The sequence below is a fragment of the Schistocerca americana genome, chromosome 1 (assembly GCF_021461395.2).
Source record: "Schistocerca americana isolate TAMUIC-IGC-003095 chromosome 1, iqSchAmer2.1, whole genome shotgun sequence".
Classification (NCBI taxonomy): domain Eukaryota; kingdom Metazoa; phylum Arthropoda; class Insecta; order Orthoptera; family Acrididae; genus Schistocerca; species Schistocerca americana.
Window position 1 is genome coordinate 250,888,287 of NC_060119.1, and position 72,089 is coordinate 250,960,375.

Below are 72,089 nucleotides of genomic sequence, written 5' to 3' on the forward strand. Positions count from 1 at the left end.
GGCTGGGCCCTCTGGTCCGTGGTGGGGATCTAAATAGTGGTGGACGAGAGGGCGTTGCGGCGTGTTTCTTGCTAGTTTGTCTTTGGTCTCTCTCCTGATATGCTCGCTTGCTCCGATGCCTACGATCGATCTTCTCGCAACCTCTTTGCCGACCAGAGCGCTGGCGACAGTTTATGCCAGGGCATATCTGACATGAAATCCTTATCTTCTTTCCATTTCAGCTGACGGACCTCCACTGTGTCTTGATTGGGCATTCTAATTTCGCTTTTCAGATTTTCTACCTTCCCTACTTCCATATATATATACACTCCTGGAAATTGAAATAAGAACACCGTGAATTCATTGTCCCAGGAAGGGGAAACTTTATTGACACATTCCTGGGGTCAGATACATCACATGATCACACTGACAGAACCACAGGCACATAGACACAGGCAACAGAGCATGCACAATGTCGGCACTAGTACAGTGTATATCCACCTTTCGCAGCAATGCAGGCTGCTATTCTCCCATGGAGACGATCGTAGAGATGCTGGATGTAGTCCTGTGGAACGGCTTGCCATGCCATTTCCACCTGGCGCCTCAGCTGGACCAGCGTTCGTGCTGGACGTGCAGACCGCGTGAGACGACGCTTCATCCAGTCCCAAACATGCTCAATGGGGGACAGATCCGGAGATCTTGCTGGTCAGGGTAGTTGACTTACACCTTCTAGAGCACGTTGGGTGGCACGGGATACATGCGGACGTGCATTGTCCTGTTGGAACAGCAAGTTCCCTTGCCGGTCTAGGAATGGTAGAACGATGGGTTCGATGACGGTTTGGATGTACGGTGCACTATTCAGTGTCCCCTCGACGATCACCAGTGGTGTACGGCCAGTGTAGGAGATCGCTCCCCACACCATGATGCCGGGTGTTGGCCCTGTGTGCCTCGGTCGTATGCAGTCTGATTGTGGCGCTCACCTGCATGGCGCCAAACACGCATACGACCATCATTGGCACCAAGGCAGAAGCGACTCTCATCGCTGAAGACGACACGTCTCCATTCGTCCCTCCATTCACGCCTGTCGCGACACCACTGGAGGCGGGCTGCACGATGTTGGGGCGTGAGCGGAAGACGGCCTAACGGTGTGCGGGACCGTAGCCCAGCTTCATGGGGACGGTTGCGAATGGTCCTCGCCGATACCCCAGGAGCAACAGTGTCCCTAATTTGCTGGGAAGTGGCGGTGCGGTCCCCTACGGCACTGCGTAGGATCCTACGGTCTTGGCGTGCATCCGTGCGTCGCTGCGGTCCGGTCCCAGGTCGACGGGCACGTGCACCTTCCGCCGACCGCTGGCGACAACATCGATGTACTGTGGAGACCTCACGCCCCACGTGTTGAGCAATTCGGCGGTACGTCCACCCGGCCTCCCGCATGCCCACTATACGCCCTCGATCAAAGTCCGTCAACTGCACATACGGTTCACGTCCACGCTGTCGCGGCTGCTACCAGTGTTAAAGACTGCGATGGAGCTCCATATGCCACGGCAAACTGGCTGACACTGACGGCGGCGGTGCACAAATGCTGCGCAGCTAGCGCCATTCGACGGCCAACACCGCGGTTCCTGGTGTGTCCGCTGTGCCGTGCGTGTGATCATTGCTTGTACAGCCCTTTCGCAGTGTCCGGAGCAAGTATGGTGGGTCTGACACACCGGTGTCAATGTGTTCTTTTTCCATTTCCAGGAGTATATATATATATATATATATATATATATATATATATATATATATATATAAATTTGAAACTGAAATCTTAACAAGATTTTGCGAGAAACCTCGCAGGTTATTGTTGAAGTAAAACTAGTTAATAACGTGAACGAATAAATATTTTTTTATTCCTATTACTAGGTATATATATATATATATAATGTTAAACAATGGCATTTCCTAATATAATAGTACAGACTGCGGAACAGTGGACATAAGAAGAAAGGATTTTGTTGTTTAGTGAGATTAATAAAATTGTGTACGGTATATGACTGCATTGTCAATATGCTGATGCGACGGCCTAGCGCCGAGCCAAGCGGGTTGCGTAACAGGCTGGCTAGGCGCCCAGCGGGCAGTGCGGCACTATGCTTTGTTAATGTTTTCAAATTGTTGCATCCTTGAGCCCCCGTTCACCAGATGTAGGTCTAGCGGTTCTCGGCTAACGCCCCCGGTTACAGGAGTCAAGGAACAGACTTTATTAATAATTATGATATAAAGTTATATCACCAGTTACAGTTACATTCTCAGCAAGTACACCAAGTCCTTTAATCCATACATGTATTTTCTCATCATTAGAAACTTTCCTACAAGAACGGGTATACAAAGTAAAAGGCATATTACTATACACAAAACTAGGTTTGCGTCTTCGGGTCGATTCCACAGTGCCAAGTCCTGTAGGCGATGACATCTCGGTCGGCAAAAGATTCTAGTCCAGGTAGCGATGCGTTCTCACAGCGGACAATAGCGAGTGTAAACCACCCACTGCCAGCAGCTCCAGTTGCGACATCGAGTGAAAAATTAACTCGACACCCACGAAAGAAAATAGGTCCATTAAGAATTACGGATTGTGCAGTGCCATTTGCTCCAAGTTTGTTTTCAAGACTAATTATATGTTTATAAACTGGCATGCGGTGGCGACGATGACATTTCTACAGTGTTTTGGCCACTGTTGCAAATGGTCTTCTACATAGTGTTGTGCTGCATTGTGAGTCAGCTCTACAACCTCAGAGAGGCTACTTGGAATAGTGGTCAAAATGTTCTAGAATTTTACGAATTGACAAAGCAGTCACATACTCTGAAGTATTTTAATGACTGTTATAGCAGCTGTTGCATCCTACAATTACATAGAACAACAGTTCTGGCAAGATATGTTTTCATTACTAAAATGTTACAAAACTGTAGATACAAGAAAAAGGAAACAATTAATTAATTTTCTTATATTGATAAAAAGATAATAAATGTTATGTTGTTGCGTTTATAAGGCATACTAATATTAAGTACCTGTTGTTACAAACAGAACTGCTAAAGATCCAAAGATATATAGCATGATCCCCTGTCTCTCCCAGGATTTTTACCTATTATTTATCGCTAGCAATGACTATAAATGTGTAAATGAGGAGTTTCATCAGGGATGGAAGTCTGCAAAAACCTGTAAGCCGCTAGGAGAGTCAGTTCAAGGAATTCAAGTCAGTTGAAAGGAGGTAATGCCATACTATCTCGAATAGGGCCATATCTACTAAAGCACTGTGTTCACATGTACTTCCATGTTAATGACAACTTTGGTTTAAAATCCTTTACTGTAAAACAATCAATATTAGCGATCCACCACACTTTCCAATGGGTAGCATAACATGTTTTAAAGAGTAATTTGGGATACTGCTAAATTTGTCAGTATGGATGCAGAAGAGTCTCTGGTCTCTGGTAGTGTAGTGCAGCAAGCTATTACGGATGTCCTGCACCAAGGGCAGAACCATTGACCCATGTGTTTACCTTCTGACAGCAATAGGCTAGGATCATCAATTCTTATGCTGCTTTCAACTGCTTCGGATCTGGCCTTCAGCTCATGCCAGCGTTCATGCTCTCTTCTCTTCTCCCCTGTAGATAGATCTGCACAACAAGTTCCGTTCCTTCTTGCAGGGATCAGTTCCCTCTCTATTTACATCATATATTTCTGGTATAATCACATTTGTGCTGGTAGTGATGGTCCGCTGCATTCTCATACTATGTACGTATGTCCAAAAGAACAGACACCACGCATTCATAGAACTGATTTGCCTCCATAGACAGTGGATCCACCACATTCAGTGCTGATAGACAATTACTTCTGATATCCTGCAGGAATCTCTAAGTAGCAAGCGTGGAGGACATAGACAAGGGCTGCAGATAGGTGGTGCAAGGTGGGAATGGATCGGCCTAGAGGCGTGCCAAGATAGTCCTAGCAGTTGCAATAAACCCTTTGTCTGAGTGGTGCAGTGGTTAATGCAACTGCCTAATAAGCAGGAGATCCTGAGGTCGATTCTGGGTCCAGCACACATTTTCAGTCGTCTCCCCAGATACCACACACAGTCTTGATGCGGCTGATATCATAAGTCCCTTCCCCTTTCTTTCCTTTCTCCCCCCTTCCCCACCGTCGCGCGCGTGTTCGAGGAACGGGGCGTCGACGTGCAGATAGCATCAGTCGTAGCTAGCCACCAGCACGGTTGAACCACCTGAAGGGCCGGCCGTTGTGACCGAGCGGTTCTAGACGCTTCAGACCGGAACCACGCGGCTGCTGCGGTCGCAGGTTCGAATACTGCCTCTGGCATGGATGTGTGTGATGTCGTTAGGTTAGTTAGGTTTAAGTAGTTCTATGTCTAGGGGACTGGTGACCTCAGATGTTAAGTCCCATAGTGCTTAGAGCTATTTGAACCACCTGAAAATGTCGGACAGTTGCTCCGTGGAAATATTGTGGAATTTGCACAACGTGATCCGGCGGAAAACACGTGAAGACTATTTACAGTAATAGCAATTTTCATTAAAGGCTTGTGGTTGACGCATAATAACTGTCTTTAATCTCAGCTACGTTTTCACAGAAATTAACTTACTCTGACATGCACCAAATAATAATATTTCTCCACGCGAACCAATGGTATTAAAGCAATATTAATTTCAATTAAACTGCAACGCAAGACGAACCTGAGATGCTTTCTTAAGGACGAGCTAGCACGATGCTTCACACTGCTCTTTAAGCGTTTTATATTGCCCGCATCAAACCTTCAATTTAATATTTCCATAAAAAAGACTGTGCAAGCTGTTTTGTCACTCTATTGTATGTTGCGTCATTTGATGTGTAACTACATGTATATTGTTGTTGTTGTGGTCTTTAGTCCAGAGACTGGTTTGATGCAGCTCTCCATGCTACTCTATTCTGTGCAAGCTTCTTCATCTCCAAGTACCTACTGCAACCTACATCCTTTTGAATCTGCTTAGTGTATTTATCTCTTGGTCTCCCTCCACGCTGCCCTCCAATACTAAATTGATGATCCCTTGATGCCTCAGAACATGTCCTACTAACCGATCCCTTCTTCTGGTCAAGTTATGCCACAAACTTCTCTTCTCCCCAATCCTATTCAACACTTCCTCATTATGTGATCTACCCATCTAATCTTCAGAATTCTTCTGTAGCATCACATTTCGAAAGCTTCTATTCTCTTCTTGTCCAAACTATTTATCGTCCATGTTTCACTTCCATACATGGCTACACTCCATACAAATACTTTCAGAAATGACTTCCTGACGCTTAAATCTATACTCGATGTTACCAAATTTCTTTTCTTCAGAAACGCTTTCCTTGCCATTGCCAGTCTACATTTTATATCCTCTCTACTTCGACCGTCATCAGTTATTTTGCTCCCCAAATAGCAAAACTCCTTTACCACTTTAAGTGTCTCATTTCCTAATCTAAGTCCCTCAGCATCACCTGACTTATTTCAGCTACATTCCATCATCCTCGTTTTGCTTTTGTTGGTGTTCGTCTTATATCCTCCTTTCAAGTCACTATCCATTCCGTTCAACTGCTCTTCCAAGTCCTTTGCTGTCTCTAACAGAATTACGATGTCATCGGCGAACCTGAAAGTTTTTATTTCTTCTCCATGGATTTTAATACCTGCTCCGAATTTTTCTTTGTTTCCTTCACTGCTTGCTCAATATACAGATTGAATAACATCGGGGAGAGACTACAACCCTGTCTCACTCCATTCCCAATCACTTCTTCAGTTTCATGTCCCTGGACTCTTATAACTGACATCTGGTTTCTGTACAAATTGTAAATAGCCTTTCGCTCCCTGTATTTTACCCCTGCCACCTTCAGAATTTGAAAGAGAGTTTTCCAGTCAACATTGTCAAAAGCTTTCTCTAAGTCTACAAATGCTAGAAACGTAGGTTTGCCCTTCCTTAATCTAGCTTCTAAGATAAGTCGTAGGCTCAGTATTGCCTCACGTGTTCCAACATTTCTACTAGTTTTTCCATTCGTCTGAAAAGAATTCGCGTTAGTATTTTGCAGCGGTGACTTATTAAACTGATAGTTCGGTAATTTTCACATTTGTCAACACCTGCTTTCTTTGGGAATGTAATTATTATATTCTTCTTGAAGTCTGAAGGTATTTCGCCTGTTTCATACATCTTGCTCACCAGATGGTAGAGTTTTGTCAGGACTGGCTCTCCCAAGGCCGTCAGTAGTTCCAATGGAATGTTGTCTACTCCGGGGGCCTTGATTCGACTCAGGTCTTTCAGTGCTCTGTCAAACTCTTCACACAGTATCGTATCTCCCATTTCATCTTCATCTACATCCTCTTCCATTTTCATAATATTGTGCTCAAGTACATCGCCCTTGTATAGACCCTCTATATACTCCTTCCAACTTTCCGCTTTCACTTCTTTGCTTAGAACTGGGTTTCCATCTGAGCTCTTGATATTCATACAAGTGGTTCTCTTATCTCCAAAGGTCTCTTTAATTTTCCTGTAGGCAGCATCTATCTTACCCCTAGTGAGGTAAGCCTCTACATTCTTACATTTGTCCTCTAGCCATCCCTGCTTAGCCATTTTGCACTTCCTGTCGATCTCATTTTTAGACGGTTATATTCCTTTTTGCCTGCTTCATTTACTGCATTTTTATATTTTCTCCTTTCATCAATTAAATTCAATATTTCTTCTGTTACCAAAGAATTACTACTAGCCCTCGTCTTTTTACCTACTTGATCCTCTGCTGCCTTCACTACTTCGTCCCTCAAAGCTACCCATTCTTCTTCTACCGTATTTCTTTCCCCCATTCCTGTCAGTTGTTCCCTTATGCTCTCCCTGAAACTCTGTACAACCTCTGGTTCTTTCAGTTTATCCAGGTCCCACCTCCTTAAATTCCCACCTTTTTCCAGTTTCTTCAGTTTTAATCTATAGTTCATAACCAATAGATTGTGGTCAGAGGCCACATCTGCCCCTGGAAATGTCTTACAATTTAAAACCTGGTTCCTAAATCTCTGTCTTACCATTATATTATCAGTCTGAAACCTGTCAGTATCTCCAGGCTTCTTCCATGTATACAGGCTTCTTTTATGATTCTTGAACCAAGTGTTAGCTATGATTAAGTTATGCTCTGTGCAAAATTCTACCAGGCGGCTTTCTCTTTCATTCCTCTCCCCCAATCCATATTCACCTATTACGTTTCTTTCTCTCCCTTTTCCTACTACCGAATTCCAGTCACCCATGACTATTAAATTTTCGTGACATTTCACTATCTGAATAATTTCTTTTATTTCATCATACATTACTTCAATTTCTTCGTCATCTGCAGAGCTAGTTGGCATATAAACTTGTACTACTGTAGTAGGTGTGGGCTTCGTATCTATCTTGGCCACAATAATGCGTTCACTATGCTGTTTGTAGTAGCTTACCCGCATTCCTATTTTCCTATTCATTATTAAACCTACTCCTGCATTACCCCTATTTGATTTTGTGTTTATAACCCTGTAATCACCTGGCCAGAAGTCTTGTTCCTCCTGCCACCGAACTTCACTAATTCCTACTATATATAACTTTAACCTATCCATTTCCCTTTTTGAATTTTCTAACCTACCTGCCCGATTAAGTGATCTGGCATTCCACGCTCCGCTCCGTAGAACGCCAGTTTTCATTCTCCTGATAACGACATCCGCTTGAGTAGTCCCCGCCGGAGATCCGAATAGGGGACTATTTTACCTCCGGAATATTTTACCCAAGAGGACGCCATCATCATTTAATCATACAGTAAAGCTGCATGCCCTCGGGAAAAATTACGGCCGTAGTTTCCCCTTGCTTTCAGCCGTTCGCAGTACCAGCACAGCAAGGCCGTTTTGGTTATTGTTACAAGGCCAGATCAGTCAATCATCCAGACTGTTGCCCTTGCAACTACTGAAAAGGCTGCTGCCCCTCTCCAGGAACAACACGTTTGTCTGGCCTCTCAACAGATACCCCTCCGTTGTGGTTGCACCTACGGTACGGCCATCTGTTTCGCTGAGGCAGGCAAGCCTCCCCACCAACGGCAAGGTCCATGGTTCATGGGGGGAGGAACTATATGTATATGTGCCTACAAATCATTCAGTTCAATGAACTGTACATGTACACACAATTAAAGCACACCGCCGGCCGGAGTGACCGAGCGGTTCTAGGCGCTACAGTCTGGAACCGCGCGATCGCTTTGGTTGCATGTTCGAATCCTGCCTCGGGCACGGATGTATGTGATGTCCTTAGGTTAGTTAGGTTTAAGTGGTTTCTAAGTGTAGGGAACTGTTGACCTCAGATAAGTCCCATAGTGCTCAGAGCCATTTGAACCAGTAAAGCACACTGCTTGACGAGCAGAACGGAACACAACACATATACTGAAAAAAATATAAACTGATGGCACATGATATGTAATTTGACATTCTACAAAATTTAAGTCTGATGAGCTTGTCACTATAGAGGATTCTGTGGAAGAGTCACTTGGCCTAATGGTCAAGTGTACGGATGAAGAGGGATTTATGTCGAAACAGTGATATACGAATTTTGTGGTAGGATCTTATAGGACCAAACTGCTGAGGTCATCGGTCCCTAAGCTTACACACTACTTAATCTAACTTAAACTAACTTAAACTAAGGACAACACACATACACCTATGCCCGAGGGAGGACTCGGACCTCCGACGAGGCGGAGCCGTATAGTGATATGGTCACATCAAGCTTGTGCCGGGGATGACAAACGAATGACCTGAAAGAGCCCCAAACAAGAAGAATTAGATACTATATTAATGTAAAATATAGCCCTGTTTCTCAGATGACCAGGGACGACTAAAAATGTTGTGTAACTGCGCACCGAAGTGCTTATGGAGTATAGGACATCTCCACGCACAAAGACTTTGTGGAATAATTGACATAAGTGTGATTGGTTCTTGACGTTCTCTCTTCATCAGCCAAAGTTGTATTTAGTGCTTCCTTTTCTTTTACACGCTGTTTATCTGCTAATCTAGTTTCTCATTATATACGTGTTGATTTGATTCGTCATAGTTGGCAGGTCTGTAGTTCCATTTATGTGGTAATTACACAGAATTGGTTATTGCATAGTCACTATGCTGAGAATTTTCACTTCGAAGGATGTGAGGACCATTAGATTATTAATAAGGTCTAGAGGAATGTCTATATTTGGCGGATACAGTTAAGGCATGTAGTACCATAGGAAGCATGTAAGATTTTATCGGTAGTATAGGAACTGGTGTTATACTCTACGTATTTTTTTATATGCCCATGTCAAGGAACTACTGAGGTTCTGCAAGTAGCAGGAAGTGTGGAGATGATCCATCGTACAGCGAGTTTTTTTTTTTTTTCTTTCTTGATGACTGCAATACGACCAGTATGCAAGGTACCCATTTTAGAAGAATTAACACGCAGAGGACATAATCTGTCCGAGTAAGCTATGTAAACTGAATACGGCATCGAAGGGAAAGATCTTTACAGTCTGGCTTTTCAGGAAGAGCGGCACACATTGCTACCCTTACCAGAGCCGTTTCTAAATAAGCTGACAATGCAGAGAGCGAGAGAGAGAGAGGGAGAGAGAGAGAGAGAGAGAGAGAGAGAGAGCAAAGTTCAGAGATCACAAAACCAAGACCGGTCACTGAGAGGAGGAAGGAGTGAAGAAATTGAACAGTGACAGGATAACCAGGAGAATCAACTGTTATTATACAGAAAGTAGAAAAGTCAAGTAATGTTTTCACAGAAATATAAAGTATACCAACTTGTACTATGCAATCCATTATCTTTACAGCTAGAGATTGAGATGACCAAGAAGCTCAAAAAAGTCGATAGACTAGGACCACCAAGACTGTTTAACATCAATGTTTTAATCCAAGAAATGCGCGTTTCTCAGCAGATTTGAGATTCTGGCAGACCAGGAACCTATGACATGTGACTTAGAAGAGGCTGCCTATTTACAGTTTGTGACAGTGTTGCCTGACTGGTGGGCAAAGACGTCAGAAAGGAGATGAGATTGTGAACAATCTTTCACATTGCTTATTATTTGTTTTCCATGAGGAAATACCAATGATGAGTTAGATGAGACCAGCATGTTCCTGAATTTCTGTATGTGCTGATGTATATGAATATAATATGCATTATTCTACTGGATATAATATAAAAAAATCAATTTTTGCAAGATGTGTTCATTTGTCGACGAAGTAATTTGTAATAGTATGTATTATAGTTTGTAGCTTTTATTGTGTTAATATAGTGTTTGACAGAGGTTGATATCAATATGGGTAATTAGAGTAAAACAGAGCAACCAGTTGTAGATGGGAAAAAGTACAATAGTAAAGTAGTAAACATAGGAATAGGCTAGGACCTAATTCAACTGCTGCCGAAATCACTATCCGTTCCCAATATCAAAGAAGAATTTTGTAGTTGAAAAACTAATATTTTTGTTAGAACCTAAGATAATCAACATTTAATCATTTATAATTCAACAACGACTCTCGCTGCTACATAGTCGAGGGGGAGTTACGACCGTGGTGATGGACAGGTATTGCTGCATCTCCCTGTAGATGGCAGAGGCAGTACCAACGAGGGTTGTCAAGGAATGCAGTCTTACAGCAATATAAGTCTTGGCTGAAGACACATGTTGCCGGGACAGCCTCACTACCCGAGGTGTTGTCACTGGGGGCTGCTACGTCGTTCCACTCTCTGCTGTTAGCCAGCTAATGACTGCTCGACCAGAAACCTGATGTGGCGACTAACAAAGGCAAGTCCGGCATGCCACACCACTGACATAGGCTTATGACGTGGAGAGTCTCCTCACTAGCATCACGAGGAACTACCCACTGCCAACAGCTGACTAATGGGCTGATGAGGAACCGCTCAGCTGACAAAACTATCTCCACTATCCCATGCCCAGCCGATGCATGGGCACGCGCACGCAGAAGCACTCGAAGAGTCTCTGCATGAATCATACCATGAAGATACGGTAACTGTCGCACTGAATAACGACGTGGTGAAACCTGTACTAGGTGTTTTGTTCACTGTCATCCAGAAGATGGTCGAAGATGGTCGATAATTATAGCAGAAAGTCATCTCCAGACGAAAGAAGAGGCACAAAAACAATATGGTGCAATGCACTATGATGTAGTATGATACTGCACGCGAACAGATCATGAGTTCATACAAACAAGCATGACTCATGAGACTGTTCATGCTACTTCTAGAGAAGAAGGTACGCATCTAGGCACAACCTCTAGTGGACATAAATCACGATGAAGAGTCACCACTTTATTTCTCATGGGTTTCATGAAGAGGTTGCACAAGATCGCCAACATATGTCGATATCACGTCTCATTACAATCAATCACTGAGGAATTTATGGATACACTCCAAGGAGTCTACAAACCATAGTCCGATTAAAATTGATTATTAGCTGACACTTTACACGTTGGAGCTGGTTTCCTCCAATTAGAGCGCTAAACGTCACCCCTGATCCGTTAATCTTTGCCAAACTGCAACAATAATGGGTCCGCCGACTTCGAATTCCATGTCCAGCAATCTTTCCTCTTGTGCTCGGATCCTGATTCAAGGGTGTGGTACTTTTACTGCGTATTTCATCACTCATGATAACCACAAGGGAAAAAAAACACACACACACTTACAATGCTAATGAAATTTACATGTTTGTTACACAATACAAACGAAACACTACTGGTTACTCACCCACAAGACGCGATTCAGCGTCACCTATACAGTTATCACAATCACAGGAATCGGTTACATTAGATAAGCTTTGCACGACATTGCACAAAGCCGAGTTTTTAGAGGCTGCAATTTCAACATTGCACCACAGTCATAAATATAACTTTTTGTGCTAGTGTTGAGGCATAGACCTCACATGTTAAAGTTCATATTCCAATCTGGCCAAAGGTAGCGAACTTTTGATATCCTAAATCTAATAAAAAAGTATGATTATTATTTTTATTCAATTAATTGGTTTAAATGTTTTATGTTTTATTTTTATTATTCTTTGCTGCGTCATTTTCATCATCGCACTGACTTCATTTGTTCTTATTTTCCTTCCTATCACTCTTTTTTTGTTTCGAACCTGCCTGCATCGCCTGTAGTCTGCAAGCAAGAGCCAGTAAGGGTACTCATCGGTTGTTAGCATGGCACCTCATGTAGCCAATGTAAGGGTGGTTTCAGGAAATTGCAGTTTTCTTTTTGCACTAAAACTGAATTTATTCTGTTTTAAATTTGCTCGTAGAGGTTAGTTTTAATCGCTGTGGACAAAGCTATTGTGATTTTAATTCTGTCGTACACTTATCATCGTTGTCGTCGCTTGGGGCATGAATTTAAATTCAAGGCTGCAAAACGCGTCGTCCTCCGCACTTCAGTAATTGGTCACTTAAAATCTGCTGTCGACGGAGCATATTGCATTTCTGACATGCCTCACGGCAGCCACTTCAACACTGCTCCGTGTTATAAAATAATTGTAGCTGTAAATTGACCCGCCGTATGTGTGTGTCACCTATAATCGGACTATACATATTCGGGCCCCCCAACCAAATACGGCTACAGATAAAGAGAGTTGAACGAAGATGAAATGAAATGGCATCATCGGAATACACGGGATGGTGAATTGAGAGGGGCGCAGCTGATGAAGAATACCGTTGTGAAGTGAAAAGACGCTCTCATTATGATATCCACACTATACTTGTTCTCCCAGTATCTCTAAGAACGTTGTGCTTTCCCACAATGGCCTAGGAACGCTCCTCTGCCACATTACTTGCCTGTTTAAAGTTCTCAGAATGAGCATATAATTAACCAAAGTGACTGTGATACAATGTGTTTCTTTTAGTGTTGAACTTTTAAAACCAATTATGTTGTGTTATACTCACTACATATATCAAAAGGTGTATTTTATTTATGGACTATGTAAACAAGTTTAATATGGGTCTGTTTTGTGTATTGTCCAAATACACGCTATTTTTACATTTCGTAACATTTAGGAAAAATAACATCCTATTCATTAAATTACCGTTTTTCCTCTTGCATTTATAGTTCAGGATGTACCTTTTCTTTAAATGACCAGATCGATATATATATATATATATATATATATATATATATATATATATATATAATCCGATTACAGTTATATGCACACGAAGAACAGTCGTTTTTGTGTTTCTATTCTACATTCGGTAAAAACGAAACCCTTATAGCAGCACTTTGCTGTCTGTCCGATTGTTAGGATTCCTTTTCCTCAGGAATTGGTAGTATTATCAACTTGAAACTTATGTCGCATAGTAAAATCAACGGTCCCTTGGTCCTGCGAAAAATTTAGGCAAGCCAGTCAATGGAATCAAAATATGACCATTCATGTCACATGTTTTTATATTCGCAAACTCACACATCGGAACTCATAGGGCACTTCTTGTTCAGCTAAAATCATGAACTTTGACAAAAAGATGGGTTCACAGTATAAGTAAATGGGAAAACCTGAAAACTGTCAATTGGTGATTATATAACATAAAAAGTAAGTTTTTGCCCATTGTAGCCCATCTGCCTCTCTAACCGCTAAGACCGCTTTCCTGAGAAAAGGGTATTGATATGAAGATGCAATTTCGGGCTGGTACTAAGGTTTATGGTTCCTCGGCGCTGCAAAAATAAAATAATAAATAAAATAAATTTCTGAGTCAACGCAGTCATCACATACGGTCATTTACATCAACTACTAGCTGAGTACCTGGCATTGCCAGAGTTTGCGTTTATTCAATTAGCCCATCTCCTCTCTTCCCCCCTCTTTGTTCACGTCTTCCACCCTCCTCTACCCTCTCTATCTGTCCGCCTCCTCCTGTCCGTCTACTGAACCTCCCTCTCTGCCAATCTGCTCCTCCCGACTCCCTTTGTCCCTCTGCTCCTTCTCCCTCAATCTATATGGTTCTCCCCCCCCCCCCCCCCAATGATTCCATCTCCTCCTACTTCTCTTTGTTCTCCTCACTCCGTTTATCCCCTCTTCTCTCTCTTTCTGCCCATACCTCATCCCCTCTGTCCACATCCTCCTCCTCCTCTCTCTGTGCGTCTCCTTTTCCCTTTCTTTATTTATTTCCTCCTTCTACGGCAAGTTGAAAAGGGGGGGGGGGGGGGGGAATACACGTGGACATGATTAAACCCTTACTTCAAAAATATTCCTCTCCTTCATACCTCCTCTATGTTACCACAAATGACGTGTCAGTGATCTCATTTGCACTAACAATAAGTAGCAGTACTCATGAGGTGCCTATGTGCTTCCACCGCCCTGCATGCTTAAGTTCTAACAAATGTTCTCGAACCTGCCGTCTTTTATAGTTGTTGTCCCCTTCGCAGAAAACAGCACATAGGTCGTGAGTCCGTTATCTTCCGATTGTAAGAAGCTCTTAGCGAAGAACCGTTATCTTAGAAATAATTAACTTTCCAATCAGTTTGATTAAACGGGATGCCACTCGATTTTTATTAGGAGAAAACTAGAAACTGCACAATTACATTCCACCTTACTGCATATTTCTGTAATTAGCATGTCAACTATATGTTCAAATAACCATACATTGCTAATAAAGTCTTAACTAACACTGACCGTGACAGACAACAAGTCTGTCTTCCGACGCTGCCGATCGAGTTCTGATTTATACATTAAACATTGCTAACTAAGTCATAACTAATACCGTGGCAGACAACATGTCATCCTCCGACACTGCCAAACTAGCTCAGATCTTACAGCCGAACCACTTCCACCGCAATCCAGGTTAGACGCGATCCGAAGATCACAAAAGGGCTTCGTCTGCCTTTTCGTTCCCCACTTGCTTATTATTGTGCTTGTTGTTAATACTTCTGAAATAAAAGAATTATAGCACGCTATTCAGAGATACTTTAATTTGAAATGCAAGTAAATACGCTATTTAGTTTGGCTAATATTAATAACAGAAGATTATCATTTTGACGATCAATTTCCGAACGCAGCAGCCAGTCTCGGAGGAGGACCAAAATTTAGGCGGTCTTTATCACGATACCCGTACCGAACAAACCATCTGTCATCGATATCTCACACCACATTACGTCATGTTACTACTTCTGTCTTCTCAGCTGCAGCAAGAAGATCTTCTTGTACCTGTATGTAATGGTAGTAAATTACACACCCAACTCCTTATCTCCTCCTCCACTCTCTCTCAGTCCATCTCATCCACCATTTCCCAGCTTCCATACCCTCCTCTTACCTTCATCTGTCCACCTCCCGCTCCCCCTGTCTCTGTACATCTACTCCCCTTTCTCTGATCATTTCCCACTGTCCTTCACTGCGTCCATCTCTCCATCTCCACCCACATATCTATGTCCATATTATGCTTCTCCCTCTTTGTCTATCCATTTCTTCACCCCCCCCCCCCCCACTTCTGCCTCCATGATATCACATCCACCCCAATAGAAGGTCGCTGGTTCTTATACCCTACAATACTCCTTTCCACCTATTAATAGTGTACCAAGTTTGGTTTAAATCGATCCAGGGACTTAGGAGAACATTTTTACCATGACTTGGCTACAACACGCACTTGTACTTGTCACGTATACACCATGTGATCAAAAGTATCCAGACACCCCCCAAAATCCTACGTTTTTCATAGTAGGTGCATCGTATTGCCACCTACTGCCAGGTAGTCAATATCAGCGACCTCATTCGTCATTAGACATCGGGAAAGAGCAGAATGGGGCGCTACGCGGAACTCACGGACTTCGAACGTGGTTAGGTGATTGGATGTCTTTGTGTCACACGTCTGTACGCGAGATTTCCACCCTCCTAAACATCTCTAGGTCCACTCTTTCCGACGTGATTGTGAAGTGGAAACGTGAAGGGACACGTACAGCACAAAGGCGTACAGGCCGACCTCGTCAAACTGACAGAGACCGCCGACAGTTGGAGAGGGTCGTAATGTGTAATAGGCAGACATCTATCCAGACAATCACACAGGAATTCCAAATTGCATCAGCATCCGCTGCAAGTACTACGACAGTTAAGTGGGAGGTGAGGAAACATGTATTTCATGGCTGATCATAAGCCACACATCACGCCGGTAAATGCCAAACGACACCTCCCTTAATGTATGGAGCGTAAATTTTGGATGATGTAACAGTGGAAAAACGTTCTGTGGAGTGATGAATTACGGTAGATAGTGTAGCGATCCGATGACATGGTGTGGGTATTGCGAATGCCCGGTGAACGTCATCTGCCACCAGTGTAGTGCAAACACTAAAATTCAGATGCGGTGGTGTCATGGTGTGGTCGTGTTTTTCATGGAGGAGGTTTGCACCCCTTGTTGTTTTGCGTGACACTATCACAGCACAGGCCTACATTGATGTTTTAAGCAACTTCTTGCTTTCCACTGTTGAAGAGCAATTCAGGGATGGCGATTGAATGTTGCAACACGATCGATCACCTGTTAATAATGCACGGCCTTTGGCGGGGTGGTTACAAAACAGTAACAATAACATCCCTGTAATGGACTGGCCTGCACAGAGACCTGATCTGAATCCTATAAAACACATTTGGGATGTTTTGGAACGCCGACATCGTATCAGGCCTTCCCAACTGACATCGATACCTCTCCTCAGTGCAGCACTCCGTGAAGAATGGGCTGCCATTCCCCAAGAAACCTTTCAGCACCTGAATGAACCATGCCTGCCAAAGTGGAAGCTGTAACTAATGATAAGGGTGGCCTAACACCAATTTGAATTCCAGCATTACCGTCGGAGTGCGCCACGAACTTGCAAGTCAGTTTCAGCCAGGTGTCCGGATACTTTTGATCACATAGTGTATTTCACATATGTTTAACATATTTTACTCAAATTTGTACACCTGTATCTTTGAAATATTTCGTCCTGTAGTTTTGTTTCCATGTAACTCAATTTCTACGAAGCTATATATCCTGAATAATGTGTCGTACAGTGATATAGTTTTGCGGATACATAGAGTGATTTATGTGGGTAATGTCGGCGAAAAGTGTTGCTAATAGAATTAATAGGAGAAATAATAAATTTAAGATTCATATGTTGCGGCAGTTTTTCACGCATCTTGATGTTTATGACGCCATACTTCCTGAACTGTGTGTAATACAATGTTATAATTTTGTAGGTATGTTGGGAAAGATATGTGATGCTGTCTGAAAAATTTGCTGTGAACAAAGCTAGTAGCAGAGAAGTAATAAATTTAAGTGTCATACATGATGCAGCAGTTTTTCATCCATTTTAGTGTATGTGACGTTATGTCCCTTGAACTATGTGTCATACCAAGGTATAATTTTGCAGGTATATTCAGTGACATATGTAAATAATGTCTGAAAAATCTGACACGAATACAATTGGTATTAAAGCAGTAATAAATTAAAACGTTGTGCCTGCTGTGGCAGTTTTACTGCTGGTACAGCAGTATCGTAGCAAGTGATTAATATTTTTCCTTCCATTATTATGTGGGGGGTTGTCAGCGGGAAAAGGATCATTAAAGATTGAAATTATATTTAAAGTTTGTTGTAACTTGCTACATGCACTCATTCTCGTATACCAGATGAGTGAATTTTCGAAATCGCGTGTTGTAAGACATACTATGTTTTCACCCGCACCTCCGCGCCCATGATAGGTACGTGTTTCTTACCCCCACAGCCACAGCGATTCTCGCCAGACGCTAAGTGATATGTGTATCAACTTTGGCAAAAGTCGATCACGTGGTTTAAGAGGAGATGTGGAATATACCTATACACATAAAGTACATTAATTACGATTCGTCAGTTTTCATACACTACTTAAATGACAAGGTATGGATAGCACTGGTTGGAAAGAAACATAAATGAATGTGCAAGACAGAAACTGGGAGCGGTCGATCCTCTATTCTTGTTTGGTTGCCTGTTTTCACATACCTAGAACCACACATCATTCAGCCCATCGTGTATTTCATATTGCATTTTACAAGTAACCAGCTACCCAAATTTTGCTGATCGCTAGACATTTTTCGTCGGCGACGCGTAAGTATAGCACTGTAAACTCTTTTGAGTTTACCGATTACGGTTTGGAGTTACACAGTGATTCATTTCACAATATGGCAGGTTTCAAACCGTTTAGTTTAGTATTGCAGTTCAGTAGTTTACTCTGTGATCAGATTTTTGCTTGAATTATGTCTTGAACTCGGTCTTGTGAGATATCTTTTGTCCATGATGAGATGTAACGCCGCGTGCATATAGATCAGTGAGATTCGTGTTTCGTGCGATGTTTCATTCATAAATGAAATACATAGTTATTCATGAAACTTTCAACGGTCTTTCTTTCGGAACTCATGTGGTTTTAATGTGTTAAATCGTACTTCGCTCATGATCCTCTGATTTTGCGTCATTCCTTGTGAATATTTTATGCGACTTAAGGGTTGCCGGCCGGAGTAGACGAGCGGTTCTAGGCGCTACAGTCTGGAACCGCGCGACCGCTACGGTCGCAGGTTCGAATCCTGCCTCGGGCGTGGATGTATGTGATGTCCTTAGGTTAGTTAGGTTTAAGTAGTTCTAGGTTCTAGGGAACTGATGACCTCAGCAGTTAAGTCCGATAGTGCTCAGAGCCATTTGAACCATTTTGAACCTAAGGGTTTCCCTTTCAAAGTCGAACATAGTCCTGGATTTCAGACTACCACGTGTCCTTCATCTTGCGTAAAGTCTTTAATACTATGTTCCATATTATAAAACCTGACATTACGAGCAGAAAGATTACCAGAATGCGTCATGAACATTTCCCTATCTTGTATTTGTAGAATTTAATGTTTCTTGCCATTATGGTATTAGACCGCAAAAAGGTATGTGCTCCCCCTGCTTGTACCTTAGTAGGTTAGACAATACTTGTTGGACACCTGCAGAATCCTAGTGCTTCTAATTCTGATGATTACGATGCCGATTTCTGAGAGTTTGTGAGTGTTGTTTCCGTTTCAAAATGGCGACCAATACTTGCAAACGTTTCCGTGGCACGCAGATGTCATCACGAACTGCAGAATCATGAAAATTCTTAATAATATATATTGAAACTAACGGGACAACCATGGGAAACTGGCAGTTTTGAGCGGGAAGAAGCTAACTTCTAACGCAACAACTGCCAAACATATTAACAGTAAAATGCGCACAATGCAACAAAAAGAGCTACAAGGTGACCCAACAATTAAAAAAATAAGATCACAAACCTATGATTGGACCGAAAACATCAGTTGAGCCATGTAGCTCAACATGAAAGATAGATACCAATAAAGAAATTACTCTCACTCATAGGGAAAAATCAAGGAAAGTATCGGAACACGGTATCGACAACTTGAGTTGAGCTATATAGATCAGGCCGGCCGTTGTGGCCGAGCGGTTCTAGGCGCTTCAGTCTGGAACCGCGGGACCGCTACGGTCGCAGGTTCGAATTTTGCCTGGGGCATGGATGTGTGTGATGGCCTTAGGTTAGTTAGGTTTAAGTTCTAGGGGACTGATGACCTCAGATGTTAAGTCCCATAGTGCTCAGAGCCATATGAACCATTTTTATATAGATCAGCATGAAATATCAATGTCGATAAAAAAATCCAAAAATAAATTGTACACCAATAAGCCAAAGGGCAAGACCAAAACATTGTCATCAAGCTTAATTATCGACCACTTGTGAACCCAAAACACTAATTTCTAAGTCATTAGTCTGCTTCAAAGACGTGCTGATTATTTCAAAAACGGTAAATGAAATTAATAATTGCAGTCCGTGTTAGATCATTAAATACTGTAAATTTTCCACATACCACTAACTTCCTGTGTTAACAGTGTAATTGTCAGTTGCTCAGAATATCAATATCAGTGGCATTAGTGGACCGATTTCACTGTATAGTTACAGGCCATGTATGATATCTCGCATAAGGCTAGTGGCACGTGAACAACTCGATAGTAGTATAGATCTCATTCAGAATATCCTGTTTTTCCTGGCAGCCGCTTTTATAGCCAGAATAATAATTCATTGAGAAACTCCCTCCTTTCAATTGTACCACATTGTTGACCAATACCAGAGACACTCAGACATGTGAATCTTTTGAATAAGCCTTGACTAGTAAAACCAGCACCCTAAATTGGACGGCGAAAGTTCGACATCGGACGTGGACCAACTATGTGTAATAGAACCAATGAAATACTCAATATTATACACAGTGTTAAAAAAGAGTTTTCCATAGTTTGGACCACAACAATGAAAAATATCCAGTAGACATGGGTTCTAAAATGCATAACTTAAGACAGTGTCCTTAACTCTTAAATCAACCCGGCTCGCGAGTCGCGTGCAGCCCAAAGAAGTATCAGTGTGGCCCAAGAAGCAATCAGCTATCTCACGACTGGTATAAAAAAGAAAAATCTGTAATGACATTTACGTAAAGATATGATGAATTGAACATTTTCAATCTGAAAATCCCGCCACATGATTCTGTTCTCTCCCTCTCTGTCTCTCTCTCTCTCTCTCTCTCTCTCTCTGTGTGTGTGTGTGTCTCTCCCTCTCTGCTGACTTTCTCTCTTTTTTTCCTTTTTTTTCTTTTTCTCGGCGGTTATTGTTAGTAGAGTTAAGTATATTATGTGCAGCCCAGAGATACCCGTGTTTTTACAGTGCGGCTCATGTAAGCTAAAAGACACGCCTGTCTCAAAATATCCATTTTAGAGCCCACGCTTACTGAATATTTTTGTCTTTTTTGTCCATATTACCATCCCTCAATATAAGGAATCCCTTTTTTAGCACAGTGTATAAATGATTTATCATATAGCGCCAGAGGCAGTGTCAAAGTGTTCGCTGATAAAGCTGTTATTTGCAGGAAAGCTTGGTCCATCCTGATTAAATTCTGGAGAATTGTCCAGAAGTTCCACCAGCTCTAAGGAATACAAGGTCTTCTTTATGGGCAACTAAAGACAACGCCGATTACGAAAAAAACTCCAATTATCCGATTTCAGTATTAGGGTAAACATCAACTATACAGCGCATTGTGTGCTTTGGGGCAATATAGGGAAACATTAAGGAATTTGATGAACACAAATAATCAGTGGTTGGGAAAGCGAATAAAATACATACATTTATAGCAATGGCACTGACATAGTGCAGCGCATCAGCAAAGGAAATCGATACAACACATTAGCGTATTTATGTAGAGTACTGGTAGTGCTTACCAAGTAAGCAAGACAGCTGACGCCGAATTAACATACAGGCGCCCTGTTATACTTGTTTACAGACCTGTAGGGCCCATTCAATAGCGTATTACGAATATTCAGGGAACCCAAATGAGAATCTTTTGGAAAAAAAAGGCAGTCGTTCTCATGCCAAAATGTTCCGTAGGTTTCTAGTAGCAGAATACCTGAAATGTGCAAAACCCATCATCAGATACCAGATGCATCGAATTGTATAGATGACCTTAAATTATATGTTACATACATAACTAACAGTTACGTATGTAAAATATAGCTTCAGTTCATCTATACAATCCGATGCATCTGGTATCTGATGATAGGTTTTGCACGTTTCAAATACACTGCAACCAGTATCTGATGATGGGTTATGCCAGACACGCATATTACTAAAGTCATTCATTCACCAACTGATAACGTTTAACTAACTCATCTATTCAGCATTTGTGCAGTACTCTTCTAGTTATGTGATATGCTCACATGCTTCCTGTACGATTCTTGTCGCATCTCCAATCTAAAATATAGTATTCATGAATACGTATATGTTTACAATTCTTTGTCATCAGTCTTCAAACTGATTTAGTGCTTCCCGCCAGTAATTCTTCTCTTGTACCAACTTCTTCATTTTTTACTTCTAAATAATTTTATGGATAAATTGCTATGTCCGTCTGCCGCTGCAGTTTTCCCCACTACAGCTTCCTCTAGTATCATAGATCCTCACCCATGTTTTAACGTGTGACCTTTCCTCCTGTTGCATCTTCTTGTCATTTTTTTCCATAATTTATGTTCCTCTCTTCAAAGATTATTTGACCGACCTACTCACATCTCACACTCTTCGGTGTTATTCTTTTCAGGTTTTCTCCGTGTAATTCACACCACACAATACTGTGTCCCAAACGTACATTATCAGAAATTTCTTCCTCAGATATAGGCCAATGTTTGATACTAGAACACTTGTTTTGACGAGGAGTGCCCTATTTGCGTTTGCTAGTTTGATTTTTAGGTCCTCCTTGCTCCGTCATTTGTAGCAGAATTCCTTAAAGTTATAACAATATTCCATAATAACTGAATCTTTAGTTCGGTCAGGGGAAAAGCTACACATGACACTAACGCGCCGTAAAATAGCTCATGTTACCCTGTGAGAGGATTTCAAAGTTCGGCCGTGCGTGAGTCTAATGGAAAAATTTATTGGATTATGATTTTGAATTTTGTGAAGTTGACAGTAAAACCAAACGTGCCTTAACCTTGGGAGTTAGCAGAAGTCGTAAAATTGTAAGTGAATGAAGACAAAATGACCCGTCGCCAGCCTAAGTAGGCACATTAATTTGGAAAAATATTTCAGAAAATTGGATATTAGTTATTGGAGTTGCTTTTGTTGAGATTTCCCTTTGAATAGCAAACAGGATACAAACTGACACAGTGCACTCTGTACTGTGTGTAGCAGCATTTACCAATAACACACACACACAGGTAAATTATGGGGATCAAAACTGCATCGAGCTCATACTAATGACAGGCACAATGATTAGCATTACTTAAAATACTGAAACATATAAGCATGACGTGCAGAACTAATTTTGGACATGAGGGGCTTCTATCTTGACTGACATGAATAACACAAATAAAGATGAATAACGTCTTAAATACACTGTGTAAGCTCCTCTGCATATAGCAATTTTCCTTAGTAACAGTAATCGTTCATTTTTTTTCTTAATAGGAAGACAATATGATGGGGACCTATAAACTGATATAGTTTCACTAGCCAAAGTTCTTTGATTATTGCAAAAGCAAAAACTACCTGTAAAAGCTAATTATTCACTTAAGCTACTTTGTAGGTTAATAAAATGCAACACTGGTGTTAATTAACTTAAAAGGTACCACTCATGATGGGTACCAAATCTATACTATCTTTGAAAATGTGCATAACTTCATTTCTAAATGTACTACTGCAATTCAGTTCATTAAAGAATTAAAGATTTATATGTACTTGTACATTAATCACCTGTGAAGCAGGTATTCTTGGTAATAATCTTTACATAATCTTGCACTGTAACCCTACAAAACTATATTCTATAATAAACTAAGGATACTTCAGCAAAATCCTATCCATTTTGACTTTCATCGGTTTAGCTTTTAATTAACTCAGGTTTTCACTTTCCTATTGATTGATCTTTAAATTTTTGTTCTTAAACTTCCTACCTCAGCAATTTTGGAGTAGTCCATGAACAATGCACCCAAATTTTACTCTTACTTTAACTTTTGCTACGCCTTTTACTTTGGACAAATAAAATCAGTTTTAAACAGATGAACGCCATTTAATCAGGATACTCGATTTGAGTGGAATTTAGGTGAGGACTCTGTGTAGGTTCTTGATCAGGATTGAAGTTATGATTTTGAACCCGAATTGATGTGTTATGTGATTATTATTGAAACAACAAACAAATTAACTGATCCATGCCAATACAAATTGCGTTGCTGAATGTATGAACTCTGTGAAGCAGTGGTGAAGATTAGTGGCAGGCGAAATTGGGGCTAATTGTACTCACGGCTCTTGATGTGCGAACGCTCTATAAAATCTCTTCTTGGCGTCGGATTTTCAACATATTAGAGCCATTCCATTATTTCATGAATACCAAATAACAGCCAGATCCACATCCGAGGCATATCCCTTCTAATGCAGCTTCCAATTGCCACTATTAGCATCGTGGAGATGTACCGTGATAAGGCTAGCCAGACACTGCGTGCCGTTCACACAAAGGAGCCGCTGAGTTCGACCGCCAAACCCACCTTTTACATCACGCCATGCCACTTTCGTTGCGGAGGGACTTCCCTATAGCATTTACATGTTACAAATACAATTGCCCTAAGCATGATCCGGCTTTTAACAGACATACTTTTTTTCATTAACATATTCGTATTATAATAAATTAAAATTTTCTTGCCATACACCAAGGAGTTCAAACAACACAGAATGCACACTTCATAAATTGCAGAGCACAGTTACTTAAAATAAACCTACACCTTATCTATACAAGTGATAATCAGTTTTCATTAGACGGTTGCTTCCCATCAATGGAACTCGTAATTCCTTTACGGTTTCACTGAGGATAGTAATGTCATCAGCGAATCTTCTCATTGATATCATTACACTCTGCATTGTTACAACACTAATCAGAATTACTTTTAGTTTCGTCATTGAGCGAAAGGTATAATTGACTTACATCCTTTTTCACCCAAGCACTTCGTTTTTGTCAACCAGGCACCATGTACTTTTATGTACACACAGAATGCACTGTGCATCTATGTAGAACATTTAAATGCAAGCACAGAAACAGATGAATTTTGTATGCATACCGAACAAATTTAGTTACAAGAGACGTTCGTATTTCGCTGTTCCTAGCGAAGCAATTGGGCTTATTCTGCCGCTAAGGCCGTAACTGCTTGGATATGGCTTATATATCGCTCTCGTGGAGTTTATGAGCAAGGGGCTTTCGCATAACATATTGATTCTGAAGGGCAGTGAATTTGTGAATTTTAAAATTATACGACAAGGGAAAGCGGGTACGATAGTAACTGCTTTTGGTTTTGCGTATAAAGTTAAGATGCTTAATTTCATTAGAGGCAGTATCAGCAATTTGGTTGCGAAAGAAGACAAATGTTGGCGAAATGAGCTTTTCTTTCTTTTTTGCTATGGGAGTATCCAATTGAAACCGATAACAACATTGCATAGACCACTAGGTCACCCACTAACGATTGTACATTTATATGTGGAGCAGTTTATTGCAGTTCGTGGGTCTGTGCCATGGATATTGGAATATAGAAAGCACCATAGTTTTAGTAAAGTATCCTAGACGCATACAATGTATCCACTTACTCCATAACCGTTATCAAGATTTCGGATGCATATGGCACACGGTGATGACCGTAGGGCTCAGTGATTAAGCGTCGTACTTTGATTGGATAGGTCCACCGCCCTATTCCTTTAACGTCCTTGGCTTTTTCCGTCATTTCACACTTCTTCCTTCTCTTGTAATGATTTTTAAAGCACTGTGGTGATCAAATTAAACTCAGTGTACACCTTTGCCTTATGTCATATGAAGCCAGTAATATGACACCCGGTATGCATTGAAAGAATTGGGCTGGTGCAAAAGTTCCTAGCGTTTTTCCATTAGTTTTATAAACACAACAGATATACGTGACAGAGACTTTCGTAATCAACAATATATTCTGCTTCATTATTTACACCAGTGTACGACTGTTGATATAGCGTGATTCTGAGGCGAAAAACTCGCCAAGCCATGTTCCGAGCGCATTTTTATCCGGAAAGGAAGTTCCTTGAATGTTGTTCGATGCACAGCTGAAAAAGTGAAAATCTGAGGATGCAGGATCAGGCAAATGAGGAAGGCGCGGAATTACTTACCAACCCAGCTCCTGTCTACTGGTTTTTGTCGATCTAGTGGAATGCGGGTGAGCGTTATCGTCGAGTAGCATTACTTCACGCAGTCTTCTGGTCGTTGTTCGCAGGCTGCCTCTGCCAGACGTCTCAGTTGTGGACAGTAAATATCAGCAGCGATGGTTACTCCTCCGGGAAGCGATTAGTCGCTGTTTCACCAGATTTCGTTAATTTACGTTTTTTGCATTCCCGCAGATCTTTGTGCGGGGAACTGCTGCTTTGTTTGGGCTTCACCGTTCCTTTCTTCTCCTTATCTTAGCATGAAGACACCATTTCTCATCACCATGAAAATAGAGGCCAGGAATTGGTCGGTATTGTTCACGAGCCAGTTACTGATGAGCAAGCAGATATGCACATATGGTCACCGTTTCTTTTTTTGATTTTGGCTTAGAGCATGCTGTATCCATACGCCCGATTTTTGAATCTTCCCCAGCATGCAAATGTCGCACGATGCTGGACTGATCACAGTTCACCACATTTATCAGTCCTCGAGTACAATGACGTGAATCATTGGGGATTAAGGGGTTCAAACGATCCTCAGCAAATGTGACGGTGTTCCTGAACGTGCAGAGTCGCTAATGTCAAAGCGATCCTGCTTAAAACGTGAAACCCATTTTAATGCTGTGCTCTGTCCAATGACATTAACCCCATACACGGCTCAGATGTTTCTGGCTGCCTTCGCTGCAGTTACCCCTCTACTGAACTCTAACACAAGAATTTGTCGGCAATTTTCCGATTTCTCCACTTTGCAATGTGTTTGCTAGCGTCCACAGATCCACTAACTGTCCCCAAACGACAAAATGACAACATGTAAACCCGAACAACGAGCTACAAGTAAAAATCACAATCGATGAATAAACCCATAGCAACCGGAATTCCAACATGCAGAACGAAAACGCTACGAACTTATGCACCAACATAATAACATTTCCCAATTCATATCAAATTTTGACAGAGCACTGAAAGACCTGAGTCGAAACAAAGCCCCGGGAGTAGATAACATTCCATTAGAACTACGGACAGCCTTGGGAGAGCCAGTTCTGACAAAACTCTACCATCTGGTGAGCAAGATGTATGAGACAGGCAAAATACCCTCAGAGTTCAAGAAGAGTATAATAATTCCAATCCCAAAGAAAGCAGGTGTTGACAGATGTGAAAATTACCGAACTATCAGTTTAATAAGTCACGGTTGCAAAATACTAACATGAATTCTTTACAGACGAATGGAAAAACTAGTAGAAGCCGACGTCGGTTAAGATCAGTTTGCATTCCGTAGAAATGTTGGAACACGTGAGGCAATACTGACCCTACGACTTATCTTAGTAGCTAGATTAAGGAAGGGCAAACCTACGTTTCCAGCATTTGTAGACTTAGAGAAAGCTTATGACAATGTTGACTGGAATACTCTCTTTCAAATTCTGAAGGTGGCTGGGGTAAAATATAGAAAGAGAAAGGCTATTTACAATTTGTACAGAAACCAGATGTCAGTTATAAGAGTCGAAGGACATGAAACGCAAGCAGTGGTTGGGAAGGGAGTGAGACACGGTTGTAGTCTCTCCCCGATGTTATTCAATCTGTATATTGAGCAAGCAGTGAAGGAAACGAAAGAAAAATTCGGAGTAGGTATTAAAATCCATGGAGAAGAAATAAAAACTTCGAGGTTCGCCGACGACATCGTAATTCTGTCAGAGACAGCAAAGGACTTGGAAGAGCAGTTGAACGGCATGGATAGTGTCTTGAAAGGAGGATATAAGATGAACATTAACAACAGCAAAACGAGGATAATGGAATGTAGTCGAATTAAGTCGAGTGATGCTGAGGGAATTAGATTAGGAAATGAGACACTTAAAGTAGTAAAGGAGTTTTGCTATTTGGGGAGCAAAATAACTGATGATGGTCGAAGTAGACAGGATATAAAATGTAGACTAGCAATGGCAAGGAAAGCGTTTCTGAAGAAGAGAAATTTGTTAACATCGAGTATAGATTTAAGTGTCAGGAAGTCATTTCTGAAAGTATTTGTGTGGAGTGTAGCCATGTATGGAAGTGAAACATGGACGATAAATAGTTTGGACAAGAAGAGAATAGAAGCTTTCGGAATGTGGTGCTACAGAAGAATGCTGAAGATTAGATGGGTAGATCACATAACTAATGAGGAGGTATTGAATAGGATTGGGGAGAAGAGACGTTTGTGGCAGAACTTGACCAGTAGAAGGCATCGGTTGGTAGGACATGTTCTGAGGCATCAAGGGATCACCAATTTAGTATTGGAGGGCAGCCTGGAGGGTAAAAATCGTAGAGGGAGACCAAGAGATGAATACACTAAGCAGATTCAGAAGGCTGTAGGTTGCAGTAGGTACTGGGAGATGAAGAAGCTTGCACAGGATAGAGTAGCATGGAGAGCTGCATCAAACCAGTCTCAGGACTGAAGACGACAACAACAACAACAACTACAACATTGTTTAAACGACTCGTGAGAAATGTTTATGTCATTTGCTCCAAATACAGGAGATCGACAAATTCAATTTACAAAACATATTTAGAGAGCATTAAAAACCATGTTTTGGTGATTTTATTTGGTACTGTGTCCCTGTGGTGGAAAAACAAACTCCGTCAGTCTATTTATAGACGACGAGGGTCAACCGGCTCGCACGGAAGACGTAATACCGTCAAACTTCACCACATCTGTGGGGTGTTTACTTTTATCATCAAGTTATAAGTTCCAGTGGAATGTTATCTACTCCTGGGGCCTTGTTTCGACTCAGGTCTTTCAGTTTAAACAATAAACCGAATTAATCGTTACTTTCTTATCAGCACAGTAAAGCTTTAGGCAACAGTTTCCCAGAATCTATGATGGAATATTGCGTCGTGTACAAATGCATTATGTTATTTATACTACCACCTGCGACAACGATTCAAAATGGTTCAAGTGGCTCTGAGCACAATGAGACTTAACATCTGAAGTCATCAGTCCCCTAGAACTTAGAACTACTTAAACCTAACTACCATGCCCGAGGCAGGATTCGAAACTGAGACCGTAGCGGTCGCACGGTTCCAGACTGAAGCGCCTAGAACCGCTCGGCCACTGAGGCCGGCTTGCGACAAGGGTTCGTGCCGTTATGTAATACATGGGTCGAATGTTCGTCATCGCAGCAATCTTACTCGGAATTGTTTTCATCTAACGAGGCTTCAAATATTATTTCTGTACTAACTCAAGAAGTTTGAGATCTTTTTGCTTACTTTGTTATTATTCTTTTTTTATTTACTTATCTTATTGGCCTTCAAATACATACAAAAATAAAAAAAACTGCAGAATGCATTTGGGAACCGAACACAGATTCTCTGATTTTGCAGTCAAATGTCTTGGTCGCTACTCCGACGGCGCTTTCGTTGTACATTGTGTACTTCACGGGTACACAAGCCACAGAGAAAAGTTTTTCTCAGTGTTTGAGGAAATACTTCAGAGCCAAGATCGCAGTCAAATATTTATTTTGAATCGATGACCGGTTTCAACAGTACTTCGCTGTCATCTTCGGATAACACCATTTTCAGATTATGTGATACATTTTGACAATGCTGAAAGTTTAAATAGTTTGAAAACCGAAGCTGTGCCAGCAGGTTAACCACAACCGATCAGCATGTCATTAATGAAAGTATTAATGAAAGTACTATCTACAATCATGTTGTTATGCATCTTGCGCCGATTACGTACGATCACACACGTCAGTACAGCTCCAGATGAGCATGTGTGTTGTCCCACATAATCGGGAAAAGGGCATGCCAACATGATTTTCAACAGTATTTTTGTCACTGACATGCTGGTTGGTTGTTATCTGGCTGCTGGTTGTGCTTGCATTTGCAAGATATTTAAATTTTCAAAATTGTAAAAACATAGCATAACTTTGAAAAAGAGATCCGAGGTGACAGCAAAGTACTGTTGAAACTGGTCACCTATATAAATCAAATATTTTAAAGTGATGTTGTCTCTGAAGTATTTCTTCAAATTTTAAAATCTGCCCTGATCAGAATGTTACTAATATATGAAGTTTCTTTCCTCGATTTCGATAAATATATACGTTCGCGAATACAATATTTAATGAAGAAAAACGGTTAGTTTTCAGTTACATATCGAACCTGTCAATTCTGAGCCGATTGCGCCTAAGGAACCTGAGGGGTGATTTCTAAGGAATGGAACGGTGAGAGAGGTTGAGCCAGAATCTTAGCCTTTCGTTTTAGGATGTACACGATCGTCTTGCCATTTTAATAGCCAAATCGGTTGCCCGTGTCTGAGTCCTTTGCGTTGTAAGACTGTAGCATCAGTCGCTACTAAAGCTATTATCTTCAACGATAGTGGTCACGAAAGCTTGGAGCTTTGTATCTACATTCATGCTCACAAATTAAGGATAGTGCTGATGCGTGGTGAAACAACGCTCTGGTGGGCGGTTTACGGGTTTAAATCACCTCGGGGTATGACCATGCCGCGCATTTGACCTGCAGTTGTCACACGGTGACGCTGGCAGCAGTTCACATACGCAGAGGAGTGTGTAACGCCGGAAATGCATATCCTCCTATTTCCATCTATTGTACTATATTTTTTTCTTATTTTGTTACCTGAATATATGACATTTCTGTGTCTTTACATATTGTAATTGTTTTACTATTTGTACATATATATATATATATATATATATATATATATATATATATATATATATATGCATTTATGTCGATGTATAATTGGTTTGTTTCGTAAATATTATTTGTATTTTTACGCTGGGTCTTGCCTAGGGAAAACTGCTATCGAACGATTACATCGATAGGTCGTGTGAAGACTCAAAGTGTGTAGGATCTTTGGTAGTGTTAACTCTGCCGCGTGGAACGCGGGCAGAGCGGTGGGGGTCTGGCTGGAGTAGCGAGTGGAGCAGGTGTGTTGTGTGACGCTCCCGCGAGTTGCCGCGCTTTCGGGGTTTGGCAGCATGTAATTGCGCTCGACTCGCGATGATAATTTCTGACATGGTGTCGCGGACGGGAAGCATTAGCTGGCGCACATCAAGAGCCCGTTTCGCCTGGTGACCATGTCGAGAAGAAGGCGCGCCAACATCCAGCTTCTGCAACAGCGACGGCCGACAATGAGTGACTGTCGCCACATCCTCGATCGACGGCTTCAAACCTTCAATCAACCAACAAGGAAGACTAAAAGCACGTAAAGTTTCAGAACTGTATGGCAGACCTCAGCTTTTCAAATTGTTCCATTTGCCTCGCAAAATTACAGCAACTTAGCATGAACCTTTGTTGCTCATTGTCCCAATTACATTGCCAAGCAGGGTCCCTTCCTTTTCCGAAATGAATCCGAGTGTCGTTGAAATTCAAACGCCAGCATAATTCCATTTCACTGCTTTAATTTCAAAGTTCAATTTAAGTATTCATAGCTGGCTACAATAGTTAGATTACACAAGCACAAATTAAGAGTTCGAGTTTTGTTACCGTATTTTAGCTTACCTGTGACTGCAGCTCAGCTTGGTACGTACTAAATTTTACTATTGTTAATTGTTCAGAATCGTTTAATTCAAGTTCAAAGTTAAATCTCTTCTTTCTAAATTGCGTAGATTCAAGTAGCTTTAGAAATGATTGTTGAGGTAGTCCAAGACTAACTGTATTTCGATGTGCTTCAGAAAGAAAGCTCACTATTAACTTCAGTCACTAAATTAACTTTCGATTTACCGGTTTCATTAATTCTTTTGCTAAATTAAGTGTAGCGAAATTTATTACTTCTGACAAACTTTCAGTTTTCACACTACACATGTCAACCTTCAGTTGCCACGCTTCTAGTGCTAATTATATGTGTAATAACCTTTCTTTTTCAGTTATTATAGTAATTGTCCATAGGACTGGCGACTGTAATTTCCCCCAAATCTCAAATATCTAATTACCGCTAGTTGATTGTTAACGTAACGGCCGCACAATTACTTTCTTTATTAACTTTATCCCTATTTCAAAATTAGTTTCCACCAGTTTCACTTGCATTTTTCCTTTCATTTAGATGTAACCCTTTCCTCCCTCTTTACCGACAGGTTAACTTCGGTGACGATTGCTTTTCCAAAATTCCCATTAGGTACACGCGGTTTCATTTTTCACTGTCATTAAGGTCGATAAGTGAGGGGGAGGTTACACGTGGCGACTGTGACAGGACCATCTTCAAATTTGAGGTTGTTCTGGACACGAATTTTGCATTGTACAAATCTCGTAACAAAGTACTGGTTACGAAATGGTCGATAGGTCAGCGAGAATATTAGTGTGAGGAATCCTAATTAGATTTGAGATTTGGCATTTATATTGAAAATTATTAAAATGAGTGAAGGCAACAATTACCAAAATTTGGTAGGCTTGGATAAGGAACAATCGGTCGAACAGTGGGGAACGCGCACCGCGGTACTCATTGTTCAGGGACAGGCGGCTAGCATGAAAGACGCGACCGCCGAAACGCAACAAAGAGCAGAAATGGAATTCCACACTTTAGAAAATGTTTCGGAGTCGGAAGTGAAAATCAAATGCGAATCCCTTGATGACGAATACGGGGGGACAATTAAAGAGGAAGCCGCTACGGAAGTAAAACCGGTAGTTTCCGGGAATTTAACTGATTTATTGAATGTTTTGATTAACGAAATCAGGAGTCAATCGGACAAGCAAGAAGCTCAGTCTGAAAAATTTGAACGGATGCTAGACAATCAGAACAAAGCTATTAACGTTGTTATCAACAATGTTGGAGTTGTTAACACAAAAGTTGATAAAATCAAAGAAGATATTGTTGTGATTAATAGCGAAATCGGTAATCTTAAACACGAAATGATAGGCGTTCAAGCGGAAATTGCGAGCATAAATACTCGTTTTTATTCCTAAATTAGCAGAATCGAGAAAAGTGTAGGAGAATCAGTTGCTCCGATCATCGAGAATAAGGTGACGGAACAAATTCAATTAGTGAAAAAAGAGGATCAAAAGAAGGTGGAAACTTTAAAGGCTTTAGTATCCGAAGTAGATACCAAAGTGACGAAGCAGGCTAATACCTGCGGAGAAAAAAAAAGGGAAGTAGAAACGCTTGCGACAACCACTTGCCAAGTAATTACGAGAGTGTCGGAATTAGAAAAGAAACTTGACGAAAAACAGAGCTATGTGCCAACCTATGCACATAGTTCGGAATTGTTGACGAAAGAGGAGCGGTTCGACCCCTTGAAAAAAGGCAGTATACACGCGATGGATTTCATTAAGAATTGTGAAAGAGTTTTACCCAGATCATGGACTAATGAGAGAAAAATTAATGCGATTATTGATGTGTTGGCTGGTGATGCCAAGCGTTGGGCCTTAAACCTCAACATTACGGACCTGACTTTTGACGAATTTAAAAATTTGTTTCTGGCTGAATACTGGTCAGAGCAAAAACAGCAAAGTGTCTGGCGCGAATTTGTCGTATCGAGGCCTTTCGATGCGAATTCGCGCGGCTCGATGAAGGAATTTTGTGAGGGCTGGATCCGCAAGTTGGAATATTTGCGTGATCGCCGCACGGAATCCGAAATAGTCTGGGAACTCTACATGAAGCTTCCAGATGATACAAAACGCTACGTAGGAAGCAATTACAGGATAATAAATGATTTCCTGGAAAGAGTGGAGGACGAGGACAATTGGCGCAATAATCGCGACAGTGGTAGAGGCCGTGGTAACAACAACGGGTACCACAGCAACCACAACAACGATAACCATGGAAATAATGCATACCGCAACCATGGCAGCAATAACAATAATGGTTGGGACCGTAATAACAATCGGTACAATGCAAATAATAACAGGAATGACGGAAACCAGTATCATACTAATGTGATACGGGCTTCACAGAATAGTAATAACGCCAGAGGGTGTGATCAGCCGCCTCAGCAGCATCCAGGGAGCGTATCTGCTGGGACGAGACAGGGAAACCATTAGCCGCGCCGGTGAGGGGCCGACCGGGCGTGGAGAAATTTTGGAGGCCCAATAACAGGAGAAAACCGAGGTATCGTCGTTATGAAAATTCCGTATGGAATAATCAACGGCGGGAGAGTGTGCCAGTGTTAGGAGAAAGGAGTGCGCCCACAAGTAGTAGATCAGCTGTATACACGGCAGTAGGAAGTACATTCACTGTCAGTGAGAACAATTTAAGTAGTGTTCCGGAAATCGATTATAAAGTGGTAGCTGTAATACCCACAGCGGAACTGGAGATTGAGTTTAAGAATGATTCGCAAGTGTTGAGAGAAGATCAGATGTCGGACAAAACGTCCGTCATCGAGCGAGGGGATGCAGAGAGGGATGAGGTCTGGTTAAGGCAGTTCGGTCGCTTATACGACGAACTAAGAGATTATAGGGGCCTGTATGGGAGAAGTGTTTATGGGGAGCGCGTGCAGGATTTTCCGCGTCTCGTCCCGCAGGAAGATAGTGTTTGTGAAATGATAGAAAGTTCTGGCCCTAACCGGCAGACTTTACTAGAAATAGTTGATGTTAATGGGGAGCACGAGCAAGATTGGTCGTGTTTCGTCCCGCAAGAGTTGGATGTTGAAGTAGTAACGGAAAGTTCTGGCCCTAACCGGCAGACCTTACCGAAAGTTTCAGTGGTAGAAGTAGCTGACCCATCCGACGCAAACCTCCAGTTTAAACATTGCGAAAGTATTAAGGAGAAAGATTGCGAAAATTTTAGTGATAGCCGGACACGATTGGTAGAAAACCACGTAGATTACAGTCTGTATGAGGTTAGAGCTGACGTTATACGGTCAGACGATAACAGTGTGGGTTGCGCAGATCTAGAGTAAGTAATTGCAGCTACTACTGGGCACATTTCTACAGGTAGATTGGCAGATGAGATCAATCGGGCTAAAGAGGAATCAACGAAGGTGACAATTAGTGAATTGATAGCAAAGCAACACTCGGTAGTTGACGAGTTACAGGAAAAGGTTTCGGTATTGGAGGCGAAGCTACAGACAAAGCCTCAGGACAAACGTGTTGAAATTAAAACTGTATGTGAACAGGGGCTGAAAAAGCCGCCAGATAAGCCGGATTTGGGATCAAAGCCGGATGGTTTTTTCTGGAATGACCTGGATATAGACGAGGATTTACTGTGGGAAAATAAAGAAACAGTCGAGGACAAGTGCAGACGGGTAGTAGTGTCTGTTAATATGCACGACCTACAACTAAACGTGTTGATTGACACTGGTGCAGAATTGAGTGTTGTATCTGGGAAAATATTTGAGTTACTGAAAGATAGACTTGGCATCGTAGTTATGCCAGTAACAGGAGTGAAAATTATCGGTGCTACTGGGAAGGCCAGTAAACCGGTCACAAAACAGATTTTTGTCCACTTCGAGGTATGTGGGGCACGATTTGAACAAGAGTTTGTCGTCGTGCCAGACTTGACTACGGAAGTAATTATCGGGTTAGATTGGCTATTTAAGTACCGTGCAGTGATTAATTGCGAAAGCAAAACTTTTACATGTACGTCACAAGATAAAACAATAGTAGTTAGTTTTGACGAGGCAGGAGACGGTGTGCATAGGCAATACCAGCCTATACACATTGTTAACTGGCCTGATGCTATTGACGTAAGTATGAATTTGAACTACTGTAATGTGAGGAATCTCGGCATTGACAATAGTGTAGAAAGTGAATTGGAAAGTATTGTAGACGGTGTGTCAAACGTAACACACGAACAAAGACGAGGCCTGTATGAAGTAATAATGAAGAATAAGAGTGTTTTCAGACAAACCGGGACTTGTGGAAGGATATAAATGCAAGTTGCATGTGATTCCGCACGAACCATTCTTCGTGAGACCGTATGCTATACCGCTGTCCAAAAAGGAAGCAGTGCAACGGGAGATAGATAAGATGATCGAATGGGGAGTGATTGAAAGAAGTACGAGTCCATATAATAACGGTTTGGTCATTGTAGCAAAACGGGATGGTAGTGTGCGTATTGTGATTGACGCACGCACGTTGAATAGGGTCGTTCAACGTGAAACAGACAGACCAGAGAGTATGGAGGACATTTTGCAACGTTTTCATGACGTTAAATTCATGACTAGCCTCGATCTGACGGCTAGTTACTGGCAAATAGAACTCGAAGAAGAATCTAGGCCATACACCGCCTTCTTGTTTGCGGGCAGGTGTTATCAGTATAGAGTACTGCCGTTTGGACTTAATATATCTGTGTCCGTATTCATCAGGGCCCTAGATAAAGTGCTAGGACCGGCTTTGAGTTCAAGATTAACTGTATATGTTGACGACCTATTGTTGGCCAATGCCACTTGGCATGACCATTGTGACCTGTTAGATGAAGTTTTTAGAGCATTGCGCCGTGGCGGAATGTCTCTAAAGCTAAAGAAATGCGAATTTGTGAAGCAGGAACTGAAATTTTTAGGGCATGTAATTACCACTGCTGGTATTACAAAGGACCCAGAGAAACTAGAGGCAATAAGGAATTGTCCTCCGCCCAAGTCTAGGAAACAGTTAAAAAGTTTTCTAGGGCTAACAGGATTTTACCGTAAATTTGTAAAAGGACAAGTGTTTCATGATGAAAATTTGAATAACCTCTTACGCAAAAACGTTCCGTTAGTGTGGACTGACGGGTGTCAGGCCGCTTTCGAGAGATTAAAAGACGAGTTGTTAAGATCTAACATACTATTTCATCCTGATTTATCGCTACCCTTCCATCTGGGAACGGATTCGTCGAATTATGGGGTGGGGGTAGAACTGTTCCAAGAAGTTGGTAAAGGAGAGGATAAGGAACACCGGACGATAGCGTTCGCGAGTCGAACTTTATCAAAAAGTGAGCGAAACTACACGATTTCTGAGAAAGAGTGTCTCGCTATCGTGTGGGGATCCAAAAAGTTCAAGGGTTACCTATGGGACCGTAAGGTGATTATTCATATGGACCATAAGGCGCTCACTTATCTGAAGGATTGTAAACTACTTCACGAAAGACTGACTAGGTGGTCGTTGTATTTACAGCAATTTAACTATGACATCTGTTACGTAAAAGGGACCGACAATTGCGTAGCGGATGCGCTGTCGCGGTTGCCCGAGTCTAATCAAGAGATATTGAAAGATGAGTCAGATGGAGTGGTCAAATTATACTATTTTAAAGAAGTTGAGGGACGTAAATTAATAATGAACATCTGTAAGAATCTACGTCGTCATCAGAACGAGGACGGTTGTTTAAATATGGTGAAAACCCGATATGACGAAAGGAGTCCAGAAGGAGAAAAATTAAGGAAGTATTACAAGATATACGATCATATCTTGTACATATGTAAGAGTGAAGATAGTAATGTTTGGCGGGTATGCTGGCCCACCAAATACGTCACGGAAATAATTGACTACTACCATTTGGCGTATGGTCACTGTGGACCAAAGAAATGTACGGAAAAGCTGAGTGAAGTAGCGCATTTTAACAACATGTTAAAACGCGTTACTGACAGAGTGAAAACTTGCGATTTATGTCAGAAGGTGAAGGTTACGAACTGTACGAGTCGTGGTCCTATGCAAAGTATAAGGCCTAACGACACCTTTGAATTACTGTGTGTGGACTTGTACGGACCTTTGCCCAAGTCATCAGGAAACTTCGCCTACATTTTAGTAGTGCTAGAAGCTTTTTCCAAGTTCATCAAACTATACCCGATTAGGAAAGCTACAGCCAAAGCGGTCTATAGCAAGCTTGTGAACGATTATTTTGTTCATATTGGTAAGCCCAAGGCGATTCTATCAGATAATGGGACACAATTTACTTCTAAGTTGTGGAATGAAGGCATGGAAAGTAATGGGGTCGAGGTGATCCATATTTCAGCTTATTGTCCGGCTGGGAATCCCGCTGAGAGGTATATGCGCGAGCTAGGCCGACTTTGCCGTACCTATTGCCATCACAACCATAGGGCAGGGGGCAAATATGTAGCAGTATTTGAGAGAATTATGAACACCTTGAGACATGAATATACGGGATTTTCTCCAGAGGAAATCCTGTTGGATGACAGAAGTAAAAGTTTAGTGGAAGAGATAATCAAATTCCCTCCACGGATTGACATTAGTATTTGTGTGAAAAAAGATCGTTTGCGAGAAGTAATGAAGCTAAAAGCCGATGCTCGCATACGTCGTCATGACGCTAAAGTGCGTTTTGCTAAGTTTGCAATCGGAGACTTAGTACTTGTAAAAGCTCATGAGAAATCGAGCGAGATAGACAATGAAATCTCTAAATTTAAGTTCGTTTATAATGGACCATATAAAGTCATTGGTATACCTCACACAAATGCTTATTGCTTAGAGTATCCAAGCTCTGGAAAACTATTAGGTATACGGAACATTGTAGACCTGAAGTTGTACCAACCTAGGATTGATTAATACCACACAATGGGTAATTTGTACAGTATGTAAAATAGAGTGTAAGATTTAACGATTTGCTAGATTGCCATGCTTTTGACTGACCAAGGTCATTAAAGAAGTTGTAATTAATAAGTAATTAATTTTGATTAATCAATTTAATTTTAATCAATTTAATCATGATCTAATCAACTGAAAAATCCAAGCTGCTAGTTTAAGTTTTCAGCTGAGTCACAGTAGACTAAGGAATGTAAATATGATTTTGTAAATAGCTGTAAGATTCCATAAATATGTGATTTACTAGTCACTGCCGATGTACTTAGACGCTGTTTTAAGTTTCAGGCTAGTACATGCGTGTGATGATGGACAGTGTTGAGTTATCCATTGTGATAGTGTTTATGGACTCCTTGAGATTACTCGGGAGTGAGTTTTACCGAAAGAATTCAGTGAAACGGACGTTCTGGAAATGCCGTTACAAGGGCGAGAGAGATCAAGCGTGCCGCACAGGCGGGCGCAACAATACTGGCGGGGCGGAACCGCTGTCGGCTCTTGTGCCGCTGTCAGCTCTTGTGCCGCTGTCGGCATTCTTTGTACTTGCGAGTACGGAAGGCGGAGTTGTTTTTCTTCCGGGACAGCTGACATGAAAGAATTCTGTTGTCAATATTTATGTTTTTGTCGATCTGCTGTATATTATTTTCTTGTTTAGCGTTAAGTGCACACTCACGACGAGAATATTAATTATGAAAAGTTTATATAAAATACGTATTCTATGTAATTAATTATTAATTTGCGTATTTTGATATACCTGTTTTCTATGACCATGTAATCTGATTAATTTTGTAAATAGTATTCCATTTCTTGATACTGCTAGGAATTTAGATTTTTAGAATAGCTAAACCATTTTCTATGTTTTCTATGAAATTTAATATGTTGTCAACCTGTTTTATTTTGATCAAGATGACAGAGTGGAATAAGATTAGGAGTGTCTCCACTCAATTATTATCGTCTAAAAATTGGTTTATGGTTAATTAGGCGAATGCTAAATTTTGTTGATGTTTTGAGCATATGCATTTCCGCTGTTTCTTTTGTTTTGAACATTTTCTGAGTCTGTTTACGTTACACGAACATCCTCAGACAATGTGGGGCACGTGTAACGCCGGAAATGCATATCCTCCTATTTCCATCTATTGTACTATAATTTTTTCTTATTTTTGTTACCTGAATATATGACATTTCTGTGTCTTTACATATTGTAATTGTTTTACTATTTGTATATATATATATATATATATATATATATATATATATATATATATATATATATATATATATGCATTTATGTCGATGTACACTCCTGGAAACGGAAAAAATAACACATTGACACCGGTGTGTCAGACCCACCATACTTGCTCCGGACACTGCGAGAGGGCTGTACAAGCAATGATCACACGCACGGCGCAGCGGACAAACCAGGAACCGCGGTGTTGGCCGTCGAATGGCGCTAGCTGCGCAGCATTTGTGCACCGCCGCCGTCAGTGTCAGCCAGTTTGCCGTGGCATACGGAGCTCCATCGCAGTCTTTAACACTGGTAGCATGCCGCGACAGCGTGGACGTGAACCGTATGTGCAGTTGACGGACTTTGAGCGAGGGTGTATAGTGGGCATGCGGGAGGCCGGGTGGACGTACCACCGAATTGCTCAACACGTGGGGCGTGAGGTCTCCACAGCACATCGATGTTGTCGCCAGTGGTTGGCGGAAGGTGCACGTGCCCGTCGACCTGGGACCGGACCGCAGCGACGCACGGATGCACGCCAAGACTGTAGGATCCTACACAGTGCCGTAGGGGACCGCACCGCCACTTAACAGCAAATTAGGGACACTGTTGCTCCTGGGGTATCGGCGAGGACCATTCGCAACCGTCTCCATGAAGCTGGGCTACGGTCCCGCACACCGTTAGGCCGTCTTCCGCTCACGCCCCAACATCGTGCAGCCCGCCTCCAGTGGTGTCGCGACAGGCGTGAATGGAGGGACGAATGGAGACGTGTCGTCTTCAGCGATGAGAGTCGCTTCTGCCTTGGTGCCAATGATGGTCGTATGCGTGTTTGGCGCCGTGCAGGTGAGCGCCACAATCAGGACTGCATACGACCGAGGCACACAGGGCCAACACCCGGCATCATGGTGTGGGGAGCGATCTCCTACACTGGCCGTACACCACTGGTGATCGTCGAGGGGACACTGAATAGTGCACCGTACATCCAAACCGTCATCGAACCCATCGTTCTACCATTCCTAGACCGGCAAGGGAACTTGCTGTTCCAACAGGACAATGCACGTCCGCATGTATCCCGTGCCACCCAACGTGTTCTAGAAGGTGTAAGTCAACTACCCTGGCCAGCAAGATCTCCGGATCTGTCCCTCATTGAGCATGTTTGGGACTGGATGAAGCGTCGTCTCTCGCGGTCTGCACGTCCAGCACGAACGCCGGTCCAACTGAGGCGCCAGGTGGAAATGGCATGGCAAGCCGTTCCACAGGACTACATCCAGCATCTCTACGATCGTCTCCATGGGAGAATAGCAGCCTGCATTGCTGCGAAAGGTGGATATACACTGTACTAGTGCCGACATTTTGCATGCTCTGCTGCCTGTGTCTATGTGCCTGTGGTTCTGTCAGTGTGATCATGTGATGTATCTGACCCCAGGAATGTGTCAATAAAGTTTCCCCTTCCTGGGACAATGAATTCACGGTCTTCTTATTTCAATTTCCAGGAGTGTATAATTGGTTTGTTTCGTAAATATTATTTGTATTTTTACGCTGGGTCTTGCCTAGGGAAAACTGCTATCGAACGATTACATCGATAGGTCGTGTGTAGACTCAAAGTGTGTAGGATCTTTGGTAGTGTTAACTCTGCCGCGTGGAGCGCGGGCAGAGCGGTGGGGGTCTGGCTGGAGTAGCGAGTGGAGCAGGTGTGTTGTGTGACGCTCCCGCGAGTTGCCGCGCTTTCAGGGTTTGACAGCATGTAACTGCGCTCGACTCGCGATGATAGACATGGTGTCGCGGACGGGAAGCTTTAGCTGGCGCACATCAAGAGCACGTTTCGCCTGGTGACCGTGTCGAGAAGAAGGCACGCCAACATCCAGCTTCTGCAACAGCGACGGCCGACAATGAGTGACTGTCGCCACATCCTCGATCGACGGCTTCAAACCTTCAATCAACCAACAAGGAAGACTAAAAGCACGTAAAGTTTCAGAACTGTATGGCAGACCTCAGCTTTTCAAATTGTTCCATTTGCCTCGCATAATCATAGCAACTTAGCATGAACCTTTGTTGCTCATTGTCCCAATTGCATTGCCAAGCAGGGTCCCTTCCTTTTCCGAAATGAATCCGAGTGTCGTTGAAATTCAAACGCCAGCATAATTCCATTTCACTGCTTTAATTTCAAGGTTCAATTTAAGTATTCATAGCTGGCTACAATAGTTAGATTACACATGCACAAATTAAGAGTTCGAGTTTTGTTACCGTATTTTAGCTTACCTGTGACTGCAGCTCAGCTTGGTATGTACTAAATTTTACTATTGTTAATTGTTCAGAATCGTTTAATTCAAGTTCAAAGTTAAATCTCTTCTTTCTAAATTGCGTAGATTCAAGTAGCTTTAGAAATGATTGTTGAGGTAGTCCAAGACTAACTGTATTTCGATGTGCTTCAGAAAGAAAGCTCACTATTAACTTCAGTCACTAAATTAACTTTCGATTTTCCGGTTTCATTAATTCTTTTGCTAAATTAAGTGTAGCGAAATTTATTACTTCTGACAAACTTTCAGTTTTCACACTACACGTGTCAACCTTCAGTTGCCACGCTTCTAGTGCTAATTATATGTGTAATAACCTTTCTTTTTTAGTTATTTTAGTAATTGTCCATAGGACTGGCGACCGTAATTTCCCCCAAATCTCAAATATCTAATTACCGCTAGTTGATTGTTAACGTAACGGCCGCACAGTTACTTTCTTTATTAACTTTATCCCTATTTCAAAATTAATTTCCACCAGTTTCACTTGCATTTTTCCTTTCATTTAGATGTAACCCTTTCCTCCCTCTTTACCGACAGGTTAACTTCGGTGACGATTGCTTTTCCAAAATTCCCATTAGGTACACGCGGTTTCATTTTTCACCGTCATTAAGGTCGATAAGTGAGGGGGAGGTTACAAGTGTTGGTGCATGTCAGAGTACGGTGCAGCGAGTAAGTGTGCAGACGTTTTCAGACGTGCTAATGTGTGTGGAAAATGGCTCAAGGAACACATATTGATGACGTTATGAGGAGTAGAATACTAGGGTGACTGGAGGCAGGTCAAATACAGCAGGTCGTACCACGGGCCCTCCGTGTGCCAGAAAGTATGATCTCAATATTATGGCAACGATTCCAGCAGAGAGGAAACGTGTCAAGGCGCTACAGTACGGGACGTCCACAGTGTACAACACAAGAAGAAGACCGAGATCTCACTATCAGTGCCCGCAGACGATTTCAAATGGCTCTGAGCATTATGGGACTTAACTTCTGAGGTCATCAGTCTCCTAGAACTACTTAAACCTAATTAACCTAAGGACATCACACACATCCATGCCCGAGGCGGGATTCGAACCTGCGATCGTAGCGGTCGCGCGGTTCCAGACTGTAGCGCCTAGAACCGCTCGGCCACTCCGGCCGACACCCGCAGACGGCCACGAAGTACTGCAGGTAGCCGTGCTCGGGACCTCACCGCAGCCACTGTAAAAGTTGTCTCCAGACACACAGTCTACAGACGACTGCACAGACATGGTTTATTCGTCCGGGGACCTGCAAGGTGCATTCCACTAACCACTGGACAGAAGAGCCCGTAAGGCTTGGTGTCAAGAACACAGTACATGGTCATTGGAACAGTGGTCCCAGGTTATGTTCAAGGACGAGTCCAGGTATAGTCTGAACAGTGTTTCTCGCCCGGTTTTCATCTGGCGTGAACCAGGAACCAGATACCAACTCCTTAATGTTCTTGAAAAAGACCTGTATGGAGGTCGTATTTTGATGGTGTAGGGTGGATTATGATTGGTGCACGTACACCCCTGCATGTCTTTGACAGAGGAACTAACAGGTCAGGTGTATAGGGACGATATTTTGCACCTGTATGTCCGCCTTTTCAGGGGTACAGTGGGTCCCACCTTCCTCCAGATGGATGATAACGCACGGTCCCACCGAGTTGCCATCGTGGGGGAGTACCTAGAAACAGAAGACATCAGACGAATCGAGTGGCCTGCCTGTTCTCCAGACCTAAACCCCATCGAGCACGTGTGGGATGCTCTCGGTCGTCGTATCGCAGCACTTCTTCAAACTCCTACGACACTACAGGAGCTCCGACAGGCACTGGTGGAAGAATGGGAAGCTATACCCCAGCAGCTGCTCGACCACCTGATCCAGAGTATGCCAAACCGTTGTGCGGCCTGTGTACGTGTGTATGGTGATCATATCCCATATTGATGTCGCGGTACATGCGCAGGAAACAGTGGGGTTTTCTAGCACATGTGTTTCGGGACGGTTTTCTCAACTTATCACCAATATCGCGGACTTACAGATCTGTGTTGTGTGTGTTCCGTATGTGCCTATGTTATTAGCGCCAGTTTTGTGTAGTGAAACGTTCTATGGCACCACATTCTGTAATTAACATTAATTTATGAACATGAGTGTAGAAGGCAGTCTGTCTAAAAGACTTGTTACTCTCTCGTTAAAAAGATATGGTTTTGAGCAAACAGGGTTTTCATTTATTTTCTGACCAGCTTCAGCTAACAGCACACTTGGCCACAGATTTTGCGGGATTTATAACATTTCTGTTTGCAAAATGCAACTGAGTCTTTATCATTGAAACTGAGATAAGTAAGCTACTGCTGAACACAGTACAGCAGACGACATAAAAATCGGGATGATACAGACATCTTGTCACACACATCATCGTACAACGATTCCGTCATTAAGGTAGCTCTGGAGATCTGTGCTACAATAATTAGAGGCACTAACTGCAAAGTTGTCTGTCGATCTCATGAATTTTGAGTCGATGTACGAAAAAAATCTAGATGTGTTTAGTTATAGTTGCATAGTGTCTGACAGCTTGAAGGTCGTCTTTTCTTTTGCGTTAACCAAATTTCAGTTAGTATAACAAGTAAATGGTACGAATAAATGGACAGAGAAAACTGTGGAAGTTTAAGAATGTCCACTGATTTGACATAATGACGAAGAAAAAACCGGGAGCTGCTGCAATCAACTTCTCTACATCTAATTACAAGAGAGCGTGTTCAGATACGTTACGACGTCACGATTTGCATTGTTTCTTTGAAATATTCTCGGGTTTCAGAAAAAGAATCTGTCAAGAACCCCTTCCAGTTTATTTTAGGATCTGCGTTATTCCTGAAAAGAAGGGAGGAATATCATTTAGAGAACATTTTTACAAGTTTTGAAGTTGTTTATTCCCATGATGAAATATAAGAACCCTAAAAAAATTCAATTGTCTTTATTGACCCGAAAGTTTATTCCTGTGTAGTAACCTGATTACGTACGTATGTTCAAACCTACTATTGGAGCACTACATCGGTTATCAGTATGTGACTACAGTAGTAATTTGGTGTCTTGCTTGCACACTAGTGTCCGTAAAAAGTTAAACTCTCAGAAGCAAGGCTTTGCAACACGCCACGTTACAAGGACTTGTGGAACAGTGGAATCATAATCAGCGCTTTAAATGTCAGAAAGGTGGCGTGCATCTAGGCCCAAGAGCGGCCTCTTTTGAGTGACCGGACAGGTTAGTGTTGTCCAACGCTCAGAGCTGCCATACGAAGTCGATACGTGTAACCAAGTGCCACTATGCCTCGCCAACATCACGGGGTGGAAAATCGGCATGTGAGTGCGTTCGAACGGGGCAGATTGATTCGTTACGTGGAGGCGGGTCTGTCGTTCTGGACAATGCAGCTCGTACAGGGCACGCTGCTTCAACAGTGAGGCGTATGTGGAACAAGTGTAGAGAAGAGATGCTGTACACAGCGCCGAAAGGTTACTGGATGAAACTATGTGACCACAGCGCGAAATGACCCCATGTTGGCCGCTTGCCGCAACGGACAGAACAGCTTTGCCCATAGTATTGCCACGATACTGGAGTACAGGAACGGAGTAGGCATGGCTGTGTCGACAGTTCGACGCCGTCTTCGGCAAGCTGGACTGGTGGCACGCATGTCACTGCTCAGCTTCCAATGACCAGAACGCACCAACGCCGCAAACTGCAATGAGCATGTGAACGCCGACACTGGCGTGTTGAGTGGCAAAATGTAGCATGGAAGACTGAGAATTGTGCCAGACCTAGGTAGTATCTGTTCGTTGAATTGACGATCGTTGTCACGTGCACCAGCCAGCCTAAGTGCACAGGACTTGCCTTCCTTAGGTTAACTGGCGACAGTTGCAGTACTAGGGACATCGAGCCTTCGGGTTAAAATAATAATTCTGCCAGAAGACCCCGTGCAACGGGATGAACCGTACATATACATATATACTCCGCTAGCCACCAAGCGGTGTGTGGCGGAGGGCACAATTCGTGCCAAAGTCATATTTCCCCCCCCCCCCCCCCCCTCTGTTCCACTCGCGGATCGCACGAGGTAAAAACGACTGTCTGAACGCCTTCGTACGGTCTCTCATTTCCTGTACATTTGAGTGGTGATCATTGCGTGATTTGAAACTTGGTGGTAATAATATATGCTCTACATCCTCGGCGAAAATCGGATTTCGGAATTTAGTGAGCAGTCCCTTCCGTTTAGCCCGTCGTCTATCTGCAAGTGTATCCCACTTCAAACTTTCTATGAGATTTGTAACGCTCTCGCGATGGGTAAATGTACCAGTCGCGAATCCTGCTGCTCTTCTTTGGACCTTCTCAATCTCTTAAATGGGATCCAACTGGTAAGGGTGCCATACAGACGAACAGTACTCTAAGACTGGACGAGCTAACGTATTGTAAGCAATTTCCTTTGTCGAAGGACTGCATCGCTTCAGGATTCTACCAATAAACCTCAATCTAGAGTTTGCCTTGACCGTTACTTGTGTAATCTTATCATTCCATTTGAGATCATTTCTAATAGTCATATCCAGATACTTGACGGATTTTGCCGCTTCCAAAGATTGGGCATTTATTTTGTACTCGTACATTAATGAGGATTTTTGCCTTTATGCAGTAGGTTTCACTTACTAATATTGAGAGATAACTACCAGTCATTACACCAAGTATTTATTTTCTGCAAATCCTCATTGATTTGTTCATAACTTTCGTGTGATATTACTTTCCTGTAGACTACAGCATCATCGGCAATCTAATGCCACTGTCAATACCATCAACCCGATCGTTTATGTACATCGTATAAAGTAGCGGACCGATTACGCTGCCCTGGAGCACACCTGAAGTTACGCTTGTTTCTGTTGAAGTCACCCCATTCAGGACGAGATAGTCCTCTCTGTCTGTTAGAAAACTTTCTATCCAACGGCATATGTTATCGGACAGACCGTAATCGCGCACTTTTTGGAGCAAGCGACAGTATGGAACTGAGTCGTACGCCTTTCGAAAGTCGAGAAATATGACATCAACCTGGGACCCGGTACCTGGAGTCTGTTGTATGTCATGCACAAAGAGGGCCAGCTGTGTATCGCACGACCACTGTTTCCTAAAACAGTTTCTGCAGATGAGCTTCTCACAGTCTAGAATGATCATTATGTCTGACCATTAAATATGTTCCGTGATTCTACAACAAATAGATGTCAGTGAAATTGGCCGGTAATTATGTGCATCCGATTTTCTACCCTTTTTATAGATTCCTATTACCTGGGCCTTCTTCCAGTCCAATGGAAGTTTCCGCTCTGATAGATGATGCTTAAGAATGCTGCTATATTTGTAGCACAGTCAATATATACCGCCTGGGCCAGAGGTCTTCCTGGTGTCTAAGGGTCTTAACTGTTTTCCAATCCCAGATACATTTATCACTATGCCAGACATCCTTGCGTTTGTTTGGTAACTGAAAGGGCGAATGGTGCTGCAGTCCTCTACCGTAAACGACTTTTTGCAAGCTAGGTTTAGAATTTCGGCCTTCTGTTTATCATCATCCGTTACATTGCCCGTACTGTCAGCAAGAGAAGGTATTGAATGGAGAGTAAGCGATTTGTTATTAAATCTGAATGCTCTATGTTATATATTGACGAAAGTGGATGTATTTCCTCAGTAATTACAGATACAACAGCGTAGGTATGAGGTTGTACATAGGTTAAAATGTTAAAGCTTAACAACACTGTTGACTTGAGCGTTGCTAATACAGAACTCGTGTGTGTATGTTGTTAATGATCCGTCCCGTCCACTGCGGTTCACGTGTGGTGCCACCGATTGAGCGCGTGCGCTGAATAGCAGGCTGCGAGATATGGAGCGGATCATCCGCATTAGGCTGCTCCCCTTTAAAGAGCGAGGGCCGCCCACGCTTCCGTGCTTGCTAGCGGGAACTGGAGATGTCTGTGCAGAGAGATAGAGAGAGAGAGAGAGAGAGAGAAAGGGAAAGAGAGAGAGAGAGAGAGAGAGAGAGAGAAAGGGATGAGTAGGAAGGACGGACGGAGAGAGAGGCAGAGTGCGAACAACAAGGGCATCTGACTCTCAGATCAGGAGGGCGCGGCTGTGAACAGGTTGATGGACGAGATTTTTGTGGCTCGGCCACTTCTGGTGGCAGCTATCTGCAGGGACTCTGCGTTGAAGCACTCGTCTTCTGACATCTGTTGTGGCTATCACAGGGAACTAGGGAATCTGCGTTGTACCACTCATCTGCTTTGTGTTGGGTTCGTCGTTGCCTGTATGATGCACATGTAACTGTTAAGAATGAGCACATAATATTAGCTGTTTGAGTGTCGTCTCCTTCTTATGTGAGCGGACAGCGCGACTGGTTCAGAAATAACTCGAGTAAATGTGGAAATGAGGACATAAGATTAGCTGTTTCCATTGAGTGTCGTCTCCCTTTTATATGGGTGGACGCTTTACTGGTTCAGAAATAACTCGAGTAAATGTGGAAATGAGGAACTAGCTGTTCAGTTTACAAGACTGACATTAAAGGCTAACGAGTGGTGTGCTGACTCCACGCCATACGTACGTCACTTGTCTTCTGAGAATTCGGTGGATAGTGAACTTCGTATCTGAAATTAGTTTTATAGGCAATGTAATGCAGCCTGGGTCATGAATTTTTGAAGGGGAAACGGGGGAGGGGTAGGGGTAGGGGTGGGTGGGGGAGGGGGTGGTAGGGGACACGGCTCCTGCTTGATGTTCCATCTTTCGGTCTCATAAAACTCCTTACTGGTGATGTTACCGTGATTATTAGTTGCTTAGGTGTTTCCTGTTTATCAAAGTTTCTGTGTATACGTTTCGTGCATTACGAGGAGAGGACGGTGTAGGTAAAATCTCTGTGGAACGGACATTTGCTATCGCTTTTTTTCTAATTTAACTAATTCAGTTTCATAACGAAACCACAGGAAAGATCAAGCATAAACAATATCGGTCACATCAGTAATCGATACGTTTATAATTATGGCTCCACTAGGCATTTACTGAGATAACCATTATCATGAAATGTAAATAGAATACGACGCATGGAAGTTTGGTTCTGGCTCTGAGCACTATGGGACTTAACATCGGAGGTCATCAGTCCTCTAGAACTTAGAACTACTTAAACCTAACTAACCTAATGTCATCACACACATCCATGCCCGAGGCAGGATTCGAACCTGCGACCGTAGCGGCCGTGTGGTTCCGGACTGTAGCGCCTAGAACCGCTCGACCACCCCGGCTGGCATGGAAGTTTCATTTTAAGGTTTTACACCCCTTAGTAACACCATTCTATTAAATCTCATACATTACAAAAGAATGATTGTTGCGTATATACACTGAACAGTTGGTGAAGAGGTTGTAAGAAGTCCGTGACTAAGGAATTTATTGCTAGTGCACTCGAGTAGATGTAATTTCGATGGATTGCAGACGCGCTGCCTGCGATATGTAAGCTATAAGAGAATCTCAGACCAGAGAGCAGTGTTGGCTGCAGTAAGAGCAGTGTCAGTAGGAGTAAGTAGTAGCTAGGAGTCGTGTGTATGGAGTTGCCTGGGCCGGTCGTGCGGAGCGATGGCGGTGCCTGAGCGATGTAGTACAAGGTAAAAGCAGCCTCGTGCATATGTACTACTGTTATATCAAATCCCACGTAAATGTTTTTTTAAAAAATCTCATAATAATAACCTTTCTTATAAAAACTAAAATTTTGACAATCATTCATCTCAAGTTAAAGAATTTACTAATTTCTCCAATCCATGATCATCTCGATTATTGTAAAGAAAAACCAGTTGTTTCCTTGTATACATGACGAATCTATCGGTCAGCATTGCACTGGGCTGTGCCACAAAAATTTCTTATAGGAGCAGATACATTCGCGTTATCCGTCGACTTCATTAAGGTAAGAATTTTCAATTTATTCAGTGTGATCTTTCAGGGGCATGACGCAGCACTGCTGACGTCCAAATTTATCAGTTAGATTCACAAATTATTGAAAGGCTAAATGGGAGCCACAATTTTATTGGGAGGTTACTCACTTTATTATTGCCAGGTTACGGAATAATAAACTGTTGGTAGGTTACGAAATTTTTCTGTTGGGAGGTTACAAGGTGCTGAATCGAACTGAGGAAATACGAAATATCTTGGATAACTTGGCTAAAAGAATCTATCGTTTGATAAGACACATCTTATAAATGGCATCAAGGAGTTACGAAATTACTAATCATGCTAATTGCGAGGAATAAAAATTTTGTATAACGACCAGGAATTGGTTCTAGTGGATGTAGTTGCAGTAGCTAGTAGTAGATGAACAGGCTTTCACAGGGCACACTAACGTAAAAAGCTGCAGCAAACCAATTTTCTGACTGAATAACGCAACAACAACGATGTCATTATAATGTTTCATTTGTGGGGTGCTCAACTATTGCGGTCATCACGGCCCGTACAAAATCCCAAGTTTTACACAATCCATTTTCTTTTCACAATCATATCTAGTCACTCCCACAAATGATGATGATGATTATTAAATGATGAGGACAACACAAACACGCGGTCCCCTGTCAGTGAAAATCCCCAATACTGCCGGGAATCGAACCCGGGACCCCATGATCCCAAGGCAGCAACGCTGGCTCCTAGACCACGAGCTGCGGTCAACACAAACGATGTAAAATAACGTTGATATACATATTTTTCTTAAAACAACAATGACAAGCATATGTGTGTGGGTCTAGTTTTCATGAAGACCTCCAAATATTCATTATCTGAGACCTGAGCTACTCCCAGCGTAAACAACTTTCAAATAACTTACGCGACTGCAGTCGGGTGCACTGAAAGTCAGAGCGTGTGCTCCTGTCGAAATATCGGCGCATGTGAGACGTCACCTGGCTGCGTTCCCGTAAGTTATTTGAAACTATTATCTGTCGTCCAGTACGGATACAATGTTGGCACATGAAGAAATGTCGATCCGGCTGGACTATTAAAAACTAGTTGAACATTCAATCCAGCATAAAAATGTCCAAACAACAATTTTATGTATTATATTTGAGTTGGCGTAAATTATGTAAACATTTCAATTAAGTTATAAGTTCTCAACTAGAATGAAAAGGATGTCAGGACGTCGTAATCTAGCGTTCCACGCTCGCTGTGCATAATTCTGATCTGTTGCCTTACAGTCACCTCTGAAAGCCCATCCATCTTCATACAAAACCTGCTTTTCTGAGCAAAGTTTTTCTCCCTCTAGCAGGACGATGAGAATTGTTCGTTCTACGGCCTCTGCAGCTCGGAACACAAAGCTTTACGTGAAACAAAGTCCATGAATGAGGCCATGAATCCTTAGCAAGGACCTGCGCGTAGTTACAGGTGAAAGAGCTTCGCTGTGAAGCAGCATGTAGCTGTGGTCCATCGTTTCGTGCAAATTGCAGTGTCAGGACAGTTTCATGCACAAATTTATTGGTTCGTTTGTTGCAGTTGTTCCTTGGGTAGAAACATAATGTATTGTAAACATGTTCCGCTGTTATTTGAATGTAAGACATGAGGAGAGGAAGATGTGCTTAAAAAGTGTGTGTGCGAGTAGGGGGGGGGGGGGGGGGTGGCACCATGGGGAGGAACAGTTTCTTACTTTCCTCCCTCCTCCAATCCAGTCACCCCACCTTAGTCGTGCCAGATGTGCCTAGAATTATACAGGGTGTTCGGAAATTCCCGTTACAAAATTCTAGGACATATCCACTTCTGACTGAGAAACTGAATTAGACGTGACGTAATACATTAATCAGGTAACAATTCGAAAGGAAACAAAACGAAACTTCCATTTAACACTAAAGCCAATTTTTTGTATTAACACTTGAGCATTACGTGTTTACATTATACCTAAACAGAAGAAAACCAGCATAGTGTAGGCACACAGCAGTACTGATGCCTTTCAATAGCGGTTCGATATGGCGACCATCAACATTCTTCCAGAGATTTTACACGTCACCCTGTCTACCCTACGTCATAGAAGTTGTGGACGCGTTACACGTCTCAATTGAAACAGTCGTAGAACGGCGACGGTACGTTTCCGGACCTGGTTTCCTATTTAAAATATTATGTACTCACTCCCCTCTACAAGTCCTAGACGTCTGTGGCGGGAATTTCCCAACAACATTTATAATAAAAACAAAATGATTTATTATAATAACGATTTGTTTATAGTACTACTTGGTACATCAGTTTAGCATAGCCTGCTGTTTAGAAAAAATCATTTCAAAAACATACGTCAGAACATTGGGAAGTTTATGTGTCAAGCAATGATTTAATGGTTTCAACAACGGCAAGATCTCACAACGTTGATAACGACGTAATTCACACGATGACGATTGTGAACACAGATCTCCATACTTCCTCCTTTGCTTCACACAGCTCTCTATGGTTTGTCGATTCTGGCTGATTTACAATAGAATCTTACTCTCAGGTTAGTTTCCATTGTAAGTGACATGCCAGAGACAATGCTGTAATGGAAACAGGAAAGGATCCAATCTGTATTTTATCACATATCTACATTTCAGCTACAGTTCAGGTATCAGCAGCGCATATGAAGTGAATGATGTAGACTCAGCAGGCTTTTAAGTGCGCATGTTATGTACTGAAATTTGTCATTTTGCATTTACATTTAGTTGCGTTTACAAGCCTGTTGAGTCTACATGACACACTTAATGCGCACTGATTATACCTGTACTGCACCTGAAATCTATATTTGCAATAAAGTACAGATTGAATCGCGACTAATTGCTGATTTGCCTCTCGGTTGAAAATCTTCTTGATCATTTTAACTGATTCAACTATGGGTTCCCTGTAAAACATTCCATGGTGTATTAACTGAACGGAACACTTACTTGCTTTATTTCACAAAACATTACCATTTTTGTGTGACTTAGATTTCGGGTTGTAAGCCGATTTGCCGGTACAGTAGGTCGTACAAATGTAGTGCAGTTTAGTGAAACAACGCGACAACTGGTTCCTTTACTTGGCACAAAATCTCCTCGGGTCCCTTGCCGCGTCAGTTCACAGTGTCACAACGTTTCGGAATGGAAGTTCACTGCTTCAACCTTCTTTGCGTAGCCTGTCAATTTTTTTGTGGGTAGCAGGTAGCCAGGTACAAGCCTGTAAATGACCGACCTTTCGTGGTCGTAGTGTTCTCTGCAACCGACCAGGGCGCCAGCGCATCTATGTGTACAAAAAACTATAGTTCCTTCTCATTTGAGAGACTGTATATTTACAAACAGTGGGTAGCACACTGGACTCGCATTCTGAAGGACAACGGTTCAAACGCGCGTTCGGCGGTCCTGTTTTATGTTTTCCGTGATTTCCCCAAATCGCTTCAGGCAGATGCCGGGATGGTTCCTTTGAAAGGGCACTGCCGATTTCCTTTCCCATCCTTCCCTAATCGGATGGGAACAATGAGCTCGCTGTTTGGTCCGCTCCACCAAACCAACCAATTAGCCAACCAAACCACGGTTGTCGAAAGCCTGAAGTATTGCCGGCCGCTGTGGCCGATGGGTTCTAGGTGCTTCAGTCCGGAACAGCGCTGCTACTACGGTCGCAGGTTCGAATCCTGCCTCGGGCATGGATGTGTGTGATGTCCTTAGGTTAGGTTTAAGTAGTCCTAAGTCTTTGGGACTGATGACCTCAGATGTTGAGTCCCATAGTGCTTACAGCCATTTGAACCATTTGAACTTGAAGTATTAGGAGAGCGATAAGGATGGAAATTCCCTCGCTGCAGAATGCAAATGACGCTTGTCTAGCTGATTCCACGTTCCTTGGTTCAAATGGTTCAAATGGCTCTGAGCACTATGGGACTTAACATCTATGGTCACCAGTCCCCTAGAACTTAGAACTACTTAAACCTAACTAACCTAAGGACGTCACACTACACCCAGTCATCACGAGGCAGAGAAAATCCCTGACCCCGCCGGGAACAGAACCCGGGAACCCGGGCGTGGGAAGCGAGAACGCTACCGCACGACCACGAGCTGCGGACGTTCCTTGGTAATAAGTCTCGTACCACTGTGCGAATTCATTAGCATGGTAGCCAGAACAGCTTCTTCGTATTGTCTGTCAGTTGCAGCTTCTTTCTTATCCTCTATTTGACATTGAAGCAGCCTGTCCGGACTAGCGTCTCAATAATTCCAGCAATTGCCTGGCACGACGGACAGTGGCAATCCAGATAGATAGCTTTGTACTTCTCTTCCACTTTTACGGCTTTTCTTTTATATTTACCATATGAAAGTAACATATCCAACCTTTCCTCATTGGCGTACTCGTCTGCACGCAACGAATGTTGAAGCAGGAATGAGCGGCCCGCAGTGCGGACAAGTAAACAGGCACATGTGTTGACATTCTGGTACAGCGAAGCACGAGAGATCTGCTTGGCAGTGGCGGTAAGTTCCTATGGGAGCAAATTGCTGAGGGCATCAGCCCCCAGGCTTACACACTACTTAACTAACTTAAAGAAACTTACGCTAAGGACAACGCACACACCCATGCGAGAGGGACGACTCGAACGTCCGAAGGAGGGAACCGCTCCTTGGCAGTGTTAGACCCTCTAATGCCGAATCCGGCCATCGTGCTATCAAATTTTAGGACATTTCTCGAATTTTTTACGGCATGTTTCATCGTCAACATTAACAAAGGCTACATCACTATAATTGTCTTCAGAGCTGTCGTACCTAGTCATAAAAATTATACGGTTCCATTAAAAATGTACTTGTTTCAACATCTCCGTTGATGCCAGAGCTAAAACATTAACCAAACTAGAAGATACGTGCCCCTCGACGCTCTAACATTCCCCGAAAACCGCGTTTCAGTATGCCCAATGGGGCGGTACCGGTTTATAGTATTTCGTGACTTTAATTACTTCTAAATGATTTTTCAGGTTCAAATGGTTCAAATGGCTCTGAGCACTATGGGACTCAACTGCTGAGGTCATTAGTCCCCTAGAACTTAGAACTAGTTAAACCTAACTAACCTATGGACATCACAAACATCCATGCCCGAGGCAGGATTCGAACCTGCGACCGTAGCGGTCTTGCGGTTCCAGACTACAGCGCCTTTAACCGCACGGCCACTCCGGCCGGCCGATATTTCAGGTAGATCAAAAAAATATATAAAACCAGTTACATATTGTCAGCATAACAATTCGTATGATCTCAAAAATAATTGTCCCGGCAAATAATTTTCACTCTGCTACAGAAATCTACCCTTGGCGTTGTGTAGAAATGTTGTCTGTAAAGTGGTGTGAGTGCCACTAAATTGCATCTCATTTATCAGATTTTACACAACTGTTACTTAAGATGGAAGTACTTTTCTCTAGCAAAAGGAACATTTAGTCACAAAATACTACCCGCGCACAACACTGACGTGTGTCTCCTACAAAAATATTTCATGTAAATCGTCCCAAATAATTAGGCTTCACACATCAGCGAATAAGAAATTGATATTACGTAACGTGCTGTGAGCACTATTTTTAAAGATTCAATCTGAGTTGAATTCTGTCTTTTAAAGTAGATTCTGAACCACCAGTGCACATTTACTTCCATTCATTTATAACTAACAATTTTTGTGTTTCTTAAAATTCTCTATTCAAAACTGCCGCGGAGATATTTTTGCTAAGATGGCGGCAGACGGGCGATAGTCAATTTGCCTATAGTTGTTCTAGATTCCTTTTATATCGAGTTAACATATTTAGATAAAACTCTTTAAGCCTTTTACTCTCTATTCTTTAGCAATTAAAATTATTCTCAATGAAAAATACTTCATATTTTTAATACCAGCTACTAGTGAACTCCGCTGTAAGTTACTAGCGCTAATGGCTGCGCTCCTAATTGCGGAGCTGAAAATTAACACTTAAACCATTAATTAGATTGGATTACAATTGAAATAAATACAAATGCAGGATTTCTCTTTACAGACCTCACATGTCTCACGTCCGCACAAAATGGTTCAAATGGCTCTGAGCCATATGGGACTTAACTTCTGAGGTCATCAGTCCCCTAGAACTTAGAACTACTTAAACCTAACTAACCTAAGGACATCACACACATCCATGCCCGAGGCAGGATTCGAATCTGCGACCGTAGCGGTCGTGCGGTTCCAGACTGAAGCATCTCGTCCGAACAGTTCATCGGTTAGCACAGGAAGAACAACTGAACCACAATTATCACAGACAACAAAAAAAAAGATTATAATTGTCGTTGTCTATGAACGTAGTTCTCTGATAGTAGTTTTAATTCACACAGAAATGAAATTATTACAGAAATAATGAAATAATTATCGTCATTTTTACACGATACAGTTCTTTTATACGTATTATCGATAATATTTGTTGAAGTTTGTACACTTTGTTCATCTTAACATCTTGTGGCTACAACATAGTGTCATGGATATTACATTGCCCCTTGGGCTGACAAAAAAAAATACATGACACATATAGTGTTGAATATTTTAATGGGTTCAGTAACTGTATAGCCTCAGAAAAAGCGGCGGATACTCTTCCTGGATTAACTTATCCCCCTCCCCCCCCCCCCCCCCCCACCCATTTGGGTTCACTGGACTCGAAAAACCGGGAATAAAACAGTCCAAGTGGCTTCAAGACAATACAGTTACCTACTCTTAATTATGAGGCTTGACATGAAGATAACATATAATACAGGGTGTCCGAAAAGTCATTCCCTGATTACGTAAATTGATTACTCAGGCTAGAAGTAAGATACAAATATGAAACTTGTGTCGAATTGTTTACAACTATCAAAGTTTTTTTTCTGTTTTAGGTTCGCAGTACGTAAGTAGTGCATGAGGTGCAGTGCCCAAGAAGCCATGTTAACCACTCAGGAGAAGGCACAGTGTGTCCTGTGGTACCATGAGACACGATCACCAACCACAGTGCAGAGACACTTCCAGACAACATTTGGAAGGAATCCACCTGATGTCAAGAGCAATAAAGCCTGGTATGAGAGGTTCAAGAACACAGGATCGGTTGCTTACCTTCCGAGGTCTTGTCGACCAAGAACCTCAGCAGACAGGGTGGAAGCTGTAAGGCAGTATTTTCTGCGAAGTCCGAAGAAATCGGTGCGCAGGGTCTCACGTGAATTACAGTGCCAAAAAGCTCTCTCCATGACATTTTACACAAACGTTTATTGTTTCGTGCATACAAAGTGCAAATCGTTCAGGCCTTGTTGACCAATGACAGTACATGTCGATATGACTTTGCGGTCGAGGTGCTATCACGTATTGAGGACGATGATGGTTATCTCAGGCCAATTGCCTTTTCCGACGAAGCGACCTTTTTTGTCAGTGGAGTACTGAATCGCCATAATGTGCGCATTTGGGGTTCACAACCCCCTGGCGAGGTCTTGGAGTGCACCAGAGGCAGTCCAAAGGTGAATGTTTGGTGCGCGCTATTCCACGATCGAATTGTCGGGCCATTCTTCTTCGCTGAGGCTTCCATCACATCTACAGTGTATCTGAACATTTTTCAACAGTATGCTGTTCCTCAGCTGCTTCAGTATCACCCCGGTCTTGTTTCAGCAAGACAGTGCACCGCCACATTGGGGTTTGGACGTCCGTGCCTATCTCGATATGACCTACCTTTCCTGGGCGATGGATTGGTCGTGATGGGCCAACGGTTTGGCCTCCACGCTCTCCTGACATAATCCCACTAGACTTCTTTCTATGGGGTTATGTCAAGAACGAGGTCTACCGAACCCGTGTACCAGATCTTGAAACCCTGCGGCAACGGATAACCACAGTCGTTGAATCGATCCCTCCAGTGATGTTGGCTAATGTGTGGACGGAAATTGAAGACCTCCGAGATGTGCTACGTGCTACCAAGGGTGCTCATGGGGAAGTTTACTGATGTGTGAAAAAAACTGTTATAGATTGTAAACAATTACACACCAGTTTCATATTTGTATCTTACTTCTAGCCTAAGTTATCAATTTATGTAATCAAGGGAAGACTTTTCGGACACCCTGTATGTTGAAAATACAAGTTTTATACTTCGGTTAATTGCATCTGAGGTAGAAGATGTCTTTTATAGTGGTGCTTCATCAAGGTTAAAAGTTCATATAATTTAGATAAGAATGCGAAATAACAAGAATTCGCAGATGACGTCGTGGAACCACCCCCCCCCCCCCCCCCCTCCCTCTCCCCTGTGGAGCCGCTGGGTCGCAGGCAGGAAGAGGCTGCTGCTGGACCTCCTCTGGCCCCGTGGATGGAGCGTCGGCTGCATCCTGATTGGATCTGCTGCTGTCTGGAAGTGGTACTGCAGCAGGTCTTCCTTCTCTCCTTCCACGTCCCTCTCGTACAAGATGGGTACATGAAATATCTAAACATGGGTATCAGTGACAATAATTACATTCATCCTGTGGAAGAAGTTTTTTAGTCTCAATTTCACTTTCAACCACACGGATGGAAATAGTTTGTTTTTTGAGGATGTCCTGTATCTTTACAATGTTCATTTAAATGTAGTGATTCACAATTAGGTTTAACACAGTATGCACATACGCGACACTGCACCGTTATTTATACAGGTGTCCATCGTGCGCTCTGTTTATTTCCTTCGGTATGTAAACATTTCCGCGGGCGCTGCGTAGCATGAAAGCTTACAGACAAGTACACATGTAACATCATGACATTGGCCAAAGGAGGACTGCTATATAGTGCATTTGATGTTTCAATAACTCCCCAGTCCAGCGTTTTTCACATTTCTTTTATTACTTCGTTTTTCTTTGTCCAGGGGACCGAGTATGAAGCTCTGCAATAGGTCTTACGTGGATAGACCTTCATATCATAAAGATAATCTTTTATGATACCTGTTCGTTCACTGAATACTTCATGGTATTTGGATAATAATTTTGTTAATTGTCCAGCCTCTGAAGCGTCAATGCATGTTGCCTCTTTCACCTTTTCCTCGATTGATGTAGCTATGTCACTCGTATTACTGGGTGCATCATTACTTCGATTATTGTGACACTTTCGTGGGTGCTCATATTCTAACACTAACAACTTCTGTTTGCTGATAGATAGATTCACTTCTCTTGCCGATGGAAGGTTCGCACCGAACTCCCCATTCAGTTTCAATGTTATTAGTCGTTGTTGCCACTTAAGTATACATGTTCCACGGGTGAGATCAATTACAACTTCTCTGTCCCGTAACAAGTCAAGACCCAGTAACACCGGTATTGACAAGTTTTCCATTAATAGGAACGTGCATAAAACGCTATCATTTCCAAAGGAAACATAAACCTGTGTCTGGTTCTTTATAATCTCTGACTTTTTTCCAAACGCTTATTCACCTTACAATTCGTAACAGCCAAAGTCGGCAGGCTTTTTATTTTCGTTACCTTCTTGAAGAATTGTGCATTCATTACTGATACACTTGCACCTGTGTCGAGGAGAATAATAGGTGCTACACCATTGATGGTTCCAGTGACACTTGCTTGAATATTCTCTTTTTCTTGTCTATCAGGGACAGCAGATTCTTGATAGAGTTCATCTTCGATCCTCTTACCATCCTGATAGTGAACAATATATATTTTGTGTTTTATTTATCGCCTTCATTGTTGATCTCGGTCACCTGGCGAGGGCCTACGGGGATCGAGATTAGTTTTGTTGGCTTCTGTATATTCTGCTTTGGTTCCGAGGGTACCTCCACTATTTTCGCATTTTGTGAGTCTACAGTCGGAGGTGGCCTACTTGGATCCCACCATTGTGGATACTGATTATTTGTCATGAGTACAGCCTGCAAATAATTTATCGACTGACCTGGATTCACAGAATTTTTTTGCGGCTGCCAATGACTTGGCCCTGGTTGTCGCCAATACTCATTGTCACCTCTCATGTTTTTAGGTTTATCCTTGTGCGGATGGTCTGATCTATTGTCATTTCGTCTTTCACGATTACTATTATTATTATTAGCATTTTTGTTATTATACGGCCTATGAATACCATTCAGATGCTGGCAGTCACTGGACTTCTGATAATAATTGTTATTATTGAAATAGTCAGAATTTTGGTTGTAGAAATTTCTACTATTATTATATTTCCCATTATCATAAGTCTTGTTTTCATTTTTCTTGGGACTACCTTCGCCCCTATTTCCACTGTTTACATACCAGGAAGCTTTTCCATTAGGACTTTTGGTACTACTTCTCGCGTCAGAATTCTTTCTGACGCCCTCTTGAACTAAATCTAGGGAATCGATCACAGACAAAAATTTCTTCAAATCGATATCTGTGACATTGAACAATTTTTCTATAATACGTATCGGCAATCTAGCCTTCAATACACATAACAAGTCCCGTGTGGTTACTGGCTCATCACAGCACCTTGCCATATTAATATATTTTTCGAAGTATTTTCTTAAGGAACCAGTCTTCGAATTATATATTTCTGCAATATAGACAATCTTTCGCAGTCGTTCTTGAGTCGACGCTGACCAGAACTGATCGAGAAACGTATTCTCAAACTCATTGAAAGTCTTGCAGGTTTGTGCTGCATTTATCGGCCAGAGCGATGCATCACCAGAAATGCGAGAAACCACAAACTGTATTTTCTGTTCCTCCGTCCAGGACTTTGGAAGAACACTTTCGAATTTCCGAATAAAAACTACTGGATGAATATTTTTCTTACTCTCTTCATTAAATACTTGGAACTGCCGATGCTTAATCAAACTTTCTTCATTCATCAAGGTAGTTAAGTCCCTGGAGTTATTGTCCTTAGCAGACCCTGCACTAACTCTATTACAAGTACACTCTGCTTCATAGTTCGAGTTCCTTGATGACACATAATGCTCGGGTATTATGGGTTGATTACCAAAACTTGGTCTTACATGTGATGCATTAGAGTTCGCTGGCAGATTTTCACTGACCTTTTGCCTGTCAGTACCAGTGTTTTCATTACAGTGTGCAAACATTGTTTCAAAATTTTGATTTTCGAACTTCAATACCTTAGCTACTTCCGTTCGGACTTATTTTTTAAATTTCTGTGGGAATGTCATCCTGCATTGACTCCACAGTAGTAGCCAAAGCTTTGAACCGGTTTTCTAATTTATCGACTTCAGTTTGAAGACTATTGACTTGAACGGGTATGGCTGTTAATGGTTCGATAGTAGTTTTTATAGCACTTATCTCTCTGTTAAAATGAGTAGTGATAGCTTTATCGCAATCGGCAAATACCTGATTTATTCTGTGAACAATCTCCTTATCTCTCTCTATGAAAATACTGTTTATCTGTCACATAAATTTCTTTCGCGCTTCTGGTCCCTGAGCTCGCGTTGCTTTCCACGCTCTTGCTCCCTTCGCTTCTGTTCCTGTCTTTCTATAGCCCTTTCTTGCTACTGCTTGATAGTGAACCTTTCAGAGAGTGACGATAGCATATCCTGTAATGACACAGCTTGAGGATTGGTAACTTGTGCCCCTTGCCCAGTAGAAATATCATCATTAAATTCTAACTGTTTGACTGCAGGAATATCTGCTTGTTTTGACAACTACTCAGTTTCGCTTGGGATATCAGTTAATGGATAGCCATCATCATTTATTAGATTTTGTAGTAATTGCACAGAAGTGTGCCTAGATTGATCTACTTGAGGATCTGATGCCATTTCTGCATCAGCCTGCTCATTCGGTTTTATCTACTTCTTTGGCCTAATCATTTTATCACTTATCTCGTACAATATATATAGATATCATTGACAGTGACAAGATTGACACAAGATTATCTTCTATTTAACACATGTACATAGATAACAAACAATTACTAAAATGGTTCAAATGTGTGCACAAAATTTTACTAGATAACTATAATTGATAATATTTCACTCGCAGACGGAATACAAAAGTACTACTAATTATTACTGTCATTACTATCACAAGTTTGGTATACTAATTTGCATTGGTGACTCCACGTTGGGCACCAGTGTGGCAGAACCAGATTCTAATATTTCGTGACTTTAATTACATATAAATGTTCTTCCACGAAGGTCAAGTAATATCGTTTGATCTCAAAAATGATTATCCCGGCTAATATTTTTCACTCTGCTACATAAATCTCCCCTTCACGCTGTGTAGAAATATTCTCTGTAAAGTCGTGTGAGTGGCACAAACTGCATATCATTTATCAGATTTTACACAACCGTTACTTAACAAGCATTTTTCTCCTGCAAAAGCACCATTTAGTCACAAAATACTCCTATCAAAATATTTCATGTAAATCGTCCGAAATAATTAGGCTTTATACATCAGCAAATAAGAAATTGATATTATGTAACGTGCTGTGAGCACTATTTTTAGAGATTCAATCTGAGTTGAATTCTGTCTTTTAAAGTAGATTCGGGACCACCAGTGCACATTTACTTCCCTTCATTTATGTCTAACAACATTTATGTTTGTTAAAATTCTCGATCCAAAACTGCCGCGGAGATATTTTTGCTAAGATGGCGGCAGACAGGCGATAGCCAATTTGTCTATTGTTATTCTCGATTCCTTTTATATCAGGTTAACATACTTAGACAATAGTCTTTAAGCCTTTTACTCTCTATTCTTTAACATTTAAAATTATTCTCAATGAAAAATACTTCATGTTTTTTATACCAGCTAGATTAACTCCGCTGTAAGTTACTAGCACTAATGGCTGCGCTCCTAATTGTGGAGCTGAAAATTAACACTTAAAAACATTAATTACCTTGGATTACAATTGAAATAAACACAAATCCACGTCTAGACAAAAGCGACTCTATTGTTCTAATAATAATTAACAATACAGTTACAGGCTTTCTCTTTACAGACGTCTCACCTCCGAACAGTTCGTCGGTTAGCACAGGAAGAACAACTGAACTACAGATATCACAGATAACATAAAATGTTATAATTGTCGTTGTCTATGAATATGTTTCTCTGGTAACAGTTTTAATTCACACAAAAATTATATTAATACAGAAATAATGTAGTAATTATCGTCATTTTTAGACGATACAGTCTTTTTTATACGTAGTATCGATAATATTTGTTGAAGTTTGTACACTTACTTCATTTTAACATCTTGTGGCTAGAACATAGTGTCGTGGATATTACACTAACCGTTCACGAAATAAGAGGGTGTTACGTCTTACGTGACTCACTCTGTATGCAGGGTGGTCACTTTGACGTTTCAGTGCAGATATCTCTGGAACAACAACAGATATAGAAAAACGAGTTTCGCGAGTATAAATGTTAGGCAGGGGCTGATGAAGGTAAATTCTATGAAACGTAACCAAATATTATTTTCTACACCAACTAGGTTTTTATATTTGAATACCCAGTATTATTTATTGACGCTTGAAATAAACGAAACACGCCGCTATTGTCCATCCGGAGATGCTAGCGTGAACCCCACGCAGCCAGTAATAGCGATGTGATTGCCGTACAATGATGCGAGAAACGCTGTACTTGTATTTTATTACAAAGTGCACATATAACCAGCCACACGCAAAGAGAAATAAGGAAAGGATTTACTCGTTTGTCCTTTTTGAGCTTCACTATGGTAGTAGGATGGACATAATAGTAACGAAATATCGTGTATCACCTGCCAGAGCAAACAGAATCGATAGCTGACCTAGGGTCTAACAGAGGGGCATACAGTAGTTGTTCATTGTTGTACATTAATTTCATAGTGTTACATGATAAGTGCAACAAATGTCACTGAACATTTTTTTATGATTGCGTTAGAACTGAACTTTTGCACGTGGTGAAACCATTACAGAAATGTTCAAAAGTATCTACAAAACAAACATACAATGGGTCTGCTCAGAGAAGCTACTGCCCCCGTCGGAGGTTTGAGTCCCCCCTCGGGCATAGATGTGTGTATTGTCCTTGGCGTAAGGTAGTGTAAGTCAGGTTGAGTAGTGTTTAAGCATAGGGACCGATGACCTCAGCAGTTTGGTCCCATAGGAACATACCACAAATTTCCAAAAAAAAAAATGTCCTCAGAGAAACGCAAAAAGGACGCCGCTATGCGTTCTCATTTCTTACAGCGAAAACGCTGAAAACGTATGCAGAAAGAGATCGCTAGTCACATGTCAACAGCGCTGTGAACGCTCCGTCGCGGATAGACTCACTGCTGTCATTGTTTCTGCATAGTTATTTCACATTTTTCACATGTCGCCTGGTAAAAAGGATTTTGAGGATGGGGTCTGGCGATCGATTTACGAATTGTTGATTTAGTACACTGAATGGTACTGTTCTACAGTGTGTAGATATTTGAATGACACACACAGGCCTAGTGGTTGTAGGCGCTTTAATTTGGAACAGCGCGACCGCTGCGGTAGCAGGTTCGAATCCTGCCTCGGGCATGGATGTGTGTGGTGTCCTTAGGTTAGTTAGGTTTAAGTAGTTCTAAGTTCTAGGGGTCTGATGACCTCTGATGTTGAGTCCCATAGTGATCAGAGCCATTTGAACCATTGGAACACACACAAGAGGATAACCGTTTTGTACATATCAATATTTGTGATAGTAAACCTTGTTTTTACTCTCGGCCATCGTGATAACACTGAAGGAAAGATCACGCACGTCAGTCACATCGCAATTACAATAACGTGATGTTCACTCTTAATCTCGGGATGTGCAATAGCGGCGTGCTTCGTTTACTTCAAGCGTAAACTTCGCTTTGCAGTTTCTCGGGATGTAATTGACGTACTGAAATGCAACCAATACCATTCCCTTTGTCATTTTTCGCGTTATTAAAAAAAATGGTTCAAATGGCTCTGAGCACTAATTCACGTTATTGATTGCCTAAGAAATAATACGGGGTGTCCATTAAAAATACGTAAGTTTGTTTTGAAAGTAATATTTGCTTAAGTTTTAGAATGTCTCATACTATTTACTTTCATGAGCTCCTGCCTTACATTCATACCCGTAAAGTTGTTTTTTGAATATCTATTGTTGTTTCAGACATATTTGTGCTGAAACGAGTATGTGGCCACCCTGTATACTACAGTGCTGAAAATTACAGCAATGATTTAAAGAATTTATTGAAGTAATTATATAGGATAACTATCAAACAAAATTCCTCTTCCTCGACACGTGCGTCGAGATAAGAGGGGCTGTTAAGTTATTCCATCTGATATTCTGTAAACATACTTCAAGAGACCAAAAATTAAAACCATAGGAAACGCGTTTCGCTGGGATACTTGTATTTATCCTCTATACACAAGCACGAATGTCTTTTCCCCGACTGAACACCTTCTTTCTTATAAGGTTTCCATCTCTGACAATGTTGTCAAATTTCTAAGAGAAGAACTGCAAATAAAACCTTGAGAACCGATGAACTGGCAGCCAGATACAAACAGGGACTAATGGTAACGACACAACATTTTTGGATTTTGGTATGTGCAAGTAACATTTTATTTTTCCACTTTCTTCGAACTTATTGTTGATAAAATACACTACTGGCCATTATAATTGCTACACCAAGAAGAAATGCAGATGATAAACGGGTATTCATTGGACAAATATATTATACTAGAACTGAAATGTTATTAGATTTTCACGCAGTTGGGTGCATAGATCCTGAGAAATCAGAACAACCACCTCTGGCCGTAATAACGGCCTTGATACGCCTGGGTATTGAGTCAAACACAGCTTGGATGGCGTGTAGAGGTACAGCTGCCCATGCATTTTCAACACGATACCACAGTTCATCGAGAGTAGTGACTGGCGTATTGTGACGAGCCAGTTGCTCGGCCACCATTGACCAGACGTTTTCAATTGGTGAGAGATCTGGAGAATGTGTTGGCCAGGGCAGCAGTCGAACATTTTCTGTATCCAGAAAAGCCCGTACAGGACCTGCAACATACGGTCGTGCATTATCCTGCTGAAATGTAGGGTTTTGCAGGGATCGAATGAAGGGTGGAGCCACGGGTCGTAACACATCTGAAATGTAACGTCTACTGTTCAAAGTGCCGTCAATGCGCACAAGAGGTGACCGAGACGTGTAACCAATGGCACCCCATACCATCACGCCGGGTGATACGCCAGTATGGCGATGACGAATAGCCGCTTACAATGTGCGTTCACCGCGATGTCGCAATGCACGGATGCGACCATTATGCTGCTGTTAACAGAAGCTGGATTCATCCGAAAAAATGACGTTTTGTCATCCGTGCACGCAAGTTCGTCGTTGAGTACACCATCGCAGGCGCTCCTGTCTCTGATGCAGCGTCAAGTGTAACCGCAGCCATGGTCTCCGAGCTGGTAGTCTCTGCTGGTGCAAATGTCGTCGAACTGTTCGTGCAGATGGTTGTTGTCTTGCAAACGTCCCCATCTGTTGACTCAGGAATCGAGACGTGGCTGCACGATCCGTTACAGCCATGCGGATAAAATGCCTGTCATCTCGACTGCTAGTGATACGGGGCCTTTGGGATCAGACACGGCGTTCCGTATTAACCTCCTGAACCCACCGATTCCACATTCTGCTAACAGTCATTGGATCTCGACCAAAGCGAGCCGCAACGTCGTGATACGATAAACCGCAATCGCGATAGGCTACAATCCGACCTTCATCAAAGTCGGAAACGTGATGGTACGCATTTGTCCTTCTTACAAGAGGCATGACAACAACGTTTCACCAGGCAACGCCGGTCAACTGCTGTTTGTGTATGAGATATCGGTTGGAAACTTCCCTCATGTCAGCCCGTTGTAAGTGTCGCCACCGGCGCCAACCTTGTGTGAATGCTGTGAAAAGATAATCATCTGCACATCATAGAATCTTCTTCCTGTCGGTTAAATTTCGCGTCTGTAGCACGCCATCTTCGTGGTGTAGCAATTTTAATGGCCAGTAGTGTATGTAGTGAGCTGCCTATGACTAATTCGCGAAGACTTCCAGAGGAGAGACTCTGACCGCTCACTCAATATCACGTTTCCCAAGAACGTTTTGGGCAGCGTGCTCCCATGCTGCGACATCTACAGGCCGATTGCAGTATGCGAGGACCTTAGACTACGATCAGTCTCCGACCGGAAACCGTGGAAGTTTCTGTAAACACATGCTTCTAATGTGTGCCGTACACGATATTGCAGTCGTGTGTAATTTACCTATATATCGTGCTCCTAATTAGCTGGGTGGTAACGTGCTTGCCTCCCATGCCAGCGGTCCAGGGTTCGATTGCCGGCAGGGTTAGAGATTTTCTCCGCTCGGGGACTGGGTGTTGGGTTGGCCTCCTCTTCACCACTGACGCTCAAGTCGCCGAAGGCGGCGTTAGCTGTTATAAGAACTGCACTTGGCGGCCGAACTTCACCGGATGGGGCCTCCTGGCCAACGATGCCATACGCTCCTTTCATTATTTACCTACGTCTTGCAGTTATCCAGCTTTAAGATGCTATACTTGAAAATAAGCCGATATTTATATCTTCTAGGCAACTGTTGCTGTTCAACAGAAGTCTGTTTCGTGCAAAAATTGTGCTATTTTTGTTTTCTATTATGTAACCAATCTGTAAGTGATCGGCAAGTAGTCACATAATATTCCGTAAAACGAATCGATCCACATCCTTACTATATACTGTGGAAAGTGACTCATGGAACACAACTGTGTCCTGGCCAGATAGCCACACAACAGGTTAGCGTGATTCGTCGTTCTCTGTCTACCAGTCTTTCTCCCTTCCGCGAGCAATAGGTGGTCGGTTTAATTTTTAGCGTGTGGGACGGACACACGAAGCTGGTGGGATGGATTTCCACGAAATTGATTGTGACGAGTTCCGACTTTGCCTCTTGATCGGCAGAGCTCCACGCCATGCCCTGTATGTACTAGGGGCATTCAGTAAGTAATGCAACACGTTTTTTTCCCCTGAAAGCAGGCTGGTTTTATTCAGGTTTCCAGTATACCCATGTCCAGCCGATCGTCACGCAGGAGATCGGACATTTTTGCGCGACATTGCGATGATGACAGGCGCCTTTGCTAACGACTCACCGTGCTTTTGTTATCTGCCTGGGGTTCGTAGCCATTGTGCAGGCGTCTATGAATGTCTACGATACTCTGGTTTTCCGCCAAAAGGAATTCAACATTAGCTCTCTGATTGGTACGCACCTACGTTACAGGCGCCATTTTGAAAGCTACGTATAGCGCCGCTACCTGTCGGAACTTCATGAAACTATAGAGACTGAAACTGGAATATTTCACGATGTCCCACAGCAAATTCCACATTTTTAAAACCGAAATTTGACGAGAATGCCCCACGTCATTTGCAGACGATTACGGTCAGCGTTACCGAAGGAAAGAGGTCTTCCTTTAAAGATAGAAGAATATTTATTTAGAGCGAAGTAGACGTTCTCAAATTCCATTTTAGCACCGACTCCAGTACAACATTTTATGAGTGTTATTCTAAAGTGATTTTATGCTTTCCTTGATGCATTACTTTTCTCTTTTCATTTTGATGTTCACCTTTAATATATGAACTGCTCATACAAATCAAAACATATTCTTGTACACTGTTATTTTTCACTATCAAATAGAATAGATCGAACTGTTGTTGCACATGAGCAATGCGCTTTTCATCAAAATCTTGCTGGCTCCTCCCACAGCACCGTATTTTCAGAGCCCTCAATAAGAAAAGAAATATAGCCATGTGGCGACAGAATTACATCTACGTCAGCTGGCCACACTCTCCCCTATCTTTCAATGACGAACACAATGCTCCCGTAACACTGACTGAAAGCCATGGGTGGCTTTTAGAGGGGCAGCATTGGGACGTTGCAATAGAAATGTAAACATTATAGCGTTACTCTTTCTGTAGTGATAGACGACGCAACCATGCCAAGCCAAAACACAGTATCTCTCATTTTTTTTATGCCCGAACAAAGCCAGTACTAACGGATAGATGACCGTTTCGACCAGTACTCTGGCATGATAAATTCCGTCATGATCTGAAATGGAAGAAATGAGATATTTCCGGTTTCCTTTTAACTACATACATCGCAGAAAAATTCGAAGTTCTGTAGTGTGGAAGTAGTGTCTTCACATACTACAAACAATTTGTGTCCACGCTATGTTATTTAATCACCTTCAAATTTCGCAAAACGAAAGCAATTTTTTTTGTATAAATTATACGAGTACCAACTGCCTTTGCACATAAAGCGTTTGAGCAGTGTTTGGTGGAATCTCCTAATCTAACTATTTCTAATTTACTAAGAGTTAAAATACACAGCAAAACTTTTGAAAAAGAGCTCTAAGAATTTGTTAGCTGTTGACAGAACGTATGTCAGTTTCTGTAGTGTGGACGTTCTGCTTTCAAAATGAGCACTCATTCCTTGCCGAGGACTCCACTGCATTCGTGAACGAATCACTGTCCCTGTCGTCAGACGTTTTCTGAACAGACCACACACCTCGCAGTTAGCAGACATTTTATTGTACAAGCAGCTACGTTCTGGAAAAATAAGTACAAGCTGTGGACCAATCAACCAGGAAAAAGAGAATTAGTCAACATTCAATTGCGACTGATTGTGGAGGTCACCTAAGCTGAGCACAGACTTTGTCTGAATTCCCACAGTACGTTAATCTGCTGAAGTTGGCTGTTTCCGTTCCTAAAAAGAATCTCGCAAACTGTTACTAAGTTCTGAGGCTTTCGTAACTGTAGTATCAAATTTCAAAATAGTTCATTTGAGTTTTCCAGTAGAGGGCCTCTGTTACTGCACACTCTACGCACCGTGATGTGCCTTATTTAATTAAAAAATAGAGAGGGAGAGAGATTGAGAGATAGAGCGAGAAAGAGCAAGTAGCTGAGAAGAACGCCTGCGACGAGCTAGATGGGTGGGCGGGAGGGGGGGGGGGCGGCAGGAAACAGCCCCTCCCATAGCTCTCTTCCGCGCCACGCAAGTGTGTGAACTGTGTGTCACTGGCCGTCCGAAAATTTTTTTTACCTAGCTAATAGATTTGAATGTAAACATTGTGTGCCATTATTCACCGGTTTCAGACTTTCGTTTTTTGTTGCGAGCTCCCCTGATAAAGGGGAAAATTCAAGCGAATCCTGAATGCAGACATCACAACCACAGTAAAAACAGAAAACAGACGACAAAATCTTACCGTTGGGTATCTATTAAGTGAATAAAACGAAGCTTGTATGCCGGCCGCGGTGGTCTAGCGGTTCTAGGCGCTCGGTCCGGAACCGCGCGACCGCTACGGTCGCAGGTTCGAATCCTGCCTCGGGCATGGATGTGTGTGATGTCCTTAGGTTAGTTAGGTTTAAGTAGTTCTAAGTTCTAGGGGACTTATGACCACAGATGTTGAGTCCCCTAGTGCTCAGACCCATTTGAACCATTTGAAACTTGTATCACGACAGAAAATGGAAATACACATGGAAGGCGTGAGGTGATTCAATCACCGCTACAGTTTTCACATAGTGGCGTTAATGAGTGTTTGTAGAACAGCACAAAGTATCCTTTGTAAAGTACGTCACTGTACTTGCTGCTACATTTCTACCGCGCAGATCTATCTCAGCTGCGGACACCGCCTTAGATGGCGGAAATTTCCATCACTGCTGGCGGGGTGTTGAGAGGTGGACAATTTTCTGATACGTCAGCTGCATCCTGCGATTGCGTACGAGGCTCTCCTGCCAGACTCTAACTACTTTGTCTTGATTTGGAGTGGGCAGAGCAATACCAAGCATTTTTTTAATGTAAAAGCGTGTGAAGTTAATACCTCCATTCCATCCGCCATAAAAGTTATAACGTGCACGATTTTCGGCATGTTTCTATTACACCTAAATTACAAGAAAGTACTGACTGAATTTATGTATATGTGCTATGCTTTTTCCACCCTGACAATTCGTAAATATTTTTTTACAAGTTTTATAGGCAGGACTAAATTCTTTATGTCAGTTATCAGACGATATGTGCTGTATTTCTCCCACGCTGTTCCATTCGGTATAAAATATTGTGTAAGAGTAAACTAATTAAAACTGAATCGTAAGATGTTTATAGCGCTGATACAGTAGACGATAATTATAATGCTTTTCTCAAGACTTTTCTCGTGCTCTTTGAAAGATGCTTTCCGTTAGAACGTTCAAAACAGGGTACTAGCACGAACAGGCAGCCTGGGTGGCTGACTAGAAGGATAAGAATATGTTATCAGGAAGGCAAAAAGTATGTGGTATGGAGATAGAATAGCTAAGTCTCAGGCTAAAATTAAAACCATACGGTCAGTCGTAAAGGAAGTGGCTGGTCTACGGAGACAGGTCCAGGATATAGAATCAGTGCGTAGTGGGAATGTCCGTGTTACTGATAAGTCGCATATATGTACAGTACTTATTAATCACTTTCTGAATATAGCAGGTGAACTAAATAGAAACCTAGTCCCAAAAGGGAATCATATAGCGCTCTTAGAAAAAAGTGTTCCGAGACTGTTACCTGAAATGCTCCTCCATTATACCGATAAGAGGGAGATTGAGTTGATAGTTAAATCACTAAAAACCAAGAACTCTCATGGATATGACGGGGTATCTAGCAGAATACTGAAGTATTGTTCTATTGTTCTATTGTTAGCCCAGTACTTAGACATATCTGTAATTCCTGTAGGAGTGGTCGGTTTCCTGACCGATTAAAGTACTCGGTAGTGAAGCCACTTTATAAAAAGGGAGACAGGGATAATGTTGACAATTTTATACCTATTTCTATGCTATCGGTGTTTGCTAAGGTTATCGAGAAGGTTGTATATACAAGGTTACTGGAGCATTTAAATTCACATAATTTGCTGTCAAATATACAGTTTGGTTTTATAAATGGTTTAACAAGTGAAAATGCTATATTCTCTTTTCTCTGTGAGGTTTTGGACGGATTAAATAAAAGGTTGAAATCGCTAGGTGTTTTCTTTGATTTAACGATGGCTTTTGACTGTGTTGACCACAAAATATTACTGCAGAAGTTGGGCCATTATGGAGTAAGGGGAGTAGCTTACAATTGGTTCGCCTCTTACTTTAAGAACAGAAAGCAGAAGGTAATTCTCCGCAATATTGAGAGTGGTAGTGATGTTCAGGCCCAATGGGACACTGTTAAGTGGGGCGTTCCCCAAGGGTTGGCGCTGGGGCCACTGCTGTTTCTTATTTATATAAATGATATGCCTTCTAGTATTACAGGTGATTCAAAAATATTTCTGTTTGCTGATGACACCAGCTTGGTAGTGAAGGATCTTGTGTGTAATATTGAAACAGTATCAAATAATGTACTTCATGAAATAAGTTCGTCGCTTGTGGAAAATAATTTGATGCTAAATCACAGTAAGACTCAGTTTTTACAGTTTCTAACTCACAATTCAACAAGAACCGATATTTTGATCAGACAGAATGGGCATATTATAAGCGAGACGGAACAGTTCAAGTTCCTAGGCGTTCGG